The following is a 57,633-nucleotide window of genomic DNA, read 5'->3' on the forward strand; positions in this document are numbered from 1 at the left end:
GTCTGTGAATTTAATAATTAAAATCATGACTCTGGGCCGGGCATGGTGGCTCACACCTGTAATTCCAGCACTTTGGAAGGCTGAGGTGGGAGGATCGCTTGAACCCAGGAGTTTGAGACCGGACTCAGAAACAAAGTGACAACCGTCTCTACAGATAATTATTAAAAAGTCAACCTGGCGTGGTGGCAGGCACCTGCAGTCTCAGCTCCTCAGGAGGCTGAGTTGGGAGGATCACTTGAACCCAGGAAGTCAAGTTGGCCCTGAACCATGATCGTGCCACTGCACCCCAACCTGGGCGACAGAGTGAGATCCTGTCTCAAAAAAAAAAAAAAAAAAAAAGGTACAACTCTGGCCTGGCCTTCACCTAGCTTAGAGGGTGAGCTCAAACTGATTCCAAAAGAAGTTCTGCTTCTTGCTTCCAGTGGTAACAAGGGGGGGTTGGGAAGTGATTAAATATATTTCCTCCATGAAGAGGGTGGACAACTTCCTTTTTTAGGAAGGAAAAAATGAGGAGCGTAGGTAGTAGGGATCTTCCACAGAGGGGTAAAGTTAAGGAGGCAGAAATGAAAGGGAAGAACAAAGCGTGATAAGCAAAATGGTAAAAGGCGAAATCGAAAAAGAGCAGTGGCTGTTTCAACAGCAGAGGGAATCATTGACGCAAATTCGTCCTTTTATGTTCCCACACGGCTCAAGTTGGGGAATATAAGCCCTAAAAACAGGTGCGCCCTAATCCTACCCACCTCCCACAAGAAGCCTTCACGCAGCGACGGCCCGCGGCTCACAGCACACGCGCGGATTCGTTTTCCGTTTGGTAAGTGACAGGAAGCGGAAGCCGTGCACGGGAGGCCAATTCTAGTGCGCCTGCGTGGCCGCGAATCACCAGCTAGCGTCTGTGTCTGTAGTAACCGCCTATCTCTGAGGCGCGGCTCTGCCCCCAGTATCCCGGTCCAGCTGTTCCGAGGACATCCTGGGCTCTCGGAGGCGGCAACACAGCTCCTCAGGGAGCCCACCATCCCCGCGGAGCAGATGTTCCTCTGGGGATGGTCGTTCCCGTTCTCACTTCTGCGGCCGTGAGGGCTTCAGGCCTCCTTGGAGTGAATCGGACGTGGGCGCTCTTTACCCCTTTAGTCGCTCTGGGTCGCGAGAGCTGCCCCCAGGGCTCCGCAACTACGCCTACCCGTCTTCTTCGTCGACCTCGTATAGCGGATATCGCTACCATCACCACTACTATGCAGAAGAACGGCAGTGGGCGGAAGACTATGAGAAGGAGAAGGAAGAGAACTATCGGCAGAGGAGGCTGAAGGAGAGAGAGAGGATTGGGGAGTTGGGAGCGCCTGAGGTGTGGGGGCCGTCTCCAAAGTTCCCTGAGCCAGATTCTGACGAACATAACCCAGGTGAGGATGAAGAAGAGATAATGCATCAGAAAAGGAGCAGTTCAGATTCCAATTCGGAAGAACATAGGAAAAAGAAGACCAGTCGTTCAAGAAACAAGAAAACAAGAAATAAAAAGTCGTCTAAAAGAAAACATAAGAAGTATTCTGTTAGTGACAGTAACTCAGACTTTGACACAAATTCTAACTCTGTTGATAAGAAGAGAGTTAAAGCCAAGAAGAAAGAGAAGAAAAAGAAACACAAAACAAAAAAATACAAGAAAATGAAGAATAAGAAGACCAAAAAAGAATCCAGTGACTCAAGCTGTAAAGACTCAGAAGAGTTGTCAGAAGATACCTGGATGGAGCAACCAAATATGGCAGATACTATGGATTTAATAGGGCCAGAAGCACCTATAATACATACCTCTCAAGATGAGAAACCTTTAAACTATGGCCATGCTTTGCTCCCCGGTGAAGGTGCAGCTATGGCTGAGTATGTAAAAGCTGGAAAGCGAATCCCACGAAGAGGTGAAATTGGGTTGACAAGTGAAGAGATCGCTTCTTTTGAATGCTCAGGTTATGTCATGAGTGGCAGCAGGCATCGCAGAATGGAGGCTGTACGACTGCGTAAGGAGAACCAGATCTACAGTGCTGATGAGAAGAGAGCTCTTGCATCCTTTAACCAAGAAGAGAGACGAAAGAGAGAAAATAAGATTTTAGCCAGTTTCCGAGAGATGGTGTACAAAAAGACAAAAGGGAAAGATGACAAGTAAGAACTTGTTTGTTGTGCAGCAGGACTTTTAACAAAGTTTTATGTGACCGAAAGTGTTAAAAGGCTTTACAGTGCTACTGTACTTACCATATTACTAAGTCCCTCAGGAAAAGCTTCTTTTGAGATACCTTTAGCAGCTTATTTTTTGTTATTTTAACTTTAAAAAGTAATATGTGCACATGGTTTTAAAAATATTCAACCATTACAGGAGGATAGTTCGTAAAAAGTGAATCTTTCACTTTAACCCCTGACACCTTTCCCCCAAAAAATATCTTGTTGGCGTCTTATATACAGAATATACATTCTGTGCTTATACACGGGTATATGTTGCAGCATAAAGGTTAACAGCTATTAAAGTTTTTTTCGCCTGTTACTCTGACTGTTTTGCCCTTCATTTGTCCCAGGGGAACCAAAAGAAGCCCAGAAAGAACAAAGGATTCAACCAAGTGAATACCTCTACTTTCAGTTAACAGACTGACTTGGAAAATAGAAAAGATTTAGTGGCTCTTACAAAGGAAAAGTCTAGACAAAGGATGGATTTTCTGCATGGCTTTAATTGGACTTTGGCTTTCTTCTCCACTTTTTTTTCCAAGGGTCATTTTCCTTGGGCTGGTTTCCCTTATATAACAAAAGGGCTGCCAAGGCTCCTGAGTTTGGTTATCTTTTTTCTGGTCCACCTCTGAAGAGAGAACATTTCTTAGTTGCCAATCCAAGGAAGAATCCAGAGATTCACCATAATGGATAAGCTTGGGTCACATGCCCACTCAAAACAAGTGTTATTGCTTAGGAAATGGAATGGCTTATCTCTGGAGTCATAGACCAGTTGTAGAGGAATGGATTCTTGACTGAAAATCAGGGTAATTTTGGGCAAGGGGGATAGACAACCAATAAATGCCTACTACAGTTTTGAATGATTTTTTAAAAACATATAATGAAAGTACATGTGCTAAAAGTGAAAATTTTGAAGAAAAGCTTGGCTTTGACTATTAGCCAAATTCTGATTTAAGAGGATATAGGGTTTACTCATGAAAAGAGATATAAAAGATGACGATCAGAGTGCTTGAGTAGATTAGGGCCACCTAGACTAGCAAGAGAAAGAGAAAATGATAAGGTATAAAAAAGAAGACCCAGGCATGATGGCTTGCCTGTAATCCCAGCACTTTCAGAGGCTGAGGTGGGAGAATTGCTTACGTCTAGAAGTTCAAGAACAGCCTGAATAACATAGCGAGACCTACAGCGAGACCTTCTCTCTCTCTCTCTCTCCCTCTCTCTCTCTCTCTCTCACACACACACACACACACACAAAGATGTTAGGTTGTGAAGGGAAGGCAAGGGTTAAAGAAAGACATACACACAGAGGTCAGTTCAACAGGAAATGCAGGCTTTATGTCCAGCATAACACCCACAGAGGTAGGGAAGCAGCCTAATGCCAGTGCCCACCACTGCTTACAGGCTGGGGTACTTATAGGCCTAGGTGGGAGGGGTCTGGGCAGTATGGCTTGCTGCTACGTACTGCTATGTGTTGATAAGATGTTCCCATGATGAGGCAGTTTGGCTCTTGTTCCCACAGAATGTGATGTTCCTTGCACTTTTTCCCAGCAGAATATGATAAAAGGCAGGCTATTTCTCACAGCCCAAACCCCCGTGGAATGTTTTACTTTGATCAAGGCCTGAGAAATTGTGGGAGACTTACAACATGATGCAATTTGAACTAACGAGAGAGAGAACTAGAAGAAGAATAAGGTAGTTGGTAGAACTCATGAGGAGGAGACCAGGTCAGGAGGGACCACAAGGACAGGAGAATTAGCATCGAGAGACTGGCTAGCACCAGTCTTGGGGAAACTTCAGAGTGAGCTCCATTCATGGTATATTAAAAGGCCTTTGTTGTCATTCACTGATATGTGCCTGGCCCCTGAGACTTTAGTTCAACACTAGCCAAACTATCTCATTTTAATAACCCCCATTTCAAAGTTCAAAATACTGATTAGCCCCCAGAGACATGAAGGTGAGGAAATGGGGTTCTAGAATCTGGCAGGGCAGTGTGATGTGGAAGGGCACCTTTACCCTTCCACAGGATGTGACATGGCTGACACTGGACCACACCACCTTGAGATTTTTGCCAAAGAGGGTTGTGGCATGTTGGTGATAGACATGCTGTTACATGTGCATATTTCGATTTTTAGAACAAACTATACCACATTATACACAAGGATTGACACCTTGCTCTTTTCAATTAATACATCCTGGAGATGTTTTATATCAATACATATGAATCTTCCTTTCTTTTAAATAACCTTATAGTATTCCATTATATGAAAGCACCATATTTTGTTGGATGGTTAGGATGTTTTTCTATATTTTGCTATCACAGAGCACTATAGTGAAAGCCTCTGTGGATATGGGACAATATATCTGTAGTATATTCATCTGAAAATAGATGAATATTAGCTCAAAAAGAATCCTTTTGGTCATCTAGAAATGCTAACCTCAAAATAGAAGTATTAAACAAAGGGAAAATATCAGGTGCTTCCTGCGTATTAGGCACTATGGCTGGTACTGGGGATAAACCAAGAAACAAGTTAGACTTGCTCCTTGCCATCATAAAATTTTACATTTTACTGAGGGAGACAGACTTATAAAAGCCAATAGACAAAAATTACAAATTACAGTATGATGTGAAGAAAGTAAGGGGCTAGAGACAGTATTGGGGGAACTTTTTTGATATAGTGGTCAAGGAAAGTCTAAGAATGTCACATTTAAGCTCTGTGTGCTTTTAATAGATATTGCAACACCACCTTCTGTGTTTACACACTCACCAACATCATCACCAATATTGTATTTTCGAACCTTTTGATCTTTCCCAATCTAAGGTGAAAATGACTTTTCATTTTTATTTATTGTTAAGAGTAAGGTAGAGCATCTTTTCACAGATGTATTTATGAGTCTTTTGAAATTCTTTTGTGTGTATGTGAACTGCTCCCCTGATAACCTTTGTCCATTCTTCTATAGCGTTGTTGGTCTTTTTTTCTTACTGATCATAAGAACTCTTTAATAAATAAATTAGATCTTTATCAAATATCTTGCAAATATATCTCCGTGTTATTTACCTTTGACTTGTTTTTCTGGGAGACACTTGACTATAATAATGCCCTTTAAGGTCTAAAAAGATTTTCTAACAGTGGTCAAATATCTTTATCTTTCTCGCTTGGAAGAAGATGCAGCTGAGAAACTGTGACTTCTAAGTAAGCCAATGTAAGATTGGTGAGCTTCTTTCCCAGAAAGATAAAATACACACCGTGCAACAAATAGTATATCTAATACCTACAGCGGAATACTCATGATAGCTTTTTTGCTGTAGTTACGCTTTAACTTGCCATTTAATGTTGCTATTAGAGAGGGACTTGGCCAATAAATCTGCCTTAAAAGAGATTTCAAGAGTTGCAATTTGACTGCAGATCACTGTTGTCTCAGGGGAGCTAATAAAAAGGGTTACAACTTTTCCTTTGAAGTAGTTTTGCCCAGAGTATGTAGTTATGGACTGTGAAATAGAAGAAAAATAACACAACGAAAATTTTGTATTATGTTTACATTTCAAGAAACTATCAGAATCACTTTATTACTTCACTCTGCTCAAGCAGGAAGTTGAACAGATCAAATAACTTGTCTTAGCCACTAGAGTTACACTGAGTTTTATTCAGTGCTGAGAAACAGCCTAAGAAAGCAAACTAGTGAGGCTACTGCTGATTTACAATTTACACATTTTATTAAATAGCATTATTGTTCTCACAGACCATTATTAGATGGCTTTATGGAATTATCAAAAGTAGTGTTTCACAAAATATAAAAATCTCCCACTGGCATAAGGGGTCTAATGTATGTTTCCTGTTTGTTTGTTTTAAAATTCCATAGTACAAGGGAAGGTGTTTCTTAACCTTAGCTACCAACAATTTAGGGAGTAAGAAATTATAGATTTAGGAAAATTGCTCTTTTTATTTTTAGCTTAATGAATTCAGCTAGATTTTAATCTGAATTTATGGGGGATATGTCTAAGATTTCACCATCAAACATAAGGGATTTTTTGGTATATTTGGGATATATTTATTTTTGCCTTATAAAGGAATCATCCATCTATTTATTTTTTATTAGGAATTTCTGCTTTTAGTCAGAAATATATGTTGAGTTTTATGAAATGACATTGTAGCATTTGTGGAGATTATATGATTTTTCTTTATCAGCCTACTAATATGGGTGACTTAAAGTTATAGGTTACCTAATATTGAACTATAAATTCGTTAGATTCATTTGTAGGCTTTGATTGTTTAGAACAATCACTGGACAAATTAAAATTTAAAAACTCAGAGTAATGAGTGAGACCTTCCTGTATAGGTACAAGGAGAAAGAAGAGCAGGAAGCATCATTACCAGAAGATAAGAACTGTAAATCTTATGCTGCAGCATGGTGGCATAACTTGTAATGCACTAGCATCTCTACTGATGATATGGAAAAGAAAGTTCTTATCTTGAATATCCTGTGAATGGACCTGGTAGAAACGGGATCACTATAGTTTACAAAAATGAGGATAATCCTGGAAAATGAAAACCTCAAGTTTGAAAATTGATTTGTATTTTAGTATTTTGTCTCTCCTGGTGATAATAGTGTTTTGAGCTATTCTCACCTTATCTACCCCTACCCCTCCCAAAAGATACAAACAGACTGTTTAAATGAAAAATGCACACCTTGTAAATTTTTAAAAACTCTTCTTTGTCTAGCTACTTTAAAGGTTTTGATTTTCATGGGATATCCAATGCAATGCCAATAATGTCAGCCTTGATAATAAACGTGACAGATTTAAGAAACTAGTAATGGTAGGGAATTTTAGAGGGGGAGTAAATAGGATATAGTATTTACTTTCTATTTAAATTAAATTTTTTATCCCTTATATAATTTTTTAAAAAGTCCTTTTCTAGATATTAAAAAATAAGATATATGAGTTTTCCCTTCAAGAAAGAATATTGACTTCTAATTAGTAACACATTTATATTGACTAGATTTGTTGGCCTAATGAAAAGTTTTAAAGTAAACATATTTAATTTTTACTTTAAAAATATGCTTTCAAAGATACATTCAGTCACCTAAGAAGAAAAGATAACTGCTTGTGATAATGAAACTGATAGCTTTTTCTTTTCTATTATGATAATTTCAATACTTGAAACACTGAATAAATTACATGTCATAGTACAATGGTTTGTATATTTAATGATATTTCAAAGCTTCTATCAACTGATCGGTTACACAGAAAAGTTTGTTCAGAGTTTTTAAAGAGTTTTTTTTTTTCTTCCAACTTTTGTTTTAGGTTCAGTGGGTACATATGCAGGTTTGTTACATGAATAAAGTGCATACTGCTGGGGTTTAGTGTACAAATGATTTCGTCATCCAGGTGGTAGCATGGTACCTTATAGGTAACTTTTCAATCTTCACCTTCCTGTCACCCACCACCCTTAAGAAGTCCTTGTATCTGTTGTTCCCCTGTTTGTGTTCATGTCTACTCAATGTTTAGCACCCACTTAGAAGTAAGAACATGCAGTATTTGGTTTTCTGTTCCTGTGTTAATTGGCTTAGGATAAATGGCCTCCAGCTGCATCCATGTTGCTGTAAAGGACATGATCTCATTCTTATGGCTGCATGATATTCCATGGTGTATGTACCACATTTTCTTTATCCAGTCCACCACTGATGGGCATCTAGGTTGATTCCATGTCTCTGCTATTGTGAAAAGTGCTGTGATGAACATACGAATGCATGGGTCTTTATGGTAGAACAGTTTATATTGCTCTGGGTATATACCCAATAATGGAATTACTGGGTCACATGAGAGCTCTGTTTTAAGTTCTTTAAGAAATTTCTAAATTGCTTTCCACAGTGACAGAACTAATTTACATTTCCACCAGCAATGTATAAGCACTCAAAGAGTTTATCTTCTTCAAAAACTATAAAAACCCAGTTTGTGATACTGTGGGAAGAGAGACTATTTCTGTTCTCTGTTGTAGAATTTATTTTGATAAAGTGATATCTGTTGCTTTTATTCCCCCTAAAACTTACATTCATTGCAAAGTGTTGTTGATTTATTTTCTCTCACAGTAATAGACTTAATTTCTTATCACCTTAAACCTTTCAATCCAAACATATGTCCATTGTTTAGTTTAATTTTCGAAGTACTTTGACAACTATTTTTGCCATTGTGTTTGATGAATTTTTAAATTGGGAAAAAATGGCGAAGTGTGTGTGTTTTATTTATGTGAGCAAAGTGAAAATATTGGTTGTTTGTGGTATCACTCAACGGAGCTGGCCTGTTTTTACATGAATAAAATAAACATTGGCTTTAAAATGAGAAAGAAGAAAAAAAAAAAAACCCAACAATCTCAGCTCACAACGAAATGACCCTCCCAGCTATGCTCAGCAGGCGGTACCCACGTTAGTCTCCTTCGGCTATGCCTGAGCAGTGGCACCATCGAGCCACGGTCCTCCAGCGTTCCTAGAGCGGAGAAGAAAGTGCTCCGAAGAGCTAGAGCTGCCCTCGGTGATGCGCTAAGATGGTGTTTCAGAGCGTTTGGCTCCTCTGAGGCCCCTTGGCCAGGTGAGCAGACCCTGGAGCTGGGCCCCGGGCTGGGGCGGAACTGAGGCTTAGGGGGCCTAGGGAGCAGCTGGTTCCCCGCAGGTGCAGAGAACCTTCCCTCGACCGAGGGGGCGGGGTTCGTAGCGGAGATGTCCGCCCTGGGGCCTGTGATAGTGATGAGGCTGTGGATCTAGTTAGCCGAATACAACCTTCTGCTGCATATTTTTCATCCACTGAGCGCAATTTTAAGTAGGTATTAAATGTAGGCGTCACCGAGAAGGTAATATTTGAGCAGAAATCTGAAGGAGGTGGGTGGAAAGATCTAAGTGGCTTTTGCGGACAGGAACTTTCTAGGTAGAGGGAATAGCAAGTGCAAAGGTCCTAAAGCAGGAGCTTGCTTGGCATATTCGAGGAATAACGGGGAGACCAGAGTGGTTGGAGCAGTGAACAAAGGCGACCTTTGTAGGGAATGATGTCAGAGAGATTGGGGTATGGAGAGGAAAAGTGTAGAGTAAATGATGACTGTATCATGTAAGGAATTTTGTCTTGGTGAGGGTTTTTGGAGGGTTTTGAGCAGAAGAAAACATGATCTGACTTATATTTTAAAGCATCTTTACGTGGAGACTCATGATGATAATAGATTGTAAGTGGGCAAGAATGGAATCAAGGAAATTTGAAAGTTAAGAGTAATTTTTAAAATTCCAAGTAATTCAGGTGGAGCCAGTGGTCAGATTATTGATCTGCTTTGAAAATAGAGCCAATAATATTTGCTACTGGGTCAGATGTAGGGTGTGACAGTAAGAGAGAAGGCAAATATAAAGTTTTGGGCCTGTGGGTGCAAGAGATACTGGAGGAAAGATCTGAGGTTTAGCTTTGATACCTTGTGTAAGTTCTTCAACTCTCCCCGTCTCAATTTCCTTCTCTGCACGATGAAATTAGGAATAGTATCTTCTTTATAGGGTTGTGTGAGAGTTAAATAATTAATGTATGTGAAACATGTAATATAGTTGTCCTGGCTCATTGTTTTATTATGCTGAGACATGAAGTGTGAGTGGGCATTAACAAGAAGAAAATTGGAGGGTTGGAAGGTGGTCCAAGCAGAAGGAATAAGCTGTGGAAGGGCCAATGAGCAAGAAGGAGTATTGCAGATTTGAGGAAATAAAGTAGTTCATTAGATCAAAAAACAATTTAAACCATAGTAAATGTTTTGAACTTAAGCTTAAGGGTGATAATCAGCCATTATATGTAACAGGCATAGCAGGTATATAATAATACTTCATATCCTGCTTAGAATGATCACTGTTTGTGTGTGGAAAATAGATTGATGTGTCAGTCCAGTCTGTTTGTCACAGTAGTCCGGGTAGGAGAAGATGATGGCAAAGGGGATGAGAAGTGGATTGATTTGAGAGATATTTAAGCAATAGAATCAATAGAACTTGATTGATCAGATACATGAGATATGAAAGGAGGAAGGAATGGTCAGTTTTCTGGCTCAAATAGCTGGGTAGATGGAGCTCCTCCCAAAACAGTTTATCAAATTATTATATATTGTGTTTGATATATTTAATCACGTTATAGAAATGAACTCACCACTAATTCAGCATCATACCTGGCCAGTAATCCCAGTACTTTGGGAGGCTGAGGAGTGTGAATCACTTGAGGTCAGGATTTCGAGACCAGCCTGGCCAACATGGTAAAACACTGTCTCTGCTAAAAATACAAAAATTAGCTGGGTGTCATGGCAGGCATTTGTAATTCCAGCTACTTGGGAGGCTGAGGGAGGAGAATCACTTGAACCCGGGAGGCAGAGGTTGCAGTGAGCCAAGATCGCACCGCTGCACTCCAGCCCGGGCAATAGAGGAAGACTCCGTTTCAAAGGAAAAAAAAAAACACACACACACACACACACACATTGTACTCTCTATATATGTATCAACATCATACCACATATTTATTTGTATACCAATACTGATATAGATATCAGTATACATATATGTATGTGGCATAGATATATTTATATACTGATATTGGTACGATATCTCTATAGATGTAATAATAAAAATACAGGTATATATGCATAAATAGTAATATGAATTTTATATATGTATATATATACACACACACACACAAATGCCTGTATTTGTATCGTTATTTGCATAACTAGGGTATCTATATTGGTAAAGATAGAGAGAGATCTAGAAAGAGATTTACTATAGGGAATTAGCATAGGTCATTATGGAGGCTGGGAAGTCCCAGTATCTTCAGAGTGAGTTTTCAAGCTGGAGACCCCGGAGAGCAAATGGTTTAGTTCCAGCTCAAGCCCAAAGGCCTGAGAACCAGGAGAGCTGATGGTGTAGTTCCTGTCTGAAGGCCATAGGCTTGAGATTCAGGAAGAGCTGTTTTAGTTCCAAGTCTGATGGCAAGAAGAAAGCTGATGATTCAGTTTGAAGCATTTTAGACAGGAAGAATTCTCTTACTGAGGGGTGAGTCAGCCTTTTTGTTCTTGTCAGACTTTTAACTACTTGGATGAGGCCCACCAACATTATGGAGGGCAGTCTGTTTTAGTCTACAGTCTACCAGTTTAAATGTTAATCTGATTTCAAAAACATCCAGAATAATGTTCGACCTCACTGAAACATCCAGAGTAATGTTCGACCAAATATCTGAGCACCCTGTGGCCCAGGTAAGTTGAGACATGAAATTAACCATTATAATACCAACCTTTTATTTTCTGGCTAATAATCATCACTTTTTTTTGAGACAGAGTCTCACTCTGTCACCCAGGCTGGAGTGCAGTGGCGTGATCTTGGCTCACTGCAACCTCTGCCTCCTGGGTTCAAGTTATTCTCCTACCTCAGCCTCCGAGTAGCTGGCACTACAGGCATGTGCCACCACGCCCAGCTAATTTTTTGTATTTTTAGTAGACACAGGGTTTCACTGATAATCATCACTTTCTTGGACTTTTTTACTTATATTAAGAACACTAGGAATTGGCTTTTTAAAGTTTAAGTTCATTTTGACTAAGAAAAATAATTATCAGCTGGGAAGTGTTACTATGTACACATTCAGGAATATGTAACAGCAAACTATTTGAAGGCTAAGCCACTGATTAAGTGAGCCTTCCCCCGTTCTGCCACTTACCACATGCACATTGATTCAAAGGCATGTATCAGCAGCTGACAGATGGTATTTCACTGAGCTATAGGGACACTCAAGCATAGTCAAAGTCAAGAATACTAAATCTCCACATACCAAGGGCCTGCCGCAAAGGATGATAGGGAATTGTCTGAGTTCATTTTTGACACGTTGGATTTGAGAGGCTTCTGTAGGGTATCCTGGTCCCAGATAGGCAGAAGGAAATTCAAGTGTGACACTTGAGATGTCTGACCTGAAGAATAAGGAAATCATCAGCATAAGGACAGTAACTGAAGTCGCAAACATATTTATACTCTACATTAGCCCTTTCTAGTTTCTGCCCTATTTCTCTTGTTCCATTCAATGTATTACTTTTTTGAAATTTGTCATTTATGCTCACTCTCTCCATTTTCTCATTTCCTATGGCAGGCTAGCTATTCTTACTACCAAAATTACCTTCACAGAGGTCACTAACGACATCTTTGTTTTTGAATCAAGTATCTATGCCAGGTCTTAGATTAATCCACCATCGTATAGCATTTCACACTCTTGAACACTGTGTTCATATCATTTCCCTTATAAATCAATGAATTCCTCATGTTCTTTAAAATTATCTCATTTGCTTCAAAACTTCTGTGAATTAGGTATTATCTTCGTTTTACAAATGAGTGAACTAAGTCCAAAAGGATAAGTAACTTGCCCTAGGTCACAGCATGTAAGTGACAGGGCTGTATTGGAACCCAGGTCTGTCTAAGGCCCAGGGTCTTTCCACCATTCCACATTTGCAGAAATAGACCTCCTTGACCTTCTGGATACTATTGTCTTTTTTCTCCTCCTACCTTTCCCAGTTCCATCTCACTTCTCTTTCTTACGTGTAGATGTTTCCTAGGATTCCGGCTCCGTATAACGTTTTCCCGGCCATAACTAACTACTACACTGAACATCCAACAGCTTTATGCTGTCTTTTTCTCTGTCTGAAAAAACTTTCCATATTTCCTTGTCTGACTTTCACTTGTCTTTTTTTTTTTCTTTTTCTTTCTTTCATTTTCTCTCTTTTCTTCCTTTTCAAATAGAGGTCTTGGGGTTGCTATGGTTGCCCAGGCTGAACTCAAACTCCTGGGCTCAAGCAATTCTCTCTCCTGAGCTTCCCGAGTAGCTGGGATTACAGGCATGTGCCACCATGCCCGGTGTCACTATGTTGCCCAGGCTGGACTCAAACTCCTGGGCTTCAGCAGTCTTCCCACCTCAGCCTCCCAAAGTGCTGAAATGAAAGTGTGAGTCACAGTGCCTAGCCTCAGTTATTTTGAGGGCTGCAAAATGGTGATTTTTCAAATCTATTATTCCTTCTACATTAGAGGGTATTCTGTAAGATAGTTTTTTCCTTCTGTATATATGTTTAGAAATGGTTGTTTCAGAGAGAAAAAAATGGATAATAGGAAATGTATAAACCCAAGAAAATGTTACTGTTCTTGTTAGCAGTACTATTACTGTTTCTATCGTTCTTGCTACTATATTTTTAGGAGTGTCTCTGAAGATACAGTCCAAAGAAAGTTCTCCAAAACAAGGAGAGCAGTCTGAAGCTGGGGATGGCGACAGCACTGGTGAGTGCCCATTCCCTGGCTCCCCTGAATCTGAAGAAGGAGGGGCTTCGGGTAGTGAGGGAGGATCACTACTCTACTTGGGAACAGGGATTCAAGCTGCAAGGAAACAGTAAAGGCCTTGGACAGGAGCCATTGTGCAAACAATTCAGGCAGTTGCGTTATGAAGAGACCACAGGACCTCGAGAAGCACTAAGTCGGCTCCGGGAGCTCTGTCAACAGTGGCTACAGCCTGCAACCCATACCAAGGAGCAGATCCTGGAGCTGCTGGTGCTGGAGCAGTTTCTGACCATCCTGCCTAAGGAGTTCCAGGCCTGGGTGTAGGAGCATCACCCAGAGAGCAGGGAGGACATGGTGGTGGTTCTGGAGGATTTGCAGCTGGATCTTGGAGAAACAGGACAACAGGTGGTAAGGGTCAGATGTGCTCTTTTTCAGGAATGCAGAAATTGAGATCTCTGGCCAGACAGGTGGACGTGGGCTCACCAGCGGAAGGAGAATTACTAAGCTTTGATTCAGTTTTTTTCCAGTCTAGCTGTTCATTTCTATAGGTCTTACCTCAACCTTACCTGGCCCTTGCTGGGAGAAAACAATGTGTGCCAGATTCCCCATCTTCTTTTCTTTGCCCCTCTGGGGTTTCTCTTTGTTCTCTTTTTTAACATGTAGGTGTTTTTCTGAACAGCAGTTTCCTAAACCCACCTGTATCTAATTATGCCTCCATATACCTAATTGTCCCTAGGATCCAGACCAGGCAAAGGAACAAAAAATACTTGTGGAGGAGATGGCCCCTCTGAGAGGAATGCAGGAACAGCAGGTTCGGCCTGAGTGTGAAGTTACAAAGCCTGAGAAAGAGAAGGGTAAGAACTGGATTGCGTCTGCTGTGTGTGAGATGTGGTGGACTGTGCCTTTCCCTCTGAGGTTCTGCTTAGCACCCTTGTCTTTTGTTTTTTCCTTTTGTTTTGAGTTAGGTTTACTGAAGCATAATTTACATGTAGTAAAATTCACTCTTTTTAGATGTACAGGTCAACGAGTTTTCACAAATGTGAAATAATTGTGGTCTAATCAGAACACTGTCAAGAGATAAGAGATGTCTATCACCCCATATATTTTAGTTGAACAAAATAGCAAGGAAAGGGTACAAAGAGAACCTGGACCTTCACTTTGCTCTTCTTCCTCTTACTGTAGGGGTGAATAAAAAAAGTAGTGCTAGGCCAGCTACTTGGGAAGCTAAGGGAGAAGGATGGCTTGAGCCCAGTTCAAGGCTGCAGTGAGCAATGATTATGTCACTGCACTTCAGTCTGGGCAACATCTCTTAAAAAAAACAAGTAGTGGCCAGGCATGGTGGCTCTTGCCTGTAAACCCAGCACTTTGGGAAGCCAAGGCAGGTGGATTACAAGGTCAGGAGTTCAAGACCAGCCTGGCCAAGACAGTGAAACCCCGTCTCTATTAAAAATACAAAAATTAGCCAGGTGTGGTGGCAGGTGCCTGTAATCCCAGCTACTTGGGAGGCTGAGGCAGAGAATTGCTTGAACCCAGGAGGCGGATGTTGCAGTGAGCCGAGATCACACCAGTGCACTTCAGCCTGGGTGACACAGCGAGACTCTGTCTCAAAAAAAAAAAAAAAAAAACAAGTAGTGCTCATTTCTTAATCAAGGCAAAGAAAGCCATTTTTAAAAAATTTCCTTCAAATTATTGTAAATGGCCACTATCTTTCATTTCTAAATGTCACCTGGATTTTTTTTTTCTATATTTTCTTTTTTGTTGTTGTTTTTCTATTGAGACAGGGTCTTGCTCTGTCTTCAGGCTGGAGTGCAATGGTACAGTCATAGCTCACTATAACCTTGACCTTCCAGTCTCAAGTGATCCTCTCACCTCAGCCTCCCAAGTAGCTGGGACTACAGGTGTGTATACCACCACACCTGGCTTTTTATTATAATTATTTGTAGAGACAGGGTCTCCCTATGTTGCGCTGGCTGGTCTCGCACTCCTGGTCTTAAGTATTTCTCCCATTTGGGCCTCTCACAGTGCTGGCATTATAGGTGCAAGCCACCTCGTTCAGCCTCCTTTATTTTCTTTGTCACTGAAATTCTTCTTCCTAATTTTTGCTTCTTACATTTTTTCATTTCTTCTTCTTTTTTTTTTTCTGTCATAGGACTGATTACATTATATTGTAGTTTCTGGTTTGCTTCTCTTTTTCTCTTGCCAGACTAAAAGGGAAGGGTTTTGTTTTGTTTCCTGAGTCAGCTACAGTCCCTGGCCTAGCGTAGACCCTCAATAAATGTCTATTTGATGAATGGCTGATTTCATATCTAAAACCATGCTTTACATGCTACCTATTCCTCTGTTCAATTTCCAAGTCATCTTCAAAGTTACCTTTCTTCTGGGAGCATTCTGAATAAAGTAGCTGAAAGAAAGGGGCCTACCTTTTCTCAATAGCCTTGTAGAAACGAATTTGTACCATGTAATCAGTGATGGGTATATAGTTTAAATACAAAAAGTAAATGTGGCTGCCGTGGTGGTTCATACTTGTAATCCCAGTACTTTGGGAAGTCAAAGTGGGAAGATTGCTTGAAGCCAGATGTTTGAGACCAGCCTGGGAAACATAGTGAAACCTCGTCTCTACAAAAAATAAATAAATAAATAAATAAATAAATAAATAAATAATTAGCTAGGCGTGGTGGCATGCAGCTGTAGTCCTAGCCACTTGGGAGGCTGAGGCAAGAGGATTGCTTGAGCCCAGGAGTTCAAGACTGCAGTGAGCTATGTGATTGCACCACTGTACTCCAGCCTTGGCAACAGAGCAAGACCATGTCTCAAAAAAAGTGAATGTAACGTCAGTAGACTCTTGAAAATGTTCCTTACCCCCTGGATCTGTTGAAAATGTTATTTTATATTCAAAATTCAGGGTTTTTTTGGTTTCATCCTCTCTTGCTTAAGTTGTATATGTGATTATGTCATTACTGGAAGAGTCTTATTCCTTTCCCTTAATCTCTCACTCCTGCCCCCTGCCCCCGTGTAGGACTGAATACTTCATTCTGTCGCACAGGGTCTTTGTACACAGTACATTATTACTTTATTTAATTTCTTCACTCCTCACCTGTGACCTTCCTTTCTCTGATATCTCCTTACTAATCCCTTCACTTTCACTTTTCCTTTTGGCTGTCATCTACTCTCTCCTTTTTAATTATCTGCTGAATTAACTTGCTCACACTGATTAACCCTCCTTTGTTTGTTATTAGTGCTGCTTAGAGTCTCTTTCTTCTATTTTCTCCATCCAGCTTTCCTTTTACTCTCTCATTCTGACTTTGCATCCCCAGTCATGCTCCTAGCCTTTAAAGAGTTATCCTTAGCTACAAGAAAAACTGGTAAATAAAAATATAAAATGAAACAAAACGAAAAACTTGACATTCTTCTCACCCGTCTGCTTGTGTATCTATCTGAGCTTAAGTTTTCTCTATTTTCATTTAATTTCACCCTTAGGACACAGGCCATTTATTTAGTAAACATTTGTTTAATGTCTGTTATGTACCAGGCTCTGTGCTAGAGAAAACAAAGTCTGCTCTGCATGTGCTTACAGTCTCTTGGGGCATTGTGCATCAGGGGTGCAGGGAGAGAGATAGACATGAATAAATTATCACAGCGTTGAGATAAAAACTCTGTTGAACCACACAGGAGAGCAGTTACTGTTGTCCAAGGAGATTAGGAAAGCCGAAGGCATTTTTATGAACTTCATGTTATTGTCACAGTCTTATGGTGCAATATTCTTTCTTTATTGATGAGGACACAGAGCCCAGATAATTTACCTTACTTTTTAAAGATTACACAGTTAGTGATAAAATTGGCACCACATCTACATTTCTTCATTTTCAGTTAAAATGCTGTCCCTTTCTTATGGGCCCTGGGGGTCTCAATTAACCTACCTTTTTTATTTTCCATGTGACATGTTATCTTCAAGACTGTACAGGCATGCCCTTTCAGACAGTTTATTTGCTTGCTTGCTAGCTACTTTGTGTGTGGTATCACATGATAAAATTTAAACTATTTAAAATAAGTTACCTCCCACCAGAATTCCCCATCTTTCCCCAAAGGCAGTCATAGTTAACAATGTCTTGTGTACCATTCTGTAACTCTTTTATACAATCACAAGCATCCACAGTGTTTTTACTTTGCACACATGGCTTCATTAAGTTTTTTTTTCCTTCTAGTTGCAGATTCCTTTCCCCAAGCATCAAAAGACAAGTAATTGGTGGTATATATTTAATATTGCAGGTGAGGAGACAAGGATTGAGAATGGGAAGCTTGTTGTAGTAACAGACTCTTGTGGAAGAGTAGAGTCATCTGGGAAAATACCTGAACCCATGGAGGCTCATAATGAGGGCTCTAACTTGGAAAGGCAGCAGGCCAAGCCCAAAGAGGAGACTGAGTATAAATGCTCAGAATGTGGGCAGGGATTCCTCCAGCACTCAGACCTGATTGAACATGCGAGTATGCACACGGGAAAGAAACTCTGCGAGTCTGATGTGTGTCAGAGTTCCAGTCTTACAGGACATAAAGTCCTCTCTAGAGAGAAAGGTCATCAGTGTCATGAGTGTGGGAAAGCCTTTCAGAGGAGTTCACACCTCGTCAGACATCAGAAAATCCATCTTGGTGAGAAGCCTTATCAGTGCAACGAGTGTGGCAAAGTCTTTAGCCAGAATGCAGGCCTTTTGGAACATCTCAGAATTCATACTGGAGAGAAACCTTATCTATGTATCCATTGTGGAAAAAATTTTAGGCGCAGCTCTCACCTTAATCGACACCAGAGAATTCACAGCCAGGAGGAGCCCTGTGAGTGCAAGGAGTGTGGAAAAACCTTTAGTCAGGCCCTACTCCTCACCCACCATCAGAGAATTCACAGTCACTCCAAAAACCATCAATGTAATGAGTGTGGAAAAGCTTTCAGTTTGACCTCAGACCTTATTCGACACCACAGAATTCATACTGGAGAAAAACCTTTCAAGTGTAACATATGCCAGAAAGCCTTCCGACTAAACTCACACCTTGCTCAGCATGTAAGAATCCACAATGAAGAAAAACCCTATCAGTGTAGTGAATGTGGAGAAGCCTTCAGGCAAAGGTCAGGTCTTTTTCAACATCAGAGATATCACCACAAAGACAAACTGGCTTGATGAGGCGTTCTCTCCTGGTAGAACGTCAGAGAGGGCACATTTACTATCAAACAGCACTTTAGGAAAAGTCACCATAGCCCACTGTGGCATCAGAAAATTCTTGGGGGCTCCCTGCCTCTATTCCTTCTCCTTTGCTTTCCTTGAAGTCAGCTTTGGACCCCAATAATTTCATCCTAGATAATATGATAGGATCAAAGTTAACCAGCATTCTTCACTGCAGGACATCTCAGAGCTTTTAACATAACTGCATGATTATATACTCTAAGCAACAGAGAGCTTCATGACTGAGTAAGGGTTTTGAAGTCAGCAGTGAATCAAGTGCCCACAGATTTGCAGACTTAAGCAGAACAAGAGAAGATTGATATTTTTGCATTTGCTATAGCAACTTACTCCTATAAAATAAAACTGATGATGTTTGGACCTTGAGACTACTCTCAAAGGTGTCTTAAAGTACAGGTTAATGGTGAACATTTTCCCCCAGTGGCTTCACCTCATTCCTCCCACTGGCCTTACCCCTTCTTTCCCCAGTGGAAGCATTTTCAAAAGCAAAGATATTTTTCGCTGGTGAACTTTAGAACTTGCCTTCAGGGTTAGCTTCATGTAATTTTACCACTTCCCCATCCGCACTGCATTATGTCAAGATTCAAGTTATAAATCAGCGTTTTAGACTTTGAAAGAGATTTCATGAGTAATTTGAATGCACTTTGCTGAATTAATCTGAATAGCAACTGTCTGACTTGATAACTTGAGTGCCAGTCTAGTGGCTGCTGCATAGACACTATTCAATAAATGTCTGATGAAAGAAATTGGACTTTTGCGCTTTAATATTGATGATGCAATTTTGAAATGTTGCTTGTTCTGGAATACGTTGGAAGTTGAACAATAAAGTCAGCTTGGAGAGGAGATCATGATCTTTATATTGTGAATACCAGAATGTTACAGATGAAGAATATTAAAATTAGGGGTGTCCACTCCAAAACATATCACCAGAGTGATAAACACCACCTACTAATTGTTAGTAGCTGCAGAGGGTTATCCTTTCAGGAGAAGACTTTTCGGTCTTCCAGTGTGAAAAGATCAGTGAAACCTCATGTAGTGATTGGGACTAGATTCAGCTGCATATAGTTTAAAAACAAGGCATGAGTGACTTCATACAAGTTTATTTTTCTCTCTAATAGAAAAGGGCTGGAGATAATTAGTCCATCCTTGATGGCTGCTGAAGCTCCAGTTATCACATGTAAAATGTGGACAAAAGGCAGAGGAATAGAAAGAGGCTCCTCTCAGTTCAGTTACCTCCTTTTGAGCATCCTCCAAAAATCACTTAGCAAGTATGTCATAGGCAAAAACCTAGACAAAGAAGGCTGGAAAGCGTGTCTTATTCTGGATTGCAGAGTGCCCAGCTGAAAATTAGGCTTCCATTACTACATTACTAAGGATAAAAGGAAGACTTAAGCTGACCAAAAGCAACAATCAATACAATTTCTTGGAGGGAAAAGAAAACAAATCTGTCATAGAAGCAGCTATAGCTTCTTTTTTTTTTTTTTTCAGACGGAGTTTTGCTCTCGTTGTCCAGGCTGGAGTGCAATGACGCGATCTTGGCTCACTGCAACCTTCCCTTCCTGGGTTCAAACAGTTCTCCTGCCTCAGCCTCCCAAGTAGCTGAGATTACAGGCATGCGCCACCACGCCCAGCTAATTTTGTATTTTTAGTAGTGATGGGGTTTCACCATGTTGGTCAGGCTGTTCTTGAACCCCTGACCTCAGGTGATCCACCCACCTCAGCATCCCGAAGTGCTGGGATTACACGCGTGAGCCACAGCGCCCAGCCTTCAGCTATAACTTTTTGAGACACTAAAAGATTTCATGTAAAATCAGTTGTAGTGTGTTGCTTAGAAAGCCAGAAAGCTATATATATTTTATTCTGCCTTTATAAGTAAAGTTAACTTGATGTCTGGAATTTTCCCCACAGTATTTTGAGGACTATGTTAAGATAAGTATCTAAACATTTAGCACCATCTCATAGTTTAAATCTATTTGATTCAGTTCAGTTTAAGAAAGAAAGTACATAGAATATATTATTATGATGAAAACGAAAAGATTCAAAGTGTGAAGTACTTTCCCTCACAATTATCTGGAAGACGTATATTGGCTTTCTCCATGATGATTTTGTAGAACAGATGTAAACATTCTAAATGTATTGACACCTTACACAACTTAATTCTTCCTTATAGGTCCAAAGGAAATGATGTTCTCGTTATTTCCCTTGAGTCAGACCCATATCCACATGGGCATAAATGTCAACTGGAGGTATATTTAATTAATAATGTCTTACTACTTTATTCTAAAAAGTTATAGAAACATTGAACAAAGGGCAAATGTTATAACAGATCTCAAGGTTTTGCCTGCAGTGTAAGATACCCTGAAAGGTAAATTTAAAATCCCTATTCAGAGGACAGGAACCCAGGAGGGATGTATTGCAGCAATATTTTCTACTGATCAGGCTTTTCTGTTTGAGTAGTATCCTGTAATACCCAAATATACAGTGAAGTAGGAAGTCGCTGTGCCTCCATTTCCCACTCACTCGTTTAAAAAACTGATAAAGTTACTATGTAGTTTGCCATTAAAAGTAGTATGGAAAAATAGGAAAGGGAAAAAATAACCCTAATTATCTGTATTAATATCTTCATCAATTATTAATTTATACCTGATAGAAGTTCATATCCATTGTTTTAAAAACTTGAAAAATGTAAAGAAAGCAAATCATCTTGTTCATGGTACAGATATAACCTCTTAATGTAGATTTGTAGATAACTGGTCTTTTTCACATATAAACAATTGACTTTTCTCACTGGACTTTATGTCATGAACAATTTTTATGTGTAACAGACAGGATAGTCAATTTACCTATCCTCACACCCCATTCTAATCCACTCCTGCCATAATCCTGACTGTGCAGCCTGCCATGTGACCTGTCCCCCACCACTGATGATTGGATCAGGAAAGGACCCTCAAGCCAGGCTTTAGATGCCCATAGGAATTTGACATTGGGTCACAGATTCTGATTAATGTTTATTAGGCATATGAACCCAAAAGTAATATAGAGTTGGAGGCTAGATGCAGTAGCTCATTCCTGTAATCCCAACACATTGGGAGGCCCAGATGGGAGGATCACTTGGACCCAGGAGTTGGAGTCCAGCCTGGTCAACATGACGAAACCCCATCTCTACAAATAAGAAAAAAATTAGCTAGGTTGGTGGTGCACACCTGTAGTCCTAGCTACTTGGGAGGCAGAGATGGGAGGCTTATTCAAGTCCAGGAGGTCAAGGCTGCAGTGAACCATGATTGCACCACTGCAGTCTAACCTGGGCAACAGAACAGGACCCTGTCTAAAATATACATAGAAAAATAGAGGACACAAGCACACACTGGAACAATTTTTGTGGCCACATAAAAACCAAACCAAATCGAGACAAACTGAGAAACAAAAAATGAAGCGGACTCCTGAAGTGGGAATCCCATGAATCAGGTGTGGCAACTTCAGCCCTCAGCCTCTGCAATCCATATATATCCTGGTCTTGGGAGTCCATAGAGTACTGTTTCCTTCTAATAAAGGTTTCAAACAAAACCCTGATTAAGACATGCTAATCATTAAAAGTCTTTGTGGAAGGTAATTTTCCATATAAGCTGTGCAATATTCTATGGTATATGTCTCCAGTGTTAATCATTTACGTCATTTACACTTTGATCACCATAAACAATTTTTCAGTGAACATTCTTGGAAATAAAACTTTGCCTACTTTTTTTACAGAATTTTTTTCTTTGTTCAGTTCCCATAATGAGAATCAATGAGGCAGAAAGTAGGCATATTTTCTAAGGCTTTTGATGTATTTGCCAGAATGCCCTCCAGAAAAATTATACTAATTTGTATACCTTGTTAGCAGCCTGTGATAATGCCCAATTTTCTATACCCAAATAAACTCTGGGAATTACTCTTTTGAATATTTGACAACTGATACATACAAAATGGATTGCTTTTTTTAATAGACTACTTTTTAGAGCAGTTTTAAGTTCTCAGCAAAATTGAGAGAAAGATACAAAAATTTCTCATATACCCACTGCTCCCATTCATGTATACCGTCCCCTATTATCAACATCCCGTCCCAGGGTGACATTTGTTACAATTGATGAACCTACATTGACATATTATCACCCAAAGACCACAGTTTACATTAGGGTTCACTCTTGGTATTGTACATCTTATGGGTCTGGACAAATACATAATAATGTGTCCACCATTGTAGTTTCATTGCCTAAAAATCCTCTCTGTCTTACCCATTATGCATCCCTCCCTCTCTCCAGCCCCTAGCAACCACTGACCTTTCTACAGTCTTTATAGTGTTGCCTTTTCCAGGATGTCATGTATACAGGTTGAGTACCCCAATCTGAAAATCCAAAACACATTACAATGTGAAACTTTTCAGCACCAACATGATGCCACAGGTGCAAAATTTCACACCTGACCTCATGTGACAGGTCATAGACAAAATGCAGTCAAGACTTTGTTTCGGCCGGGCACAGCGGCTCAAGCCTGTAATTCCAGCACTTTGGGAGGCCAAGGCTCCTCACCTGAGGTCAGGCATTTGAGACCAGCCTGGCCAACATGGCTAACCCCCATCTTTGCTAAAAATATAAAAATTAGCTGGGTGTGGTGACACACACCTGTAGTCCCAGCTACTCGGGAGGCTGAGGCACGAGAATTGCTTGAACCCAGGAGGCGGAGGTTGCGGTGAGTCAAAATTGTGCCACTGCACTCCAGTCTGGGCAACAGAGCAAGACTCAATCTCAAAAAAAAGACTTTGTTTCATGCACAAAATTATTTAAACTGTATAAAGTTAGCTCTATGTGAGTAAGGTATATATGAAACAAATGAATTTCATGTTTAAACTTGGGCCTCATCCCTAAGATATTTCATAATGTATATATAGATTCCAAAATCTGAAATTGGAAACACTTCTGGCCCCAAGCATTTCAGATAAGGGATACTCAACTTGTTGAAATCGTACAATGTGTAGCTTTTCAGATTGGATTCTTTTACTTTCTAGTATGCATTAAAATTTTCTCCATGTCTTTTCATGCCTGATAGCTCATTTTTTTCATTTTTTTCTTGTTTCTTTTTTCTTTCTTTTTTCTTGTTTTCTTATAAACATGTTTATAGCAGCTTTATTCATAATTGCCAAAACTCAGTGGGTAAATGAATAAATAATGGGTCTGTTTTTAAAAGTGTTTTATATTTTTACTATTGAACATCTTTTCACATGTTAATTTGTCACTTACCTTGTTTTGTGTATAGTAACGTTCATATCCTTTACTGATTTTTCTACTAAAGTCTCTTTTTACTCTTAAACAGAAGTGCCCTTAAAAATCAAATAGGGAACTTACATATCAACATTTTAAATGCATATGTCCTTTGGCTGATCAGTTCTAATATGTGGCATTTATCCTAGAAATACATTCTTAAAAGAATGTAAAGGTATTGAATGATGTTCCCTCTAGCATGGCTTTTAAAGAAAAAATATAACCTAAGTATGCATCAATAGGATAGTTAAGTAAATTATGGAACACCCATACAATATTACTTAGCTGTTAAAGAATAAGCTGATCTGTGAAGATCTCCAAGCTGTCTTAACCGAAAAGAGCTAAGGTGCAAAATTACATTGTGATATCATAAGTGTTTTAAAATGTATAAATGCTTATTCACTAAACAAAATGTTTATTAAGTGCTACTGTGTGACAGGTAGTGTCTTAGATAAATATGCACAAAATACAATGGTTAACTCTAAAGAGTGGGACACTTTTCGTTTTATGTTTCTTCTGCAACTTGACTTTTTTATTGTACGTATATTATGTATACTTAAAGAAAATAATTTGTACAACTTACTATAATGGTCTTTTAATTGATCTGTTTCGCCTCCTAACCAGTGATGACCCCGAAGACAGACATTTACCACTTTGTTGGTTTTTAATTGTAATGATGTACATAAATGTGGGGCGTGCTTGCACCGTCCGGATTGGCCTGGGGTCCGGCAGCAGAGAGCGACCTGGGCGGGGCGGGAGGTGGCAGCGGGGGTCCTCCTGGATCACCAGAGAGACGAGCGGCCGTGCTCCTAGAGAGGCAAGGAACCCGCCAGACTCCGCCACTCGGCTGCGGGCGCGGCGAGGGGAGAAGCTTTTGTGCCGGCCCGGCTGCCGGAGGCGCCGGCGACACCCGTCAGACCCGCCAGCCCGCCTGTAGCACGGCCTGGGCTCTGGGGAAATCGGCGCTCCCGACTGGGCAGCCCCGGGCCTCTGCGCTCCCTCGGGAGCCTTTCACGAGGTCGGCTACGTCTTTGTTTTGCGCGTTCCTGAACTTTTGGTCCATTAACCAACAATTAGACACGCAGGTATTCAGTGCCTGGCGCGGTGCTAGATGCTGGGTGTAATCTCAGAAAAATACATTCTGGGGTGCGCCTGAGGGTGCTGGCTGCTGGCATCTCGGTGCTTTACGTGCATTCGTGAAGAAGTCCAGCAGTATTTGTTGAATACCAGGTACGTGCCGGGCTTATAGAGTCTATGCAGAGATAAACTCCTGTTCTCAAGAACCCAAGTGGGGATGGGCTGGGTGATGTGTAATACGAGATGGAGGAGATGAAGGTTAGGTGCAGTTTTCCATGGGAACACCCATCTCTACCTGTGTGGCTTACTTTTCCTGTCTATATGTTAGGGTTAGGGGTGGCCAGGGAAGGTTTCACATAGAACATTTGCGCTGGGCCTTGGGAATTCACCCTTAGAAGGGGGGTCCTGACTGTATAAAGTGGGTGGGAAAAAAATTGAGTACTTAGCATGGTAGTGAGATAAGGAATTTGGGAAGACCATGGCTTTCTTGAAAGTAGAAACTAAGTCTTTTATTCCAGAGTTAGCTTTATGCCTGGAAAACAATGAGATGCTCCACAAATGTTTATTGAGTGACAAACAAATCAGCAAAATCCAGTAAAGATTAGATCCTGGGGAGTTTGAATTTACTTCCACGAGTTTAATGAAAACTTTGTATGTGTTTATGTGTGTGTAAGGTATGTTGAATATGGTCAGAATTGTGCTTTAGGGAATATTAATCCAGTAACCATAGAAGCGGGGAATTGGGCAGGAATACCATAACATTATTGTGACAGTGAATGAAAATGATAGTAACATAATAAGGAAAGGATGGCTGCAAGAGGCGTTTTTAAGAATTGACTTGATTCACTGATTGTATATAGAGGCTGTTTAAAAGACTGAATGCATGGAAGATGATGGTGATGCCAGTAGAAATGGAGAAATACAGAGTGAATGCAGCTTTGAGGAACTCTGATCTTAGTTTGAGATCTGTTGAAATTATAGTGCAAGAGAAGCCCACAGCTGCTGGCATTTCAAGATGTGGGTTTGGAGTGCAAAAAGCAAGCTGGAGCCAAAGATTTGAGTCTTCTTGGGAACAGAGATATATTGAAAGTGTGACTAAGGAGATCACAAAGGAAAAAACGAAGAGAGGGAAGAAAAGAACTTGATGCATTTCTACTGTTTCAGTTATGTGTTGTTGCATCAAAAATCAAATTCTAAACTTAGTAGCTGAAAACAAGCTTAGCTTATTGTTCCTCAGGATTCTGCAGGTTCACTGGGTAGTTCTACTGGTCTCACGTGGAGTTAGTAATAGAGCTGCATTCAGCTGGTGAATTATTTGAGCACTAGGCCCGGCTGGGCTTTAGCTTGGTCATTTTGGTTCTCATCCACATGACCTCTGTCTAGCTAGCTTGGGCCTCTCACAGCATGGCAGTCTTATGGCAGTGAGCCAAGAGCTACAGCAGCACTCTCTCTCTTACAATGTCATTTCTGCCGTATTCCATTGGTCAAAGCAAGTCATAGGCCAGAACAGATCCAAGGGAAGGAAAAATAGACTCCACCCCTTGATGAGAACAGTGGCAAAATCTCATCACAAAAGGTATTTGAGGATGGGAGACTTTGGAAACAGTCTATTACACCTACATTTAAAGTGGAATATTCAGTGAGAGTTACACAGATATAGATGACCTTTGAGACTGTATTATTTGCCCATGAAGGCAGCCATCTGCCTCCTCAGTGGGTAAAATGATCCCTTCTCCCCAGCTAAAGTGCAAGCTACTCGAGCGTTCTTATTGCTAATGCTTCTTCCCTCATATCCTACATCCCTTACCTCTGGACTCAGACCCTTTAGTACTAGTTCAAAATATACTTCTGATTCATTTCACTGATAAATAGAAGCAAGCAGGCTCAGCTTTTGAGCATTACCTACAGTGGGTACAAAAATATAAGTAGATCACATACAGTTTTGAAGCTCTTAGAATTTGTGTGTTGCTGATCAATTCTTATGTCTCAGATCTCTATTTCTGAACACAGACCCCAAGTTAAATGAAGCTTTAGCCTCTAAACTCAACATGTATGAAGCTTTGCCAGGCCCTGCTCCTGAAAATGAAGATGGCCTTGTGAAAGTGAAGGAGGAAGATCCCACCTGGGAGCAGGTGTGCAACTCACAGGAGGGCAGCTCCCACACTCAGGAGATTTGCCGCCTGCGCTTTCGGCAGTTCTGCTACCAGGAGGCTCATGGACCCCGGGAAGCTCTGGCCCAACTCCGAGAACTTTGTCATCAATGGCTGAGACCCGAGATGCACACCAAGGAACAGATAATGGAACTGCTGGTGCTGGAGCAGTTCCTGACCATCTTGCCCAAGGAGCTCCAGCCCTGTGTGAAGACATATCCTCTGGAGAGTGGAGAGGAGGCAGTGACAGTGCTGGAGAATCTAGAGACAGGAAGTAGTGACACAGGACAACAGGTGGGAAGAGAATGTGTGTGGTGGTGTGGGAGAAGAACAGGGGGACATGTATCAGTTTATTTTTAACTTTTTATTTTGAAATAACTTCTAATTTATAGAAGTATTAGAAGAATAAAGAACTCCTGTAAACTCTTCATCCAGATTTGCCAGTTGTTAACATCTGTTTCATGAAGTCCCATTGTTGTGTACACACTTGTGCAAGGAAGTGCATTCCCCCAGTATGCATATGTACATGTATACACACACATACATACATACACATATGCAGTATTTTTTTTTTTCCTCAAACCATTTGAGAGTTAGTTGCAAACACTATATCCCTTTACCTCACTGTTGCCCAGGCTGGAGTGCAGTGGTACAATCATAGCCTCATTGCGGTCTTGAGCTGCAATGGTGGAAGGCTCAAGCAATCCTCCCGCCTCAGGCTCCTGAGTAGATGAGGCTACAGGTGCGTGCCACCGTGCTTGGCTAATTTATCTTTAATTTTTTGTAGAGGGGGTGGGGTCTTGCTGTATTGCCCAGGCTGATCTTGAACGCCTGGCCTCAAGTTACCATGCTGCCTTGGCCTCCCAAAGTGTTGGGATTACAGGCGTGAGCCACTGCACCCGGCCATTCAGTGTGGATTTCTGAAGAGTGAGGACATTCTGTTGTATAACCAGAATACAAAAATCAAGTTTAGGGAAATTAAAATTATGATACTGTCATATAACCTTAGTCTTTATTCATATTTTACCATGTTATCCTATTAATGTTCTTTATGATAATTTTCCTCTGATTCAGGATACGAGCCAGCATCACATATTGCAGTTAGTTGCCATATCTCTAGTCTTTGTGAATCTGGAGTAGCTGCTGTCTTTCTTTGTCATGACATTGTTATTTTTGAATAGTACAGCTAGTTTTTTTGGAGAATATCCCTCAGTTTGAGTTTGTCCTATTTTTTCTCGTGGTCAGATTCAGGCTGCACATTTTGGCTAGAATACCACAGAGGTAATGTTGTGTTCTCAGTGCATCACTTCAGGAGGTGCGTGGTGATGATTTGTCCCATTACTGATGAGGTTACAGTGGTACCTGTCAAATTTCTCCACTAGAAAGTTACCATTTTCCCCTATGTAATTACTAAGTAATCTGTGGGAGACATTTTGAGTTGGTGTACATATCCTGTTCCTCATTAAACTTTGACCAGCTAGTTTAAACATCCACTTGTTTGTTGTTTTTGTTTTTCTGGGCTGAGATCCTTTGCCTATCTTTTCTACCTTGTTTGCTGCTGTATCCTCAGCATACAGAACAGTGCCTGGCTCTTAGCATGCAGTCCATATATGCATGCCTTTTCAAAATAAATCTTTTGTTTCCAGGCCTCTGTCTATATTCAGGGACAGGACATGTACCCAATGGTGACAGAATATCAAGAAGTCTCTTTGGAGTGTCCGAGCCTCCAGCTCCTGCCTGGGGTAACCACTCTGAAGTGTGAACCTCCACAGCTTCCTCAAGAGAACCCCCAAGAAGTGAGTGGTGAGTGCTAGAGTGAGTTTAGTGAGGACACTGGGAGCTGGCCACTGACACTTGCACAGCCTTCTTGTCCTCAAGTTTGTATACATTGTGAAATGATTACCATAAGCTAACTTACGTATCTCACAGTTACCTTTTATGTGTCTGTGGTAAGAATTCCTAAGATCTACTCTCATGAAATTTCAAATATACAATACATTATTACTATAGTGGCCATTCTGTACATAGGTCTTCAGAGCTTATTCATCTTATAACTGCAAGTTTGTACCCTTTGACCAACATCAAGTTTTATTTTTTTGTCTAACCCTGTATCCGGACAAACTTTTAAAGACCTGCTTTATTTTACACTGTGCTTTTTAAGCTGGTTTATTTAGTATGTATGTGTTGTGGACAAGTACATATAATAGTAAAAGTGAATTGGGGCAAGGCTGTTTTTTTTCCAGCAAACTTTATTCCTTCTAGAAATGAAACAACAGCAATAAAAAGATTCCATAGTGGTCCATTACGGAAGCAAAGAAAAGCAGAGCAAAGAAAAGTGATGTTCTGTTTTATATTTTGGGTTAGAATTACCACATGTACTCTTCATTTGATAATTTTGTACTCTGCCATCTGCCAACTGCCAACTGTGTGACCTAGGCAAGTCATTTAATAGGTCATTCAATTAGTCAACAATTATCTGTTTGATCTCTGTGTGTACTCTGCACTCAGCTGTGATTCTTCTGAGTGTGCCTAGGATTTTGGCAGCAATAATGTGGACCTTCTTGATCATTTTGAGGATTGGAAATAATCTTTTAAAGTAACAGCACAGTGGCTGGCACTGTGCAGTCATCATCGCCATTTTGATTATTGTTGGTTCTTTGGGATAAGTACCTCCTAACAGTTTTTCTAGTTCATGGCTAACATCTCTTCTCTTTTTTTTTTTTTTTTTTAATATCTTTATTTTTCTGTCTCTTTCTTCATCTTCCTTTCTTCTGCTTTCCTGTTTCCCCTCTGTCTCATCTCTCTACTCTCCACATCCTTTCTTTTGCCCGTGTTCTCTCCTTGATCCTTCCTTTATCACCAGCTTCTTCCTCCCCTTTATTTTTATCTATGATTTTTATTTTTTCTTTATGTAAAAGTGAATGACTATAAAACACCTTATGAGTTCATAAATCCCACTCCATTTTTTGGGTGAGAGACCCTAAAGCTGTAGAATTTTAGAATTTCTGACAGAGTGAAAGCAGTTGTGATGCTCTTTCTCACACAGTAAAATCTACATCTTAGTTCTTGAATGTTTCACAAACATAACATTTGGGGGAAAAGGCTGAGTCTCCAAAAAGGGTACCCTGAAGGCTATCATGTCTCATTTAGGACTCTTACCTTCTCCCTCTACAGGGCCTGTTCCCCATGGATCAGCTCATCTCCAGGAAAAAAGCCCCAGAGACAAGGCTGCAGTGCCTGTGTTTAACCCAGTCAGGTCCCAGGTAAGTAGGATGCCCAAGCTTGTAGGAATGTCAGTAGTGGTTTCTCCTTCATTCCATGTTCCTTGCCCTTCTCTTGGCTCACACTCATCATCCCAAGAGCCATTCAGGTGGCATAGTCCCTCTGCCTTCACCTTGTCACAGAATATCACAAAGTGTGTTGCATCATTCAAGGAACTTATATTGATTACATGCCATTGTCTCATTTCATTGTTTAGGAGGCATGTCCAAATCTCAAGGCATGGGAGTGAGGGGTGGAGTGAGGCTCCTGGTTTCAGAAAGTGCTCCACTCATTTGATGTTAAGTAACTGATGTTTTCTCTTTTGAAGTCTCTGGTTTATCTCCCCAGCTTTAGAACAAGGGCCCTTTCTCACACTACTTTATATTCAGCATATATGCAATTAATGCTTGGTGATAATAATGGAAATTCTATATATCCAAGGTAATACTTAACATCTTCTTCACAAAATGGACTCTGGTTTTTGGTTTTTGTTTTTTTTTTTCTTATCAGTGGTTCATTCATTTTCCTAGTCATTCATTTACAAAAAAAATAAATAAATAAGTCTCTCATTTAAGTCCTCTTGCATATTGCTGCCACATCAGTTTCCTCAAGATACTTGCTCAGTCCTCTTCTATGGCTTCTAATTGATTTTTAATTCTATCAGACCCAGTGCCTCCTGTTATTAACAAATACTTCCTGAGAAGAAGTGTCTAGAAAATAAAACCTACTCATGCACATTCTGAAAATCAACATAATTCCCTTAAATGTAATATAATGGTGTAATGTAGAGACAAAAAAGTTACTTATTGTAAAAGTAGCGTTTTAGTAGGTGGGAATTGAACAGTGAGAACACTGGGACACAGGAGGGGAACATCACACACCGGGGCCTGTTGTGGGGTAGGGGGAGGGGAGAGGGATAGCATTAGGAGATATATCTAATGTAAATAACGAGTTAATGGGTGCAGCACACCAACATGGCACATGTGTACATATGTAACAAACCTACACATTGTGCACATGTACCGTAGAACATAAAGTATTAAAAAAAAAAAAAGTAGTGTTTCAAAATGCAAGTGCTTCACGTGATTATAACTAAGGAAATAACATAGTCAGGTGTTTGCACTGAAGTATCATTAGTAAGTTCAAATGAAGGAGGAATAAGAAGATCAGAAGTCCAAGAAAATCAAAGGGCAATGGTGTAGGTGGACAGAGGAATGAAACTAGTATTGAGTCAGATAATACAAGACTAGACAGAGAAAGTGGGGCCCTTAATTAAAGTAGGACATAGATGTTGTAAATTGAATTATGTCCCTCCAAAAGATATGTGAAAATTCTATCCCCAAGTACCTGTGAATGTGACCTGATTTGGAAATAGACTCTGTCTTAGTCCATTTTGTGTTGCTGATAACAGAATTCCTGAGACTGGGTAATTTATTTTAAAAAGAGGTTTATTTAGCTCAAAGTTCTGCAACCTGGGAAGTCCAAGATCATCAGCCTGTCTGGTGAGGATCTCATGCTGCTTTAGCTCATGGCAGAAAATGGAATGATGAAGAATCAAGTGTGTGCAAGGTACCAAACGTTAGAGGCAGCCATCCTTTAAAGAGCCTGCTCTTGGATCTGAGCGAGAGCAAGAATAGAAAGCTTATTCAAAATAACAATAGGCCGGGTGCAGTGACTCTCACCTGTAATCCCAGCACTTTGGGAGGCCATGGCAGGAGGATTGCTTGAGGCCAGGAGTTCAAGACCAGCCTGAGTAACACAGCAAGACCCTGTATTTATTAAAAGAAAGAATAGGCCGGGCACGATGGCTCACGCCTGTAATCCCAACACTTTGGGAGACTGAGGCAGGTGGATCACGAGGTCAGGAGTTCGAGACCAGCCTGGCCAACATGGCAAAACCCTGTCTCTACAAAAATACAAAAAAAAAAATTATCCAGGTGTGGTGGCAGACACCTGTAATCCCAGCTACTCGGGAGGCTGAGGCAGGAGAAGCGCTTGAACCTGGGAGATGGAGGCTGCAGTGAGCTAAGATCATGCCATTGCACTCCAGCCTGGGCAACAAGAGCAAGACTCCATCTCAAAAAATTAAAATAAATTTTAAGAAATAGAGAAATAATAACAAAAATCTTCACAAAACTTGAGAAAGATATAAATGTCCAGGTACAGGAAGATCTGAGAACACTGAACAGAATCATCCCAATTAAGACTACTACAAGGCATATAATAATCAAACTCTCAACTCTCAAGGAAAAAGAGAGGATCTTAAAAACAGCAAGAGAAAAGAAACAAACACTGCACCTCATCTGGCAACAGACTTCTCAATGGCAATCATATAGGCCAGGAGAAAGTGGAATGACGTTTTCAAAGTACTCCAAGAAAAAAACTGACATTCAAGAATATTGTACCCAACAGAATTATCTTTCATTTATGATGGAGAAAGCATTTCCTAGACAAACAAAAGCTGAGAGAGTACACCACCACCAGACACATCTTACAAGAAATGCTAAAGAATTCTTAATCTAAAAGGAAAGAAGACTAATATGCAAAACAAAAACTTTTGAAGGCATAAAAGTCACTGATAAAATTAAGTACATGGACAAACCCAGAATACTTTATTACTATAATAGTAGCATACAATATACTCACAACTGTACTGTGAAGTCCCAAGACATACCTATCAAAAACAATAATAGGACTGGACACAGTGGCTCATGCCTGTAAACCCAGTTCTTTGGGAGGCTGAAGTGGGAGGATCACTTGAGACAAGGAGTTTGAGACCAGCCTGGGCAACATGGTAAGACCCTAACCTGTACCTGGAGACAGGAGACAGAGTAAGACCATATCTTTAAAACAAAACAAACAATAATAGCTAGCAACCTGTCAAGAGAGAGGTAATATAAAGATATAAATTGAGACAGCAAAAAGTCAAAATCTAGAGGAATGGAATTAAAGCATATAATTTTTTTCTGTGTGTTTCTGCCTTTGTTTCTACTCTTGTGTTTGGGATCTAAGATAAGTTGTCATCTCTTTAAAATAACTTATTATATCTAAAGGTCTTCTTTGTAAGCCTCATGATAACCACAATGCAAAAACCTATAATAAACACACTAAAAATAGCCACAAATGAAGGCATACTATAAGAGAAAATCACTTAGCCACAGAGGGTTTTTATTGTTGTCATCGTTGTTGTTGTTTGAGATAGGGTCTTGCTTTCACTGAGGCTGGAGTGCAGTGGTATCATCTCAGCTCACTGCAACCTCTGTCTCCCAAGCTCAAGTGATCCTTCTACCTCAGCCTTCCAAGTAGCTGGGACCACAGGTGTGTGCCACCATGCCTGGATAATTCTTTGTATTTTTTATATACCTGGGTTTTTGCCATGTTGCCCAGGATGGCCTTGAACTTCTGGCCTCAAGCAGTCTGCCCACCTTGACCCCACAAAGTGCTGGGATTACAGGCATGAGACACCGTGCCCGGCTGTATATAACAATTATAAATACCTATGCATGTAACACCAGAGCTCCCCAGTATATAAAGAAAACATTAATCTAAAAGGAGAGCTAGACTGCGATACAATAATAGTAGGAGATTTTAATGACCCCATTCTCAGTAACTGACACATCATCCAGACAGAAAGTCAACAAAGAAACAGTGGAATTAAACTACATACTAGATCTAATAAACCTAACTGATATTTACTGAACATATCACTCAACTGCTACAGAATGCACATTTTTTTCATCAGCACGTGGAACATTCTTAAGAGTAAACCATATCTTAGGCCACAAGCAAATCTGAACAAATTTTTTAAAACTATAAATCATATCAAGTATCTTTTCTAATCGCAGTGGAATAAAACTAGAAAGCAATAACAAGAAAAACCTTGGAAACTACACAAATGCATGGAAATTAAATAGCATGCTTCTGAACAACTAATTTGTCAGGGAAGAAATTAAAAAGGAAATCTAAAAATGTCTTGAATCTAATGAAAATAGAAAATGTGACATATCAAAATTTGTGGGATACAGCAAAAGCAGTACTAAGAAGGAAATTTATAGCAATAAACACCTATATTAAAAAAGTAAAAATACATCAAATGAACAACCTAATGATACACCTCAAGGAACTAGAAGAGCAACAACTGACCAAACCCAAAATTAGTAGAAGGAAACAAATAATAAAGATTAGAGCAGAAATAACTGAAATTGAGACCAAAAAAAAACAAAAAAAACAAACAAAACCAGAAGAACAGTGAAACAAGAAGTTGGATTTTTCGAAAAGGTAAACAAAATCAAGCCTTTAGCTAGACAAACAAAAAAGGAGAAGACCCAAATGAATAAAATCAGAAATGAAAAAGACGTAACAGCTGAGACCTCAGAAATACAAAGAACTCTTAGAGACTATTATGAACAACTATATGACAATAAATTTGAAAACCTAGAAGAAATGGATAAATTCCTAGATACATGCCAACTACTAAGATTGGACGATGAAGAAATAGAAAACCTCAGCAAACCAATAACAAGTAACGAGATAGAATCTGTAACAAAAAGTTTTCAAAGAAAACTTTTTCAAAGAAAAGCCCAGGACCTGTTGGCTTCCCTGCCGAATTCTAAACATTTAAAAAAGAACTGATACCAATCCTATTCGAACTCTTCCAAAAAAAAGAAAAAATGAAGAAGAGTTACTACTTCCAAATTCATTCTAGGAGGCCAGGATTACCCTGATACTAAAACCAGACTAGGATACAAGATAAAAAGAAAACTACAGACCAATATCACTGATGAGCAAAGGTGCAGAAATTCTCAGTGAAACACAAGCAAACTGAATTCAACAACACATTAAAAAGATCATTCACCATGATCAAGTGGGATTCACTCCAGGGATGCAAGGATGATTCAACATATGCCAATCAATAAATGTGATATATCACATTAATATCAGGAACAAAAACCATATTATTATTTCAATAGATGTTGAAAAGCATTTGATAAAATTCATTGCTTTTTGATAAAAACCCTTGTCAAAATTGGTATAAAAGGAACATACGTCAAAATTAGGGCCATATGTGACAAACCCACAGCTAACATGAAACCGAAGGCCTTTTCTCTAAGGACTGGAACAAGACAAGGATGCCCACTTTTACCACTGTTGTTCAACATAATACCCAAAGTCTTGGCCAGAGCAATTACACAAGAGAAAGAAATAAATGGCATCCAAACTGGATAGCAAAAAGTCAGGTTAGTCTGTTTGCAGATGATATAATCTTATACCTAGAAAAACCTGAAGACTACACCAAAAAAAACTGTTAGTGCTAATAAACAAACTAAGTAAAGTTGCAGGATAAAAAATCAACATTCAAAAATTAGTAGCATTTATATACTCCAATAGTGAGCAATCTGAAATAGAAATCAAGAAAATAATCGCATTTACAATAGCTACAAAAAATGTAAAATACTTAGGGAATTTAAATACTAAAAATTTAAACACCAAATTAAGTTAAATTTAGTGTTTAAATTCCCTAGGTATTTAATACTTTTTAGTATTTTATAATTTATAATTTAGTATTTAAATACTAAAGAAGTGAAAGACATATAAGGAAAACTAAAACTCTTATGGAACAAATTGAAGAGAACACAAAAACAATGGAAAGATATTTCATGCTCGTGGATTGGAAGAATTTATATTGTTAAAATAATATAAATTATTAGAATTTATATTATTAAAATTATTTCCCAAAACAATTTACAGATTCAGTGTAATCACTATCAAAATACCAATGACATTCTTCACAAAAATCAGAAAAAAAATTCATGTGGTAAGCCCTGAATCTAATGACTCGTATTCTTATAAGAAGTCCATATTTGCAAATTTACCAAGGGGTTGAAAAAAAAAAGAAAGAAAAATGCCCAAGTGAAAACACACACAGGGAGAATGCCATGTAATGACTGAGGCAAAGATTTGTGTAACACATCTGCAAGCCAAGGAACACCAAGAATTACTAACAAACACTAAAAACTTGGAGAGAGACATGGAAAATTATCTCATAGAACTTTTTTTTCTTTTCTTTTCTTTTCTTTTCTTTTTTTTTTTTTTTTTTGAGACAGTCTTGCTCTGTTGCCAGGCTGGAGTGCAGTGGCGTGATCTCAGCTCACTGCAACCTCTGACTCCCTGGTTCAAGCGATTCTCCTGCCTCAGCCTCTAAAATAGCTGAGATTAAAGGCACGCACCACCACGCCCAGCTAATTTTTGTATTTTTAGTAGAGACAGGGTTTCACCATGTTGGCCAGGATGGTCTTATCTCCTGACCTAGTGATCCGCCCACCTTGGCCTCGCAAAGTGCTGGGATTACAGGCATGAACCACCGCACCCGGCCTCCCATAGATCTCTCAAAGATAACATGGCCCTGCTGATATATTGATTTTGGATTTCTAGCCTCCAGAGCCATGAGAGAATATAATTCTGTTGTTTTCTGCTATTGAGGTTGTGGTACTTTGTTACGAGAGCCGTAGGAAAGCAATATAAGTTACAAAACAAATTGTGGGCAGATAAAAAGGGAGAAAATAAGGAGATGTGATATTACAGATATACTTTATTGTGTTTCACTTTATTGTGCTTTGCAGTATTGAAAGTTTGTGATGACTGTGTGGAACAAGTCTGTCAGCACCATTTTTTCTAACAGCATGTGCTCACTTTGTGTCTGTATGTCACATTTTGGTAATTCTTGCAGTGTTTCAAACTTTATTTTTATATCTGTCATGGTGATCTGTGATCAGTTATTTTTGATGTTGCTATTGAATTTGTTTTGGTGTGTCACAAACCATGCCCATTTAAGATGGCAAACCTAATAGATAAACATTGCATGTGTCCTGACTGCTCCATTGACCAGCTGTTCCCCCATCTCTTTTCCTTTCCTTGGTCCTTGCTATGTCCTGAGACACAATAATATTGAAATGAAACCATTTATAATAATACTTCTACAGTGACCTCTATATGTTCAAGTGAAAAGAAGAGTCACATGTCTCTCAGTTAGTTAAATCAAAAGCTAGAAGTGATTAAGCATAGTAAGGAAGGCATGTTGAAAGCTGAGATAGGCCAAAAGCTAGGAGGCCTCTTGTGCCAAACAGGCAAGTTGTGAATGCAAAGGAAATGTTCTTGAAGGAAATGAAAAGTGCTGGTGAGTATACAGATGATAAGAAAGCAAAAAGCTTTTCGCTGATATGGAAAAAGTTTGAGTGGTTTGAATAGAAGATCACACCAGACGCAGCATTGCCTTAAGCCAAAGGCTAATCCGGAGCACATCTCTTACTCTCTTCAATTCTGTGAAGGCTGAGGGAGGTGAGGAAGCTATAGAGGAAGAATTGGAAGCTAGCAGAGGTTGGTTCATGAGGTGTAAGGAAGAAGCCGTCTCCATAAAATGCATCAGCAACAAGTGCTGATGTAGATGCTGCAGCAGGTTATTCAAATCTAGCTAAAATCACTAATGAGGTGGCTACACTAAACAACAGATTTTCAATGTAGATGAAACAACCTTATATTGGAATAAGATGCCATCTAAGACTTTGATTGCTAGAGAGGAGAAGTCAATGCCTGGCTTCAGAGCTTCAAAGGACAGGCTGACTTGTTACGGGCTTATGCAGTTGGTGACTTTAAAGTTGAAGCCAGTGCTCATTTATCATTCTGAAAATCCTAGGGTCCATAAGAATTAGGCTAAACCTACTCTGCCTGTGCTCTAGAAATGGAACAACAAAGCCTGGATGATAGCACATCTGTTTACAGCATAGTTTACTGAATATTTTAAGCCTACTCATGAGACATAGTACTAAAAAAAAAAATTCTTTGAAAATATTACTGCTTATTCACAGAGCACCTAGTCACATAAGAGCTCTGAAGGACAGGTACAAGGAAAATTAATGTTTTCAAGCCTTCCAGTACAATACACATTCTGTAACCCATGGATCAAGGAGTAATTTTGACTTTCAAGTCTTATTTTTTGAGAAATACATTTTGTAAGGCTATAGCTGCCATAGATAGTGATTCCATAGATAGTGATGGATCTGGGCAAAGTAAATTAAAAACCTTCTGGAAAGGATTCATCATTCTAGATGCCAGTAAGAACATTTGTGATTCAAAGGAGGAGGTAAAAATACCAACATTAACAGGAGTTTGGAAGAAATTGGTTCCAACACTCTTGGTTGTCTTTGAGAGGTTTAGGACTTCAGTGGATAATGTAGCTGCAGATGTGGTGGAAAGGACTGGTATTAGAAGTGGAACCTGAAGATGTGACTGAATTGCTACCATCTCATGATAAAATTTGAACAGATAAGTTACTTCTTATGGATGAGCAAAGAAAATGGTTTGAAATTGAATCTATTCCTGGTGAAGCATTGTTGAAATGACAACAAAGGATTTAGAATATTAAATAAACTTAGTTGATAAAGCAGCAGCAGGTTTGAGATGATTGACTACAATTTTGAAAGATGTTCTACTGTGGGTAAAATGCTATCAAACAACATTGCATGCTACACAGAAATCTTTTGTGAAAGGAAGAGTCAATCAAGGTGGCCAATGTTACTGTTTTATTATAAGAAATTGCCACAGCCACTGAAACCTTCAGCAACCACCACACTGGTCAGCAGCCTCCAACATCGCAGGAAGGCCCTCTACCAGCAAAAAGATTACAACTCTCTGAAGGCTCAGATGCTTATTAGCATTTTTTAGCAATAAAGTATTTTTAAATTAAGATATATACCTTTTTTAGATATAATGCTTATCTACAATTAATAGACTACATAGTATAGTGTAAACATAATTTTCACATGCACTCGAAAGCCAAGAAATTTATGTGGCTTGCTTTATTGTGGCTGTCTGGACCTGCAGTATCTCTGAGGTATGCCTATGTTTAAATGAGGTGGGCTTTGCCTTTTATTATCAAAATAATTATCTGTTTGTAGTTTGGGATACGGTGATGATGAGTTAAAGAGAAAATATCTTCTGTCTTGAAACCCCTCCTTATCAGAACAGACATTCATTCTGTAAAAGACTGGCACTGTATCCTTTTTCAGGCAACAAGAAAGAGAAAGTAGATTGGAAAATGAGAGAAAATCAAGAGGTTAATGAAACCATGTGGTAGCCCTTTGGAACAGTGTCAGAGAGATAGAAAATCTCAGACAGTTTCCAAAATAAATAATTTCAGTGTGTGATTTTTCTAGCCTAAATATCATTACTAGCTTTGAAATGTTTTTAAACAATTTTTGTTCATGAAATTTAGTGAGATTTCTGCATTTACGTTAGATTCCAAGTCTGTTTAAAGGAGTCTGAAAACTCCATTATGTATTTGTAGTCAGTTTAATTGTGTTTGTTATAACTGCAATATTATATTGAAGTGCTGTTCAACCAAATACATAGAAAATGCTGTAAAACTGTGTAGAGCAATCTAAGTGAGTCAACTTTTGTGACAATGTCTTTATGTAAGCTTCCTTCTCTAACTTTCCTGAATCACTGATTTTTTTTTCAGTATCATCCTATAAAAACTCTTAGGATGCCTATGTTTCAGTGCAGCTGATTTATATTGATTGTAGGTTTGATTCAGGAGGACACTCAAAAGTCCTACAGGATGTGGAAGAATTCTTTGTAGTGTGGGACTGTCCCACATATTGCAAGATGCCTAACATCTCTGGCCTCACCCTCCGAATGGCATTGGCTTGGAGTGGTGGTGGACTTCATTGTTATAACCAGAAAGATTCCCACAAATTTACTTAATGCCCTGAGGGGCTGGAACTACTGGTCTGCAGTGTGGTATTCAACACCCTTCACAACTGGATTCCGTAACCATGTGAAAACAAAGAGGCTATTTTCTTTTTTTGACTTTTTAGACATTGGTGAAGACTGAGGAAGAAACAGCCCAGGCCCTTGCTACAGAGAAGTGGCCACATCTGAGTCTGGCTCGGAGGAACCTCTGTGGGAACTCAGCTCAGAAGACAGTTACAAGCCTCAGTCTGATGAGTAAGGCCAGGCCTCTGACTGGACCCCTGTATGGACTCTCATTTTCCCTTCACTCACCCCGGCTTGGCCCTTGGGAGCCCATGTTTCCTTCCACAACCTTCCATTCCCTTCTTCTAGCCTGTGCCTCCAGACTTTTCCTAGGCCTTATCACTTTGCATCCTTCCCAATCACATTTTCTTCTGTTGCTAATCAGCTTACTGATTCTTGTGGTTATCTTCTCTGATCATCCCTCCCAGTTCCCTGTTTCCTTCAGTGACTCCTTTGTATCCTTTTCCCCTTTTTTCTTCCCTATCAAGGATTCCATATAACTTGTCTTTCAGATATCCCTTCATACTTGGAAGCCCCATGAACACCTCTGTCTGATCTTGTCTTTACCTCAGAGGAGGTCGTCTTCACTCTCTAAGAACACTACAGTTCATGTTTATTTTACTTTTTTAGGTTTTTTTAGAGATGGGGTCTCACTCTGTTGCCCATGCTGGAGCATAGTGGCATGATGATAGTTCACTGCAGCCTCAAACTCCTGGGCTCAAGCGGTCCTCACACCTCAGCCTTCTAAACAGCTGGGGCTACACCCAGGTAATTTTTTGTAGACACCGAGGCTTGCTATGTTGCCCAGGCTGGTCTTGAACTCCTGGCCTGAAGCAGTCCTCCCACCTCAGCCTCCCAAAGCACCCAGCCTCATTTTCTTGAAATGTGCTCTGCCCTGTTGGGATCTCTGTCCAGCTGGGCTTTGTTGCCTTAATTAACCTTTCTTACCATTTTCCCATACCATGCCACATTTTGTAGGATTGCTGAAACTGTGCACCCTTGAAACACCAATATGATTTTTTGTTTGTTTGATTTGGAACATCTGTTCCCTACCTTGGAAGTTGTTTTTTTTCAAAATTCACAGAACTGATGACATTTAAATCATTAATACTATATTTTAGCTGAAGAAATTGTAACTAAAGATACATTGTTTAATGCAAAGCAAGAAACTTCTGAAGAAATGGAACAAAGTGGAGAAGCCTCAGGAAAGCCCAATAGGTGAGTGTCCATGGTCCTCAGTGAATCAAATCCTACAGATACAAGAAACTGGAGTGGAATCAGAGAAACCAATTGGTCAAAAGCCTGCTTCCCTGGAATAAGATATGATGACTGCCACTCACTTCTGTGGTCATAAGAGATCCATGCCAAGAAAGTGACCTATTCAAAATGTTCAATATGCAATAAATATACAAAACCTTCAGTTGACACTCAGTTGCCTCCAAGAAGCCTATCCTCATCCAGTCTGTCCTTGATTACCCTTCCCTGGGCTCCCTTACATTTCTATAGAGCTATAGAGAAGCCAGAAGGCAGATAATTTAACAAGAGTGAGGGCTACAGATGAAGCTGCCATGACAGTTAAGAAAGAAATGTCAGAGCAGAAGAGGACAAGCAGGGTACAGCTTGAGCATTCCAAATCTGAAATGTTCCAAAATCTGAACTGTTTTGAGCACCAGCATGATGCTCAAAGGAAATGCTCATTGGAGCGTTTTGGATTTCGGATCTTTGGTTAGGGATGCCCAACTGGTATAATGCAGATATTCCAAAATCTGAAAAAATCCAAAATTCAAAAATTTTCTGGCCCCAAGCATTTCAGATAAGGGAAAATTAACCTATATTTTCAACCGCCATTAGACCTGAACAAGGTATAGGTCAAAAGGAAAGTTAGCTGATGAAGTGGAAATGAATGACAGTGGTGGGCACTTCATAAGTGCCCAACATTCCGAGGCTTCTCAGGATTGCAGAAAGAGAGGGAGCAAATCACAAGCAGAGGGTTGGCTTCTGGTGAGGCCATTTGGTCCTCAGAGACTTGAGAAAAGAGAGAGGAAGCAAAGTGGGATACTTACCTAAAGAGCGGAGAAGGGGGTATGAACTTTCCTTATTGACATTTGTTCAACTTGGAGAAACTGGGAGCTAAATCTCAGCTAAAGTAGAAATGTCTTAAAGCTTAAGAAGAGAAGTGAAATTTTGCATTAAGATTAGTGAAGATTGAGCCAGCCTCCGCTAAAGGAAGAGAAATGATGTTCAGTAACTTAGAGCAGAGTTATACAACTGGAGCATAGGAATCTGTTGTTGTGTCTATGAGGTACATTTATTATCAGGCAACTATCAGGTAATTCACAGTGCCTATAAGAATAAAGATATCTTGTTCATATAACAAAAAGTCTGAAGGTAGGCTATTTCAGGTTTGGTGCAATAGCTTAACCATGGTATCAAAGGTCTAGCCCCCTGCCCTCCTTCTAGTCCCCCTCCCTCACCTCCACCCCCCTTTCTTAGCTCACTCTGTTTTCCCATTTCTCACTCCCATTTCCTTCCCTCACAATATTGGGCTTAATGCACTGCAGCTATTAGAGTTTAGATGTCAACAGTAGAAAGACTCAGTGTGATCAAGGAATGCACATATCTAAAAATTAAAAAGTTTGTGTAAAATAATACTTTTCAGCCAGGCGCAGTGGCTCACACTTGTAATCCCAGCACTTTGGGAGGCCAAGGTGAGTGGATCACGAGGTCAGGAGTTCGAGACCAGCCTGGCCAACACAGTGAAACCCTGTCTCTACTAAAAATACAAAAATTAGCTGGGCATGGTGGCACGTGCCTGTAGTCCCAGCTACTTGGAAGGCTGAGGCAGGAGAATCGCTTGAACCTGGGAGGCGGAGGTGGCAGTGAGCTGAAATCATGCCACTGCACTCCAGCCTGGGTGACAGAGCTAGAGCTAGACTCTGTCTCAAAACAAAACAAAAAAACACAACTTTTCATCTTTGTAACTTTAGCTTACTTCCTTGTAAACCCCATAAAAATCAGTCCAAGTGCAGTGAGTTGAGAGTTGAGTTTCATTTGTTCTTCCCCAGAGTAGTATGTCCATCAGATGAATATAGAACTAGCAGGGGCTAAGTCCTTCCATATTCAGAAATTCTGTGAGAGGTGTGAGGAGACCTGGTAAACAACCTTTTTTTCGTGTTCAGGTTCAGAACCAATTGACAGGGTCGCAGGAGTAAAATAGATGGTTCTGGAAACCTCAGTTTCTTACTGACAGAAGTTAGACCGGATAAAAACGGCTTAAAGGCAGAGCTAAATAGGCTTGTACTGGCAGAGGAGGAGTGTAGCAGATGTCCCTCTGCATAGGTCTTCTCAGTGCAACTTGGGGCACCAAGGAGCATGGGATGTCTGCATCCTGCTCCTAAAGAGGACAGAGAGAGGGGTGTACCAAGGATACCCAGTTCTTTCTCCCAGGCTCAAGAGTTAGTTCCATCCTGAGGAGTGAGTAAGAGGTAGAGGCTAGAAATGTTCAATCTAGCCAAAGTCCTTCCCATGGAAACAAAAGAGAAGTAAGTAAGTATCTCCTCCCCACCCCAAGCCACGAAAGATTTAAGCTTCAGCAGATTTATCATGTGTGAGAGAATATGATTGAGGATTTTTATAACATGTTCTTTTTTTCTTTCCCAGAGAGTGTGCACCCCAGATTCCTTGTAGTACTCCTATCCCTGCTGAAAGGACAGTTACACATTTGAACACTCTGAAGGACCGTCACCCAGGTGATTTGTGGGCCCGGATGCACATCTCATCCTTGGAATATGCTGCAGGAGACATTACCCGAAAAGGGAGAAGAAAAGACAAAGCTCGAGTGAGTGAACTGCTCCAAGGTCTCTCATTCTCTGGTGACTCAGATGTGGAAAAAGATAATGAGCCTGAGATCCAGCCTGCTCAAAAGAAGTTAAAGGTGTCTTGTTTCCCAGAAAAGAGTTGGACCAAAAGAGACATTAAACCCAACTTTCCAAGCTGGTCAGCACTGGATTCTGGACTTTTGAATCTCAAGAGTGAAAAGTTGAACCCAGTAGAGCTTTTTGAATTATTTTTTGATGATGAAACATTCAACTTAATTGTCAATGAAACCAATAATTATGCTTCTCAGAAAAATGTCAGCTTGGAAGTCACAGTTCAGGAAATGAGGTGTGTGTTTGGTGTCCTACTTTTGAGTGGATTTATGAGGCATCCTAGAAGGGGAATGTATTGGGAAATCTCTGACACCAATCAGAACCTGGTTAGAGATGCAATCAGAAGGGACAGATTTGAATTGATTTTCTCAAACCTGCACTTTGCAGATAATGGCCACCTAGATCAAAAAGATAAGTTTACAAAGTTGAGACCTCTCATAAAACAAATGAATAAAAATTTCCTCTTGTATGCTCCCCTGGAAGAATACTATTGCTTTGATAAGTCAATGTGTGAATGCTTTGATAGTGACCAATTCCTGAATGGAAAGCCTGTTAGAATTGGATATAAAATTTGGTGTGGTACAACCACACAGGGTTATCTGGTTTGGTTTGAGCCCTATCAAGAACAATCAACTATGAAGGTAGATGAGGATCCTGACCTTGGATTAGGTGGAAATCTAGTAATGAACTTCGCTGATGTTCTTTTAGAGAGAGGTCAGTATCCCTATCACCTGTGTTTTGATAGCTTCTTTACAAGTATCAAATTGTTGTCAGCCTTGAAGAAGAAGGGGGTGAGGGCAACAGGAACAATTCGTGAGAACAGGACCGAAAAATGTCCCCTTATGAATGTAGAACATATGAAAAAAATGAAGAGAGGGTATTTTGATTTCCAAGTAGAAGAAAACAATGAGATAATTTTGTGTCGTTGGTATGGGGATGGCATTATCAGTCTGTGCTCCAATGCTGTGGGCATAGAACCAGTCAATGAGATAAGTTGTCGTGATGCTGATGAAGAAATCCCTCAGATAAGTCAACCATCCATAGTAAAAGTGTATGATGAATGCAAGGAAGGTGTAGCTAAAATGGATCAAATTATTTCAAAGTATAGGGTGAGGATAAGAAGCAAGAAATGGTACTCAATTTTGGTTAGCTACATGATTGATGTAGCCATGAACAATGCATGGCAACTACACAGAGCCTGTAACCCAGGTGCTTCTCTAGACCCCTTGGATTTTCGGAGATTTGTTGCACATTTCTACTTGGAACACAATGCTGATCTGTCAGATTAAGGCACATAAAATGGACATAGTGCAGACATTAATAAGACATAGAAAAATAATAATTGTACATGCTGTTGTACCCTCCCGAAGTAAATCTGATATATGTAATGAAGTTATTAAATAATTAATACTTTTAAAAATCAGACATTTATATAGAGTTTCAAGGACTATTGTAACAATGTTAAAAATTATCTGTGAAAATGTTGAACTGTAGTACCTTTCTCTATGTCAAATTTTGTGTCAGACATGGGAAATCTTTTATTTGTTCAATTGACTATTTTGTGCGTTCATTTAGTTAGTTTTTGAGACACAGTCTCGCTCTGTGGCCAGGCTGGAGTGCAGTGACACGATCTTGGCTCACTGCAACCTCTGACATCCTGGTTCAAGCAATTCTCCTGCCTCAGCCTCCCGAGTAGCTGGGATTACAGGCACGTGCTGCTATGCCCAGCTAACTTTTGTATTTTTAGTAGAGACGGGGTTTCGCCATGTTGGCCAGGATGGTCTCGATCTCCTGACCTCGTGATCTACCCACCTTGGCCTCCCAAAGTGCTGGGATTACAGGCGTGAGCCACCATGCCCGGCTATTTTGTGCATTTAAAGAATGAAATCCTACCTCTTAAAAAAAATTCCCTGAAGATGGCCATTTTTAAGATGCAAGCAATGTCATAGTAACTGTAGAATGATGCTGACTCCATAGTTCAAACTAGTGACACAGCTTATGAAGTAAGAATGGTCTAAACAAAACATAGGTGGTAAGAGACTAAAAACTTTAGCATTGGTGTAAAACTGGATTTGATTTTGTGTAAGTGAGAAGGGTCAGGCATGGATGTTGAAGGAGAATGCTATAAAGGAAAAACCAGAGGTGAAGCAGTGCCTTTGAATATTGAAATGATAGGTGTATCCTGTGGTGACGGTGTGAGTTGGCAGCAGAAGTCAAGAGAGTAAAGAGAATCAAGGAAACATGAAGCAAATCAGGATAATAAGTAACCAGGAGAGTTAAGGAAAAGATAGGCATAAAGTCAACATAAAGACCATGTTGAAATCCCCTGATTAGATGTCTAGGCTTAAGGTCATCAGTGATAGGTAACTGAAGGAGAAACACTTGGAAAAGTGAATGATACGGACTGTGACTCCTTAGTGTTGAAGTCTAGTATTGGTGGATTAGTCTGGAGGGTAGAGAAGACAGGCTCCACCTCATTTCTGTGGGCTCTAGCCACAACAGCTCCTTGCCTTTCTTTCATATCCTAATATTTACAGTCCCTTCCCTGGCTGGAAGGCAAGTGGTCAGGTTTGAATTCTTTCAACAGGTATGTTTATTATGTGGATGACTGGTAAAAGTGTAAGTCATGCGTAATGTCACAGATTCACCTATTCCATGCAAGATGTTCAAAGAAAATATAAGTTCATTACTTCCTGTAATTGATCTGATATTCTTTGTGAAATACATCACCAGGGTGGGTTGGTTTCTACTTTTAAATGATGAAGTGTCTGGTTAAGTACCTACCCACAAAAGGGTATTAATAGAGTGCAGGTTTTAGTTAAATGATGAGTAAGTGGTGCAGATAGTAATTGCTAATATAGGCAGGAAATAGTTACAGAATAACTTCTTATTTCACTTTCATGTCTGCCCTGATGTTTAGAGCCCTCTAGCCATCCCCACTTGGCAGTTGTCAAAGGCTGCACTTTATATCTCCCACATTCTAAATCTGCTTTTCTCTTCTCCAGGGTTCCATAATTATGTAAATAATACCACTGACCACCCAGGTATCAAACAAGACACCTAAATGTTACCTGTCACCCTCTTCTGCCACTCATCTCTAATACCTCTTGAATCTATTCACACCATTTAACCTCTTTGCCATCATTCAGACCACAGTTCTGTGATGTTGCTTGACTGCTCACCAAACCCTTCCTTGACCCTCCCCCTCCCCAAACCTGTCTCCAAACAATGACTGTGAAAGTTCTGAAGAGCAGATCTGAGCATCAGCTATGCAGAAGATAGAAACAGTATGTTATGAAAAAGCATAAATAGTGGACTGTATGTGGGTCTTGGCACCAGAAAGTCTTTGAATTTCAGCCATGTAACCTTGGGCAGATTAACTTTCTGAGCCTAACCCACACTCTCCATGGTGCTCAATATACCACTCTACAGTTGAGAAGTAAATGTGGAGCCCAAGGAAAATGGGGAGTGATACCCTAAGACTGGAGCAGAACTGGCCTATGCTGTACCCACCAGCACCTGCCCAGGCAGGGAAGTAAGCTGGAAGGAACCTGATTCCCTGAAGACTGGAATAGAGTTTTGAAAATTGCCTACGGCTGAGATTTACATGTGAGGGCAAAAACCTTCTATCTTGGTGAATTCATTGTTACTGGAGGTGGGGTAGGGGTATTTGTTATTCCCAGCTGAACATAATTCTAAGTGATAATCACTGATCCATGTCAGGTCTCCTAGGTTAGATGAAGTTGGATACAGGAGAACAATTTTGGATGACTCCTATTTCACGCTCACATATAAATTGAACAAAAACTTGTAGCATTTGCTACATATGACTGTTCTAAGAGTTTTACAAATATTAAGTTAATACCCCCATTCTATGCATGAGAAAACAAACATAGGTTAAGTGGCATTTTATAAGTCATATAGTTAGTAAGTGGTGTGATCCTTGCAGTCAATATTGAGTGCCGATTTGTTTTATGGTTTTTCCTTCTAGTTTTTATTCCTTTTGTTCTTCTCTCTTTAAAACCCAAAAAAGATCACACTGCAGGAGAGGTCAACACCTTTGTTATTGCGAAAGGGTTAGGAAAAGACATTACAAAGCTTCCTGGAGACCCGTACCAAGAGAATGACTGTCTACCACACAACTGTACTGAACATCTGTGGTACTTCTGCACACACCATGTTCATGGTGCTCCTTAAATACTGTTGCCTTACATGGTAGTTGTTTTTGTTCAGGGCATATCCTTTATTAGACAGCAAACTTACAGGGCATCTCTTTTGCAACCCTCCTGCAACCAAAACAGGACCTGAAATTCAGAAATTCAGGATACTTAGAATACACTGCAATTTGATGGGAAAATTTAGCTATCCAAATACATAGCTTTATCTTTAAAGTGTACTATAGAACAGTGGAATATGAGAGTAACCTTGGAAATAATACAGAATAATTTGGAGTGAGAGATAATGAAGACAAATGGTGACTTTAAAACATTATTAGGTACATTTTTACCTTAGGAGAGGCCCTAGCATCCTTTACTAATCTGGCTGGCTTCAAGGAACTGTTTCCAACTGAGTCATAGGACAGTGACTTTTTAAGGCAGGACAATTCTTGAAGGCAGGACAAACATCATGATTAAGTTCTCCTGTAGTCCTTACATTAAGGTATCTAATTAGGGATTGTCTGATTATTAATAACTGGATACCAAATTAACATCAATCTGACTTGCATTTGTGCCTAAACATTCTGACTTAACCCCCAGGCTCAGACTGAACTTTTTCCTTATTTTAAACTATAAAGTTCATTCTTTTAAGATTTTATGTATTTCAATAGGTGTTTGGGGAAAAGGTAGTGTTTGGTTACATGAATAAGTTCTTTAGTGGTGATTTTTGAGATTTTGGTGCACCCATAACCCGAGCAGTGAACACTGTACCAAATGTGTAGTCTTTTATCCCTCACCCCTGCTCCCATCTTTTCCCCCCAAGTCCCCAAAGTCTATTGTATCATTCCTATACCCCTGCATCCTCATAGCTTAGCTCCCACTTATGAGTGAGAACATATGTTGTTTGGTTTTCCAGTCCTGAGTTACTTCACTTAGAATAATGGTCTCCAATTCCATCCAGGTTGCTGCAAATGCCATAATTTTGTTCCTTTTTAATGGCTGAGTAGTAGTCTATGTTGTATATATGCCACAATTTCTTTATCTACTGTTGATTGATGGGCATTTGGGCTGGTTTCATATTTTTACAATTGTGTATTATGCTGCTATAAACATATGTGTGTAAGTATCTTTTTCATTTAATGATTTATTTTCTTCTGGGTACATACCCAGTATTTGGATTGCTGGATCAAATGGTAGTTCTACTTTTATTTCCTTAAGGAATCTCCACACTGTTTTCCATAGTGGTTGTACTAGTTTACATTCATCCACCAGCAGTGTAAAAGTGTTCCCTTTTCACCACATCCATGCCAACATCTATTATTTTGTTATTATGGCCATTCTTGCAGGAGTAAGTTATTGCACTGTGGTTTTGATTTGCATTTCCCTGATAATGAGTGATGCTGAGCATTTTTTTATGTGTTTGTTGGCCATTTGTATATCTTCTTTTGAGAATTTCCTATTGATGTCCTTAGCCCATTTTTTTTGATGGGATTGTTTTTTTCTTGCTGATTTGTTTGAGTTCCTTGTAGATTCTGGATATTAGTCCTTTGTCAGATGTATAGATTGTGAAGATTTTCTCCCATGCTTTGGGTTGTCTGTTTACTCTGCTGATTGTTGCTTTTGCTGTGCAGAAACTTTTTGGTTAAAGTCCCATCTATTTATCTTTGTTTCTGTTGCATTTGCTTTGGGGTTCTTGGTCATGAACTCTTTGCCTAAGCCAATGTCTAGAAGGGTTTTTAAAATATTGTCTTCTAGAGTTTTTATGATTTCAGGTCTTAGTTTTAAGTCCTTGATCCGTCTTGAGTTGATTTTTGTATAAGGTTAGAGATGAGGATCCAGTTTCGTTCTTCTACATGTGCCTTGCCAATTATCCCAGCACCATTTTTTGAATAAGATGTCCTTTCCCCACTTTATATTTTTGTTTGCTTTGTTGTAGATCAATTGGCTGTAAGTATTTGGCTTTATTTCTGGGTTCTCTATTCTGTTCCATTGCTCTATGTGCCTATTTTTATACCAGTACCATGCTGTTTTTGTGACTATGGCCTTATAGTTTGAAGTCAGGTAATGTGATACTTCCAGATTTGTTCTTTTTGCTTAGTCTTGAATTGGCTATGTGAGCTCTTTTTCGGTTTCATAAGAGTTTTAGGATTTTTTTTCTAGTTCTCTGAAGAACGATGGTGGTATTTGCATAAGAACTGCATTGAATTTGTATATTGCTTTTGGCAGTATGGTCATTTTCACAATATTGATGCTACCCAACCATGAGCATGGGATGTCTTTCCATTTGTTTGTGTTGTCTTTGATTTCTTTATTCAGTGTTTTGTGGTTTTCCTTGTAGGGGTCTTTCACCTTGGCTAGATATATTCCTAAGTATTTTATTTTATTTGCAGCTATTGTAAAGCGGATTGAGTTCTTGATTTGATTCTCAGCTTGGTGGCTGTTGGTGTATAGCAGAGCTACTGATATGTGTACATTAATTTTATATCCTGAAACTTTGATGAATTCATTTATCAGTTCTAGGAGCTTTCTGGAGGAGGTTTTAGGGTTTTCTAGGTATATGATCATATTATCAGCAAACAGCAACAGTTTGATTTCCTCTTTATCAATTTGAATGCCCTTTATTTCTTTATCTCGTCCAATTGCTCTGGCTAGGACTTTCAGTGCTATATTGAATAGAAGTGGTGAGAGTGGGCATCCTTGTCTTGTTCCAGTTCTCAGGGGGAATGCTTTCAACTTTTCCCCATTCAGTATTATGTTGGCTCTGGGTTTGTCATAGATGGCTTTTATTACATTAAGGTATGTCCCTTCTATGCTGATTTTTCTGAGGGTTCTAATCATAAAGGGATGCTGGATTTTGTCAAATCCTTTTTCTATGTCTACTGAGATGATCATGTGATTTTTGCTTTAATTCCGTTTATGTGGTATATCACATTTATTGACTTGCATATGTTAAACCATCCCTGCATCCCTGGTATGAAACCCACTTGATCCTGGTGGATTATCTTTTTGATATGCTGTTGGATTTATTAGCTAGTATTTTGTTAGGGATTTTTGTATCTATATTCATAGGGTCTATAGTTTGCTTTTTTGTTATGTCCTTTTCTAGTTTTGGTATCAGGGTGATATTGACTTCATAGAATGATTTAAGGAGAATTCCTCTTTCTCTATCTTGTGGAACAGGGTTAATAGGATTGGTACCAATTTTTGGAATGTCTGATAGAATTCAGCTGTGAATCAATCTGGTCCTGGACTTTTTTTTGTTGGCAGTTTTTAAAATTACCGTTTCGATCTTGCTGCTTGTTATTGGTCTGTTCAGAGTTTCCATTTCTTCCTGGTTTAATCTAGGAGGGTTGTGTATTTCCAAGAATTTATCCATCTCCTCTAGATTTTCTAGTTTATGTATATAAGGGTGTTCATAGTAGCCTTGACTGATATTTTGTAGTTCTGTGGTATTAGTTGTAATATCTCCCGTTTGATTTCGAATTGAGCTTATTTGGATCTTCTCTCTTTTCTTCTTGGTTAATCTTGCTCATGGTCTATCAATTTTATTTATCTTTTGAAAGAACCAGCTTTTTGTTTCACTTATCTTTTTATTGGTTTTTGTTGTTTCAATTTCATTTAGTTCTGGTCTGATCTTTGTTATTTCTTTTCTTCTGCTGGGTTTGGGTTTGGTTTGTTCTTATTTCTCTAGTTCCTTCAGGTATGACCTTAGATTGTCTATTTGTGCTCTTTCAGACTTTTTGACATAGATATTTAAGGCTATGAACTTTCCTCTTAGGACCACATTTCCTGTATCCCCAAGGTTTTGATAGGTTATGTCACTATTATTCAGTTCAAAGAATTTTTAAATTTCCATCCTGATTTCATTGTTGATCCAACAATCATTCAGGAGCAGGTTATTTAATGTCCATGTATTTGCATGGTTTTGAGGGTTCCTGTTGGGGTTGATTTCCAATTTTATTCCACTGTAGTCTGAGAGAGTACTTGATATAATTTCAGTTTTCTTAAATTTATTGAGACTTGTTTTGTGGCCTATCATATGGTCTATCTTGGAGAATGTTCCATGTGCTGATGAATAGAATATATATTCTGCAGTTGTTGGGAAGAATGTTCTGTAAATATCTGTTAAGTCTATTTGTTCTAGGGTATAGTTTAAATCCATCATTTCTTTGTTGACTTTCTGTCTTGATGACCTGTCTACTGCTATCAGTGGAGTATTGAAGTCCCCCACTATTATTATGTTGCTGCCTATCTCATTTCTTAGGTCTAATAGTAATTGTTTTATAAATTTGGGAGCTCCAGTGTTAGGTGCATATGTATTTAGGATTTTCCTGCTGGACAAGTCCTTTTATCATTATATAATGTCCTTCTTTTTCTTTTTAAACTGCTGATGCTTTAAAGTTTGTTTTGTCTGATAGAGGGACAGCTACTCCCGCTCACTTTTGGTGTCTATTTGCATGGAATATCTTTTTCCATCCCTTTACCTTATGTGATTCCTTATGTGTCAGATGAGTCACTTGAAGACCGCAGATACTTGTTTGGTGAATTCTTATCCATTCTGTCATTCTGTATCTTTTAAGTGGAGTGGAGTGTTTAGGCCATTTACATTGAACGTTAGTATTTAGATGTGAGGTACTAGTCTATTCATCATGCTATTTGTTGCCTGAATACCTTTTGTTTTTTATTTATTGTGTTTTTGTTTTGTAGGTCCTGTGACATTTGTGCTTTAAGGAGGTTCTATTTTGGTGTATTTCAAGGATTTGTTTCAAGATTTAGAGTTCCTTTTAGCAATTCTTGTAGTGCTGGCTTGGTAGTGACTAATTCTCTCAGCATTTGTTTGTCTGAAAAAGACTATCTTTCCTTCATTTATGAAGCTTATTTTTGCTGGATACAAAATTCTTGTCTGATAATTGTTTTGTTTAAGGAGGCTGAACATAGGGCCTCCATCCCTTCTGGCTTATAGGGTTTCTGCTGTGAAATCTGCTGTTAATCTGATAGGTTTTCCTTTATACATTACCTGGCACTTTTGCCTCACAGTTTTTAAGATTCTTTCCTTTGTCTTGACTTTAGAAAACCTGATGGCTATGTGCCTAGATGATGATCTTTTTGTGATAAATTTCCCAGGTGTTCTTTGAGCTTCTTGTATTTGGATGTCTAGATTTCTAGCAAGGCCAGGGAATTTTTCTGCGATTATTCCCTCAAATATATTTTTCGAGTTTTTAGATTTCTCTTCATCCTCATGAACACCAATTATTCTTACATTTGGTTAACATAATCCCAAACTTCTTGGAGACTTTCTTCATTTTTTAAAATTATTTTTTCTTTGTCTTTTTTGGATTGTGTTAATTCAAAAACCTTGTCTTCAAGCTCTGAAGTTCTTTCTTCTGCTTGTTCAGTTCTATTGCTGAGATTTTTCAGTGTGTTGTGCGTTTCTCTAAGAGTGTCCTTCATTTCCAGAAGTTGTGATTTTTATTTATGCTATCTATTTCACTGAAGATTTTTCCCTTCATATCTTGTATCATTTTTTTTTTTTATTTCATTAAGTTTGACTTCACCTTTCTCTAGTGCCTCCTTGATTAGCTTAATAATCAACCTGAATTCTTTCTCTGGCAATTCAGGGATTTCTTCTAGGTTTGGATACATTGCTGGTGAGCTGGTATAATATTTTGGGGGGCATCAAAGAACTTTTTATATTATCAGAATTGTTTTCCTGTTTCCTTATCATTTGGGTCAGAGGGGAAGATCTGGGGCTTAGGGATGCTGTTCAGATTCTTTTGTCCCACGGGGACTACTTGATGTAGTGCTCTCCCTCTTCCCCTATGGATGTGGCTTCCTGAGAGCTGAACTGCAGTGATTGTCTTCTCCCGGATCTAGCCATGCAGCAGAGCTACCTGGCTCTGGGCTGGTACTGGGGGAGTCTGCATAGAGTCCTGTGATGTGAACAGTCTTCAGGTCTCTCAGCCATGGATACCAGCACCTGCTGTTGTGGAGGTGGCAGGGGAGTGAAATGGGCTCTTGTGAGGATCCTTAGTTATAGTTTTGTTTATTGCACTAGTTTTGTGTTGGTTGGCATCCTGCCAGGAGGTGGTGCTTTCAAGACAGCATCAGCTGTGATAGTATGGGGAGGATCAGACAGCAGGTGCGGCCCTAGATCTCCCAAGAGATTATGTCGTTTGTCTTCAGCTAGCATGGTGGGTAAAGACCATCAGGTTGGGGCAGGATCAGTCATGTCTGATCTCAGACTCTCCTTGGGCAGGGTTTGCTGTGGCTGCTGAGGGATGGAGGTATGGTTCCTAGGCCAATGGAGTTATATGTTCCCAGGGGGATATTGCCTGCCTCTGCTGAGTCATGCAGGTCGCCAGGGAAGTTGGGGAAAGCTGGCAGTTACAGGTCTCACCCAGCTCCCACGCAGGTTAAAAGACCAGTCTTACTCCCACTGTACCCCTACCAGCTGCACTGAGTTTATTTCCAGGCAGCAGGTGAGCCGGGCTGAGAACTTGCCCCAGCCTACCAACCTCCTGACAGAGAAAGCAAGCAGTGCTTTCAGGTTTTGTGCCTCCCCACCTGCTGTGGTTTCTGTGCTGTGTCTGGACTCCCGATTCACCCCCTCCCGGGAGTTCTGTACAAGACATTTTGAATTTGGTCAAAATTGTTACAAAGTTCAGCTGGAAGTTTCCTTCTCTCTGTGGTCTTTTCTCAGTTCCTCTAGCAGCCTTCTCCAAGGACCTCTGTGAGACAAAGTCAGAAATGGCTTCCCTGGGGTCCAAGAGCCCATAGGGCTCTTCCCGCTGCTGCTTTTACCCCTGTGTTTCACTCAGCTATCTGATTTTGTCTCAGCTCCAGGTCAAGTCAAATCCTTCTCTCATGATCTGGACCTTCGGGTTCCCTAGTGAGAATGGGTGATCAGGGGTGGATAATCCCCCTTTCACACTTTGGGCACCCGCAGTTTTTCAGTTATCTCCTGGGGCCTGCATGAGCAATCCGCTTCCTTCAAAGGGTCTGTGGATTCCCTTGGATTTCCTGGTATGTTCCCCTGGTAGTTCTTGGAGCAAAAGTTCACGATGTGAGTCTCCACACACTGCTCTGTCCATCTGAGTGGGAGCTGCAATTTAGTCCTGCTTCCTATTCGCCATTTTCCTGCTTGTCCGGTAAAGTTCATGCTTTACTGAGGTTTCACTCCCCTGTCATTCAGAGCAAAACTCAAATGAAAGTGAGACTTCTTGCGCATGTGGAGTTTCTGATGTTGGAAGTCAGAATGAAGAAGGAAGATAGCGCCAAATTCAACTGTCTGATAAGGTTTCTCTCCAGGACAAATTTACCAAAGTATATATATTTGTCTTCCAAGGTAAGGATGATGTCAGTGTCAATTCAAGCTCCAGCTCTGTTTTATTTTCCATGCTCCTGCTCCAGCTTGACACAGTCTGGGAAATAGATGACTACCGCTATTAGTAAAGTATAAGTTCTGGTCAAAGATATAATTGGTTTATGCTGTAATAGATGCACTTCTGGTATAAGAATTAAGCTCTTCATTTCTTCTTTTAATGATTCATATATTAATCTAAACTTATTCAAGTTCTACTCAAAGATTTTCTTGCTATCACACTACCAATTAGCATCTTTTCTTGGCTTTTTTTTTTTTTTTTTTTTTTTTTAAATAGAGGGTTCTTGTGCCCAAGAAGTGTTGAGGTCGGCCCAAAGGCATTGCCACATACACACTGATAGGGCCTCTCGCTCGGGTGGACCCGCTGGTGCGGGATGTGGCAGGAACTCTGGCTGACAGTTTCCAGGCAGCCGCTGCAGTTATCAGGCCTGTCACCCGTATGTGTACCTGCAGGTGCTGGAAGCAGGTGGAGGTTCTTAGGAAGCGCTTGCCGCAGCGTTTGCTCGCGTAGGGCCTGCGTGGAGTAGGAGATCGAAGCTGAGGAAGACGACGGTAACCGCCCGAGGCATGCGCACGGCGGCGCTAAGTGCTCGCCGGAGGAGTGGCCGGCGCCCCTGGGCACACGCAGTTGCTAGGTCTGGTTGGATGGAGCGCCGCTCTCACGCCGACTTCCCCTTGGAGCACTCATACGGTCTTTCCCGTGCGAGGAAATGCATCCTCGGGTGGATCTGGAGGTCACGTGAACCTTTTTTCCTTTGTGGGTTTGCCCATTCACTGCTTCTGTCTCATTTGGGACTGAAAAACTTTTATTCGAGGTCTGCATAGGATTGCTTTAGGGGGTTTCACTTATTCAGGTATTTCTTGCTTTAAGGCTAGTTTTTTTTTTTTTTTTTTTTTTTTTTTTTTTTTTTTTTTTTTTTTAATTCTTAGTCTCCACATCTTCAACCTTAGATTCTGATCTGAAAACATACAAGGAATTTGTCAACGGGTCCTCGTCCTGGAGGAGAACAGGATGAATCAAGTGAAATAAAAGTGTAGTAAGCTTGAGGGTTGGTAAAGGCGTGCAAGGGATCACTGCCATAAACTGAAGGAAGGGGACAGAGCGAGAACCTGTCTCAAAAAATAAAAAAAAGAAAGAACATAAAAAAGAAAGGACAAAATATTCTGTAGAAGCTGAACACTGAATCATGAGGAGCCACTCTGGATCCTGACTGTCTGGACCCCTTACTTTCATTCTTTGCTTAAGGCTGTAGAGTTAACTAAACTGACTTTTTAATCCCTGAACGGTGGCATGTATATATAAAATCTAAATGCTAAGATTTAGGAATCGCTATTCCCAACTGTCCTGTTGACTGCTGAATGTTATCTAGATGTCCATGACTAAAAGAGGCACAGTAATTCCCTTCAGCACAGATGCTGGGACAAATCATCAATGAACTGAAACCAGAAAACCACATATTGACTCAAGCAAATATATGTTGAACCTATGGCATTGACAAAAAGGAATTTTTAAAAATATGGATATAGTTTGCTGATAATTCTTTTTCTTCACATTCTGGACTTAAGGAAACCCAAGAGTTGGGGAGGGGAGCTGGTTGGTTGAAAGGGAAATAATACACTTTATATAGTCTCACCTGGGGTCAAGGAAGAACATCAAAAGAAAATCAGGCAGAAAAGCTAACATTTATGAGAAGTTGGGGTTTGAGGTGCAGATTGGCAAGTCTGAAACTAAAACAAGTTTGGTGGGGAGGTAAGGATATCCAGGTGAAACCTGGGATTCGTCAATTCAGGCATGAGAGCTAAAGGTGAGATACAAGGCAGCTCACATTTTTATTCTAGGGCCAGAGGACTGGGAGTA

At 39.9% G+C, this 57,633-nt stretch overlaps 3 protein-coding genes across 5 annotated transcripts; all 3 read left to right on the forward strand.

Moving 5' to 3' along the window:
• The first annotated feature begins 506 nt into the window (after positions 1-506).
• NKAPL (NFKB activating protein like) lies at positions 507-2,522 on the forward strand. The gene is made up of 3 exons (XM_073006176.1): positions 507-543; positions 641-811; positions 921-2,522. The coding sequence occupies exons 1-3, from the start codon at positions 507-509 to the stop codon at positions 2,144-2,146; spliced, it is 1,434 nt and encodes a 477-aa protein (XP_072862277.1). The 3' UTR covers positions 2,147-2,522.
• A 6,136-nt stretch (positions 2,523-8,658) lies between these two features.
• Positions 8,659-19,462, forward strand: ZSCAN26 (zinc finger and SCAN domain containing 26). The gene is given in 5 exon segments (XM_073005764.1): positions 8,659-8,779; positions 13,414-13,494; positions 13,582-13,899; positions 14,228-14,345; positions 17,758-19,462. Coding segments are annotated over 4 exon segments (1,350 nt in total). The 5' UTR covers positions 8,659-8,779; positions 13,414-13,479; the 3' UTR covers positions 18,657-19,462.
• PGBD1 (piggyBac transposable element derived 1) lies at positions 14,249-46,936 on the forward strand. Of its 3 annotated transcripts, none has more exons than XM_007973353.3 (8): positions 14,249-14,345; positions 20,205-25,240; positions 27,078-27,531; positions 28,884-29,040; positions 30,412-30,500; positions 40,371-40,500; positions 41,430-41,526; positions 43,969-46,936. In XM_007973353.3, exons 3-8 carry the CDS (start codon positions 27,136-27,138, stop codon positions 45,524-45,526), a joined length of 2,427 nt encoding a protein of 808 aa, XP_007971544.2. In that variant the 5' UTR covers positions 14,249-14,345; positions 20,205-25,240; positions 27,078-27,135; the 3' UTR covers positions 45,527-46,936. The 3 variants fall into 3 exon arrangements, with proteins under 3 accessions (XP_007971544.2, XP_007971545.2, XP_072861864.1); XM_007973354.3 differs by having other exon boundaries at positions 27,098-27,531; XM_073005763.1 differs by having other exon boundaries at positions 20,205-27,531.
• Positions 46,937-57,633: the final 10,697 nt, after the last annotated feature.

The sequence above is a fragment of the Chlorocebus sabaeus genome, chromosome 17, assembly GCF_047675955.1.
Source record: "Chlorocebus sabaeus isolate Y175 chromosome 17, mChlSab1.0.hap1, whole genome shotgun sequence".
Classification (NCBI taxonomy): domain Eukaryota; kingdom Metazoa; phylum Chordata; class Mammalia; order Primates; family Cercopithecidae; genus Chlorocebus; species Chlorocebus sabaeus.

What these genes read in the sequence shown, in the direction of transcription:
- NKAPL (XM_073006176.1), top strand. Translation starts at nt 507, where the DNA reads ATGAGGAGCGTAGGTAGTAGGGATCTTCCACAGAGGG. An exon ending in TAGGGATCTTCCACAGAGGG is followed by an intron (nt 544 to 640) that starts GTAAAGTTAAGG and finishes CTGTTTCAACAG; the next exon opens with CAGAGGGAATCATTGACGCA. An exon ending in GCGGATTCGTTTTCCGTTTG is followed by an intron (nt 812 to 920) that starts GTAAGTGACAGG and finishes CCTATCTCTGAG; the next exon opens with GCGCGGCTCTGCCCCCAGTA.
- PGBD1 (XM_073005763.1), top strand. Translation starts at nt 27,136, where the DNA reads ATGTATGAAGCTTTGCCAGGCCCTGCTCCTGAAAATGAAGATGGCCTT. An exon ending in GTAGTGACACAGGACAACAG is followed by an intron (nt 27,532 to 28,883) that starts GTGGGAAGAGAA and finishes TTTTGTTTCCAG; the next exon opens with GCCTCTGTCTATATTCAGGG. An exon ending in GAACCCCCAAGAAGTGAGTG is followed by an intron (nt 29,041 to 30,411) that starts GTGAGTGCTAGA and finishes CTCCCTCTACAG; the next exon opens with GGCCTGTTCCCCATGGATCA.